The sequence below is a fragment of the Micromys minutus genome (genome assembly GCF_963924665.1).
Source record: "Micromys minutus genome assembly, chromosome: 15".
NCBI lineage: Eukaryota > Metazoa > Chordata > Mammalia > Rodentia > Muridae > Micromys > Micromys minutus.
Window position 1 is genome coordinate 21,952,640 of NC_137984.1, and position 72,089 is coordinate 22,024,728.

General features: G+C 37.3%; 1 protein-coding gene across 1 annotated transcript; it reads right to left on the reverse strand.

The window, feature by feature from the left end:
* Positions 1-16,965: 16,965 nt before the first annotated feature.
* On the reverse strand, positions 16,966-54,546 carry AGTR1 (angiotensin II receptor type 1). Its single transcript, XM_080929301.1, has 2 exons — positions 54,471-54,546; positions 16,966-18,451 (listed from the first exon to the last, which is right to left on the reverse strand). The coding sequence occupies exon 2, from the start codon at positions 18,399-18,401 to the stop codon at positions 17,322-17,324; it is 1,080 nt and encodes a 359-aa protein (XP_080785427.1). The 5' UTR covers positions 18,402-18,451; positions 54,471-54,546; the 3' UTR covers positions 16,966-17,321.
* Between the last annotated feature and the right edge of the window lie 17,543 nt (positions 54,547-72,089).

Genomic DNA, 72,089 nt, shown 5'->3' on the forward strand with positions numbered 1-72,089 from the left:
AGCCAAACACACCAGAAAACAGACTCTGATTTAAAATCACATCTCATGATGATGATACAAGAAGTACATAAATAACCCCCTTAAAGAAATACAGAACACATGTAAAAAGGTAGAAGCCCTTAAAGAGGAAACATAAATTTATTAAAGAATTATAGGAAAACACAAACAGGTGAAGGCATTGAACAAAACCCTCCAGGATTTAATGGAAATACAGAAAAAAAACTCACAAACTTGGAGTTAGAACACCTGGGAAAGAGATCAGGAGTCATAGATGCACGAATAAGCAACAGAGATGGAAGAGAGAATCTCAGCTGTAGAAGATACCATAGACATCACTGATACAGCAGTTAAAGAAAATGCAAAAAGCTCCTAACCAAAAACAGTTACTGATTTGTGTGAGTTAATTTTATATCCAGCCACTTTGCTGAACTTGTTTATCAGCTGTAGGAGTTCTCTGGTGGAATTTTTGGGGTCACTTAAGTACACTATCATGTCATCTGCAAAGAGTGATGTTTTTACTCTTCCTTTCCAATTTGTATCCCTTTGATTTCCTTTTGCTGTCTAATTGCTCCATCCAGGACTTCCCATACTATGTTGAATAGGTAGGGGGAGAGTGGGCAGCCTTGTCCAGTCCCTGATTTTAGTGGGATTGCTTCAAGTTTCCCATCGTTAAGTTTGATGTTGGCTGTTGGTTTGCTGTATATTGCTTTTATTATGTTTAGGTATGGGCTTTGGATTCCTGTTCTTTCCAAGACTTTTAGCATGAAGGGGTGTTGAATTTTGTCAAATGCTTTCTCAGCATCTAGTGAGATGACCATGTGGGTTTTTTTTCTTTTAGTTTGTTTATATGGTGGATTACATTGATAGATTTCCATATATTAAACGATCCTTGCATCCCAGGGATGAAGTCTACTTACATTAAAGTTTCTTGATCTCAGAGAATGGGGACAAGACGTTAGAGAGGCAGCAAGAAGCAGTATTCTAGGATATTTGCCATGAAACAGCATTTCCTAGAAATGGCTACATGAATACAAGGAGAACAACGTCAACATCAATAGATGTGTTAACTTGGAAGGGGAAATTTTACAGGGCGTCACTCCTACATGAAGAGCTATAGGCAACTAGTGATTACCGGGAGAAGGGGTAACTTGCCCAAGGGATGAACTCACAGAATGGTCAGCCTTGAAACCATATATATACAACCACCCAAACCAGATTCAGCATATTATAATAAAACACATATACACTTATACATACAAGTACACACACACATACATATTGTTACATATGTAACAATAATATTGAAATAAAAAGAGGTAATCAACTTGAGAATAGGGAGAATATGAAGGGAGTTCAGGGTGGGTATGAGGGTGAGGCTGAAAGAAAAAGGGGAGGAACTGATATACTTTCATTTCAATTATAAACACACTAAAAACTGAACTGGGTGCAGGTTAACAAAATTAAAATAAATAAAATGATGAAAGACTTTGAGCATATTTGCATTACAAAGGATTGTAAGTAATTGAAGAGACACTGAATGTTATAGATAATTGATTATTGACCTGAAGGACAGAGGCAGAAGTGATTTTGTCAGTTCTAAGGATAAAGGCCTGGTTTGATCTTCAGGTTATAATCATTTTGGCAGGAATGAGGATATTTTAAAGAGACATTTGTGCTCCTCCCTTTGACTATTAGACTATTTTTTGAACCAATGTACCTTACCTAGTTGCAAGAGATTTTGTATTTTTTTTAGTGAAAATACTTTTAAACAGAAAGAATTTTATGTTGAACTCAAATATTAAAATAGAACATAGCTAAAATCATTGTCTTCCAGAATTAAAATAAGAGATAAGCTGAATTCTATACACATTGGCCTCACTACCACTGGCCTGATAAAGTAGAAGCTTTGAATACCAAAGGAATCAGGGCCTCAGGAACCTACTGTTTTCTCTTAGCTTAATGCATAAGCTAATGCTGGCTAGGTGGAGGACTTGGCTTGCCCAGCTAAATACTTCTGTCTTGACTAACAGGCAAATAGTACACTAAGACCCTGGGTAGAAACTAAACATTGCTAAAGTACACTTAGAAGGATTAGCAAATGACCAGAATGAAAAGTAACTAAATACAGCTCATTTTCTTTTCAGCCCAATTCTACGATTAAAGAGAAATAAATAGATTAGAAAACAAAACCAGAAAAGAGAGGTGATAGCAAGGGATTATTACAGCACACAACTCTAGCTATTTTTAATGAGATGGAGAAATAGATTTCTAGCCACTTTCTTTGTATTAAAGATCATTATTTATTCATCTTTATTTATAATACTTATGCTTGGATCCTCTTAGCTAAACGAATGTTCTGTGGATTTCAAAACAAAGAAATCACAGAAGTTTAATTTATCCTCTGTAATAGAAATGTTGGAGTGAATTAACCAGATGGATGTGATTTCTTTCTTTGTGGTAGATACATCATAGTCTAAACATTTTATAAGCCTGCTTACCCTTGGTTCCAAAATCATGTATCTAATACCCTGGTGAGTGAAGGAAATTTGGCATATACTATACTGAATGTAAGACCAAAGTAGGCTTCAAAATAAGCCAAAGGCATTCCATAGCATTTAAAGTTCAATTCTATTTTCTCTATTTTACATTTCCTTATTTTCTTACTAATTGTTTATTTTGAAGGAAGGTCTCCTTATGTAGCTTTGGTGGGCCTGGAACACAATATGTAGATTGGGCTGGCCTGGAACTCACTCATGGGTCTGCCTCTGACTCCTAAGTGCTGGGATTAAGGTGTGAACCACTGTGTCAAGTAGGTTGGCTGGGTCAGCAACAGATTTTTATTTATTTATTTATTTATTTAGATTTTACTGTGTCAGGCTTAGCAGTACCAGCATGTGGTAATTAACTAGGTTTTCGAAACTAATGAATTTTCTTGTGTTATATTTGAAGAAACTAAGCCTTATAAAAGAACAAAACAACCACCACCATCATCACGATTATCCCCATAGCCTTCACCATCATCATCATTTTTATTATTATCACCACCATCACCATCTCCATCACCATCACCATCATCATCATCATCATCATCATCATCACCATCATCATCATCATCATCATCAACAACAACAACAACAAAAACAAAACAACTTCAAAATGCTAATGGTCTCGTACCTGGTCAAGGAGATCCAAGGCTTGGCTCAGACATCAAGTTTTTATGCACTTGTAAACAAACTGTCAGGGAACCCTGTGTGACTTGCAAGACAGACAAACAAAACAAAATGAAAAATTAGTGAGGATTCAGGTGTGGCTTTTATACAAGTGTTTATTTTCCAGTCCACCCCTTCTCATAATAATTTGTGAAAAATCAAAACAACAAAAATCTATCTTGGCAAACTGAAGTAATAAACATCATTCTTGTTTCTTTATTTTCTAGATACTATAACAGTAAATAAATCTCCCCATTTTACATTCTTATTAATACTTCTGTTTTCCAGATATTGTCTTACTAGGTTGCTGAGTTTGTTATTATCTTATAAAATTAATTCACATGGCTTTTTCATAAAATTATAATTAAAATTGTTACATGCATCTTGTTAAAATTAAATATTTAACATTTAATGAATTCCATTTCCTCATTGGGAATTTAATCTTACTGTTAGAATTTTATGGGACATGAATAAGAGAATAGGTCCCCACTGTCACCCTTAGCAGCCTAAGGAGTTCCTAGAGGAACCTAGACTTTTAGGGGTTTCACTTTAAATCTGTTGGGTCACAAAGAATGTCACTAAGATGGTGGAACAGCTACTAACACCCCAGAATGCTTACCTGAGCTCAGCCAGTGCAAAGGAGCATCAGGACACAGAAGCTTGACTTCACCATTAGTCAGAAGCTCCATGACTAGGAAAACTGTTTTATCCCAGATATCTGTACTTTTTAAAGTTCCTTCCTAAAGGTTCATTTGCTATAGGCAAGAAAACCCATAAAATGGCCAGATTGCAGGTACACCTACTTCTGATGGGCACAACCTCAGGAAAACCAGGAAAGATAGGGAAAAAAAATCTCCCAAGTGGGAGGCATTGGCCCTTAAGCATTCAGAAACATCATAAAATTTACTTGTTTCCCCAGGCTGGGTGCTGTTTTCTACCCTGGGCGAAAGCTTAGCAGTTTGTTTCCTCAGTGAATCGTCTTTTTGCCAAATGAAACAGTCTAGTTTAGTGGTTTCAGTGAGTTTCACCTACAAGGCCAACTTATTTTTATGGACTCAGCATAGAATAAAATTTCAGGAGTAGCCATTTAGTGAAGCAGAGTTGGGGTTTAATAAAAATGTTTTAGTAAAAACATGGTTAAGAATGTTAAGAGACATCTAAAGTGTGGATAAGAGGGAGCCGTTCCTCACTGCCTTACAATGGTTACACATTATGCTTTACTGGGTTTTCCAGTTACTATATTTCAAGATACAAAGGGCTGCTAGAGATTTTAAATAAGAGCTTACAGGGATACAGGGAGGCAGGAGGACTTCATGCAGACACAGTTAACAGTCTTGGTTGAGATTGCCACGTACCACCTAGGGAAAGAGTGAGGCCTATCCAAGGTCAAATACCCTCAGGCTTTGAGTCTAGTTCATTGCTTCTTTCATACAGAATATTTATTTATGATAGCATATTACTTTATGTCAGCATCTTTATGGCAAATATTTATAATACTGAAACTTTTGCTTTGCAGCTAATGAGTTATTTCAATAAGACTCATAATTTTCCCTGTCTTTTCTCATAGCCACGCACATTTAAAAGTAAATTAATTTGAGTCTTTTGATTTTCTATTTCTTTAGTGTTCTTTTTAAACCACTGTATTAATTACTATTCTGTAGAGATGACAAAATTACCTGATGAAACAGACTAAGCAAGAAAGGGATATTTTGACTCATAGCTCAACAAACTGCAGTCTCTCAGGATGGCAAAGTCGAGGCAACAGATGCTTGAAGCAGTTGACCACATTGTGTCTGGAATCAGGATTAACAGAGTAATGAAAGCCTGTTTGTTCTCTCAGCTACCTTCTTTAAAAAATATTTATTTATATATATATATTTATATATTTATATATTTATATATTTATATATTTATTTATTATTTCAGCATCTCAGCCAAAGAAGTGCATTTTGAAGACTAGTTGACCCTTGCATGCTAGATGCTTTTATCCGTGATTTGATCTAATGGTTTAGTGAGGATATACATAAATTAGTACCAGATATAAAAAAAAAATGATAACTGTATTCCAGTATGATCAATTTTCTTTTCAACTTTTTAACTTTCATTTTTGATTTAAAAAAAATAAGTCGAGCTTTTGCCCATCATTTCGGACCTCTATTCCGTTGCTCCGGGCTTGCTTGTACGTTCCTTCAGAGTCTAGGCTTCACATGACTGAGGACAAACTCAAGGACAGAGTCAATACTGGGGACACTGGTCACATGACTTTGAAGGTCAAGATCAAGAAGAAGTGACTAAGCAATGTCGCAAATGGAGAAAGCAGATACTTTTTCAGAACCAGCCTTTTTTTTTCCGGATTAGCTTTTATTTCACCGCATGTTGTAAATGGAGAAAGCAGATACTTTTTCAGAACCAGCCTTTTTTTTTTCCGGATTAGCTTTTATTTCACCGCATGTTGTAAATGGAGAAAGCAGATACTTTTTCAGAACCAGCCTTTTTTTTTTTTCCGGATTAGCTTTTATTTCACCGCAATCATCTTGCTGCCACCTCCTGAATGGTGAGGGTACTGACTTCAGTCATGGCACTCAGCAAAATTATACTTTGTAATTGACAATATATTTACCAAGTCAACTCTAATTTCACTGGGTTTGTCAGTGAGGGCGATCAGATTCCAATTAGACTGACAGTCAGTTAGTGGATCGGACAAACCTGCACAGCTGGGAAGGAAGCTGAAGAGTCAGTTAATGGGTCAGGGCAGCAGAGGAGTTACTGCCTAAAGAGGGAAATGGCCCTTTAGTTTAGATTTTTGTCCCAGACCAGGATTAGTTCAACCACTTGCTGAGTGCTATGTTTTCCTCTGACCTTTCATTTTTTCTTCCGAATTTCTTTATTACCTACAAAGTAGCTGGTGCAGGGACATATGCACATTGCTTGGGGAAAAGTGTGAATGGCAACTGGTATCTCTTAATGTAAATCAAATGGCAGCAAAATACTGAAAATAGAGAAAAAAATACAGATTCTTATAAATGGACCCTTTTTCTATTAGTGGCATGTTCATTATACTCTTATCTCTTTATTTTAGTGAGTTATTTTCCTCTCAATTTTTTTAAGCAGGAAAGAACAATCAACAGCACATTCTTGCATACTTTGATTAGAAAATTTTTATGTTTATTTTATTTCTGATTGTAAAATCAAACATGATTTTATTTTATTGTATTTCGCATGTAGCTGCTTTGCGTAGGATAATATTTCAGGCAGCTGGAGTAATTTCTCTAAAAATGAAGTCTACATAGGTTTTTCTTTAAGATGAGGATCATGTTAAATTTCTTGTTAAAACTATTCTGAGAAGTGTTTACAGATAGCAAAGAGTTCTGTGACACAAATATTATCAGTAATTATGCTGTTGGCCACCAGGAACAAGGGCCTTAGGCTATGAACTCAAATAACCTTTCCCCCCCCCTTTTTAATCTATGCAAACCCGAGGTTTCCATTTTCTCTTAGATAAAAAGAGGTCAGAATACTGCTCCAAACTGTTAACTGTTACTAACAACTTCGACTCTTGGCATTGGTGTTCCACTGACGTCACACTTCTCCATACATGGTCTTGCTGTCTTTATTTTAGGGAGAAATTCTATTACAGAAAGAACTAAGAATTTAGAGAACACACTCAGAGGTTTTTGACTGCTGAGGAGGGAACTAGAGCTTACTGGTCAAGGAAATGGTATCCCCCTTGTGGGAAAGAAGAACACGGTTCATAGATTTCTCTGAAGACATTTATCTAGAGAATTCTTTTTACTTATCAATAACCTGCAAATGACTGACCATCTCAGCACTACTCTGACCCAATAACTCATAAATTTTGATTTAACCTCACAGAGGAAAATATTGTGCTTAACTTCTATGGATAGCTACTCAGGGTTAATTTCTTACTGGTATTCAAATCTTCTGTGAGAGGCTAACACTTTTCTCTTTGTTGTTATCCCATTTTTTTTTTGTACAGTATGCAGGAATAAATTTTAATACCTATGCCAACTTCTTTTCAGTATCTGGTTAACACAACTAATAGAAAATATGGTATTGCTTGTTTGATGGACAAATCTTTTCATTTGCATTATGTTTTCTTTACATTGCAATTGTGAAGTCTTCTCCAATTACAGCACTTGGTGGCCAAGGTCTAAGCAGACCTGTTATTAGCTATTACATCTTACATACTCCTTCCTGCAAAAGCCTGTTTGAAGAGTACTAATATTTGGCATGGTTAATTTGCTGCAGTTGTTGTTATTTATAGAGAGGATTACATTTTAATCATGCATGTAATAATTTAAATAAGTCATTCATAGGCTCATGTATTTGAATACTTACTCACCAGCTGGTGGCATTAGTTTAGGATATAGAGCCTTGATGGGGGACACATGCCACTGAGGGTGGGTTTTGAATTTGTAGCCTTTTCTCACTCATCTCTGAGTTCACTCCCTCCTTTCTGCATATCTATGAAGATTTTTGATTAGTCAGTTTCATGCTGTGGCTGCTTACTATCATGTCTCCCTGCCGGGATAAACTTTTATCTGTCTGGAATTATAAGCTAAGAGTGACATGTCCTTCCTTAAGTTACTTGTTGTCAGAGGACTTTATTATAACAACAGACTCAATGGTCTTCTGGACAGAAATATAAAAAATGGAATCAGTAGGAAACTCCAAGCCTTCTAGGTAACCTGTCCCTACGAAGAGTGAGTATCAAACAAAGCAACCGTGTCCCTTTTCTTCATCTCTCATTTTCTCTACCCAAGGAGTGGAAGCAGGCTTATTGTTGTCCTGTTGCATATCTAACACACTGGCCACACCCTACTGCACCCCAGATAAACAGTAAACCCTGCCAAACAATCTGAGTCACATGCCTCCTACTTTTGGTCACAGTATAAGTTGAATATTAACTAAGCAGGTTTCCCCATGGTGTTTTCCTTCCCTTTCCCCCAAGAAACCTTAAAAAGTGTACCTTTGATACTTTGGTGTGGCCTTCGACTATGTCAGGTTCCTGTTGTGTAGTCAACATTAATAAAACCTGGAGCCTGACAGTCATTTAATTTTTCTTATTTAAGATAAAACTCTTTAGAGCCTGATTCTTCAGTCATTTTGATCTGGTAAGAGTTCTTGTTGGCAGCACACATGTAACAGAGGAACTGGAATAACATGGTGGGGGCATTGAAATAGATTTTCTCAGGTTGATCTAGGTGAATGTTCTCAAAAGTACAATGACATGGCCATATACTTGCCCTTCTCATACTTGGAGGATATGTTTTGTAAAGGGAACAAAAAGTTTTTTTCCTATAGTAAACCTTGTGAACCAAGTTGGTTAAAGTAAGAGAAAAAAATTAAACAGCAAAGTTCTTGAATGTCCCCACAATTGTTCCATTCTGCCAAATGATTTATTAGTAAGGGCAGGTACTAACTTAGGCAAAATTATGACACATTTTTTTAAGTAATTGCTCATAATAAAGCAGTCATTTTCCTCATAACAGGCTCTGCAGTTTATTAATTCACTTGAATAATTCAGCAGTAGTTGAGACATGTTTGCTTCATAATTATTTTGTTAAGAAAGACATTGCAGCTGAAGTTTTGTGTAGGTAACCATTAGAAGGAGCTGATGTATCAAAATTAATTGATCTTGGCATTCAGAAGTTTAGAGAAACACAATTAAAATTCAGTACTGTGCATACAAGCCTAAAGAAAGAATTTTTTGGCTCATTTTCTGGAAACATCTTGAATTATATCATAGTTAGACAGAAAGTCCAGAAGATTTCCATCATATAGATTGTTATACATCTAAATGATCAACAAATGGATAAAAGCATTTGATCTTCTCCTTTGAAAAATGGAAGGCTAATACCTTCCTCCAAACTTAGGCCTGTTATTTTAAAACACATATTGATAGCAACATAACACATTCAACATATGAGGAAAATACTATTAAAGCTGATCTTATAAAACGAGTCCCATACCTCCCAGGAGAACAGATTATTCCTCTGACACCCCATAAAGTTGCATATTCGAAAACCCTCAATGAATACATGCATAGAACCATTTTCTTCAACTATAAACTATGTTTAATTCTTTTTAGTTTATTCCAATCTACAGTGTCTCCACTCTTAGAAAGTGTGTCTAGATTAATTTAGTTCAACTGCTGCCTCCTAAATACCTAAACTATACAATATCTAGCCATCTGTGTGCAACACTATCTGTATTAGCTCCAAAATGTCTTGGCTTCTCTCAGTGGAATATTTGACCCTTATGTGACTAGAGACAGAGACTCAAAGTACACTGGGCCACATAGAAAAAATGCAGAACTCCACAACAGTGACAGGAATATTAATGCAGCAAAAAACTACAAATACCTCAAAGGTATATTTCTTATTAGTTGTCTTGCATTTCCTAAGAGGTAGCATATTTTCTAAGATAATATTTATCTGCTGCTGCTACTCAGTTTTAAGGGCCACATCAGATTTTTGTCCCCATTATCAGGAAAAAAATGCTCAACTGGAGGGTTTATTATTAAAATAGCTCTTTTCAACATTTCTTCATTGTGGAACGTTTATAGCTTGCTTCTGTTGCTGTCAAGTCTTTCTTGGAAAACCAAGCAGGGAACCGGGTAGAAATACAATGATTTCCATTACATGTTATAAAAGTCATGGTCACAAAACATATAAAAAAAAATCCACAGTGAAAAATTGTTTGGTTTGTACTAGACAGCAGTTAAAAGATAAATTTTGGGTTATTCTCAGAGTACAGTATGATGAACAGAAATGCACTGAAGGCAAAAAGATGCTCAAAAATCCACGGATTCTGCCTTGGTATCCATTCTACTGAAGCTTAGACACGAAATTATCAGAGCTGTGAAGTTTACATATTCAATGTAATGGGTTCATATGAATCTAGTTCACAATCTACTCTCTGAGTGAAGAGGTAGTTTGTATTCTGAAAACCCCAAACAAGTGTTGTTAGGGTCAAGAACAGAGAAATTTACTTTTCAGGAAAGAAATCCATGCTATCATAATTATAAACAGACTGTTTCCTAAAACGTAAAATGATTATAACATGGGTAAAAATGTATTATTATCGACAAATGGAAATTTCTATCCAACTATAAACTAAAACTTTAAGTAAATCTTAGTGCATGGAATATCCATACATAAAACCATTATTGTAAAAATCCAGATATTGAAATATACTACATAATAGCTCAATTGCATTTTAATATAAAATAACTTCTTTGTAACTAATAACCTCTTCAGTTTGTATGTTACAGTCTTATATATTTCCCATCACCTTTCCCCCATTTTATTGAAAATAGATTTTTTTTTCTCATGTAATATATTTCTTCTCCCTCAGTTCCTCCATCTCTTCTCCCACCCAGTTCCATTCCTTTTATGTCTTTCATTAGAAAAAAAAAATATGCTTCTAAGGGATAATAATAAAATATAACAAAATAAAAATATAAGACATATAAAAAATATTGCATCAGAGTTGGACAAGACAAACTAACAGAAGGAAAAGAGCCCAAGAGAAGCACAAGAATCAGAGACCCATCAATTCCCACACTCAGGAATTCCATAAAAACACTAAACTGAAGACCATAATGTATACTCAGAGGACCTGATAGAGACCTGTGCAGGCTCTGCGAATGCTCCCCCTGTCTCTTTGAGTTCCCATGAGCTTTACTCATATTGCTTTATAAGATCGTGCTTTCATGGTGTTCTCCATCTCCTTGGGCTCTTACATTCTTTCTTCCTCCTCTTCCACAGAGTTCCCCAGGGTCTTAGGAGAGGGTTTTGAAGGAGACATAGAATGTAGAACTAAGTGTTCCAACTATTCTCATCCTATGTGCAATGTCCAGCTGTGGTTCACTCTATTTGCTTCCACCTTCTGTAGGGAGAAGTTTCTCTGATGATAGCTAAACGAGGCACTGATCTTTATTATTATGTCATTAGGAGTCGTTTTTAGCACTGTTTTGTTTGTTTTTAAGAGCTGGAGTATTAGGGTTTACTCTAGGTCCATGGGTTATTTAGTCTTCGGATTTTGATCACCCACACAGTGTGAAGTATGGCTTCCATCTCAAGGAGTTAGCCTAATCAAATATTCATTGGCTATTACCATTTGCAGGTAGGACAGCTGTAGGCTTAGATTTTATAAGGCCTACTTTAATAAGGGTTTGTCAACATTTTACCTTCTCTTCCAGTTCACCATCCACCAGAGGCAGTCAAAAGTAAATGTTAATAAAGCAAAGGGGAATGTGGACCTGTTTAGAAATAGTTCTTTGGGGAGATTCCAGTTTTATATACTGTGCAATCTCATACTAAAAAAGAGAGGGGGGAGCACTCATTCTCTTAGAATTTTGCACTACTAAAAAAATCTGCCAAATTTTTGTTGCTGTTTCAGTATCTAATTCTTTATTAAATGTCAATTCTGGGTTAGAGATGTGGGGTGGATGGGCAGCACAGATCCGCCCCCCCCCCCAGTTTGTGTATGCACCATCCACTTCTTAGCATCTCCCTTGGGAAATGACTGGTGGCTCAAGACCAAGGAGGATTAAAAGGGAGAATCTTTCATGAGGTCTGTTTATTTGGTTCTTAACAATAAGAAACCATTGGGTTTAAAAACAATGTTTTCTGGGCAGAGACACATTTAATACACTTAACCAAATCCCTGTTAGTACATGGAAAGACCTTGCACCATCTCCATTATATATGAAATAAACAAGAAAGCCCTAAAACAATTGATTATCCAAAGAGAAAGTGCGTTCCTATGTATCTTTGGGACTCTCCATGTTGTTTTATGCTGTTTGCTCTTCCAGAATTGTAATAGCAACATTAGTACTAGAGTTAACCTTCTTGTTTTTCTCTTTTACTGCAGATAAGTCAATTCAGCATTGGAAGTAAAACTGGCTGAAAATGGAAGCCCATTGAAGTTTGAAACATGAAATTCTGAGCCTCCATGTGATTTAAAATCTGTCCCTTCTAGATGAAATGAATTAATACGGTGAAAAAATACTTAATGCACCTATAAATAGTAATGAGACCATTTATTACATATATCCCATATACACTAAAGAAAGAATTTTTTTTTTTGTCTAACATTATGCAGTCTCACCTTTCTGTTTCACTGAAATGCCATACAGATGATGTACTGAAACACTCAGGTCTTGCCTTCCATATGCCATCATTCTTGCTCATATTCACCAGTTGCCCAGCAAACTAAAGCAGACTTTTAATGACATGTATATATAATATAGTGTTTACCATATTAAAACTCATCTTTACTTTCCTAAATATGTCTGTCAAATTGGCCCTAGTAGATACAGCTGTACCTAACAGAGCATATTAAAATTAAAATCCTCTTTAAACACAAATAGTAGCTATTAGTAAAATCTGTTAACCCCAAAACAGACTTAACATGGACATTGCCTAAATAAATATGGTGGATGGTATGGTGTTATCCTATCTAATTTCAAATAATACTACAAAGCCGTAAAAATGGAAACAGCATGCTATTGGCACAAGGAAATGTAGATCCAAATTTAACTGAGATACAACAGTTACATTTATGAGTACAGGTAAGGGCATTCTCAGTGAGACTCCAACGGTACAGCTAATGACATCAACAGCTGGCAAATGGAATCTCCTGAACCCAAAAAGCTCTGGACAAAGACAGGAAAGAGAGAAAGCAGACAGCCAACAGAACAACAGAAGATCTCTACCTAGTGTTAATCTGACTGAACATTAGTGTCTAGAAAATACACAAAATTTTTTTTTTTTTAAAGAAAAGAACCCATTTTTTTTATACAAATTCTGTTATGGAACTAAAAATTATCAAACAAAAAATGCAAATGTCTAGTTTTAAGAGCTTGACATTCTTCAGCACCATGGAAATTCAAATTAAAACCAATTTAAGGTTCCATCTCACTCAGCAAAAATAGACCTCATCAAGAATACAAAGAACAACAGATATTGGCATGGCTTTGGCGAGAACTGAACATATGGTGGCAGTTCAAACTATTGCAATGACTTGTCTTAGGTGAGAACTAAAGACTTACATACTGCTGCTGGGACTGAAAACTATTGCAATGACTTGTCTTTGGTGAGAACTGAAGTCTTACATACTGCTGCTGGGACTGCAAACTACTGCAATGACTTGTCTTTGGTGAGAACTAAAGACTTACATACTGCTGCTGGGCCCTCAAACTACTGCAATGACTTGTCTTTGGTGAGAACTGAAGTCTTACATACTGCTGCTGGGACTGAAAACTACTGCAATGACTTGTCTTTGGTGAGAACTAAAGTCTTACATACTGCTGCTGGGACCTCAAACTACTGCAATGACTTGAGAACTCAGTCTGGAGGTTTGTCAAGGGAAATGTAGAGATGGCTGTATTACTTGACAATATCACTTCTGCACACATACCCAAGGGACTTGTTTCCTGCTCTAGAAATTCTGTGCATTTGATTTTGTTCATTAGAATACTGATGAATGGTACAATGTTATAAAATGTCCTGGAGAAGCTGCCATCAGTACCGCAGGTTTCTATTTCATTTCTGGGCTTAGTGTCTTCTCTCAAGATTAGTGATCAGTGGGAACCACACATACCTTTTGTCTTTGAGGGAAGCAGGAGTTTAATAATTTATCCTGGGATCATGCTACCAGCTGTCTTTGTTTCCTGTTTTCACTAGTGACTTCACAATGTATAACCTTTTGCAGGAGCTTCATAGATTTATTAACTTAACTCAAGAAGTAATACTGTTGATGTCAAGGTGATACATTATTGGACAGTCGAGAGCGGGGCAGGGAGAAGAGTTTTGGTAAGGCAGAAGAGGAGAAGCAGGGGGATTCAAGAGGAGGCAGCAGAGGAGGATGGTTCAGATTGGCAGTGAATTTATTTTTTTGGATGTATTGTGGACTGAGAATTTAACATATAAATCTGTTTTATAAGTTACTGATTGTTGAGTCTTGTTTTTACCGGGCTGTGGAGGACAGTGTGTGAAAGCAATGGCTGAGAGGCAGCTGGAGCGTTCAGTTCCAGCTCTGTTGCCCTTGTGAGGTGAGGGTGCGCTAGGACCATGGAACGAGATGTGTGGGTACCAGGCTTGGTAACTAACTGCCCAGAGGACCAGCTGCCTGGCTCCACACTGGAGTGGCTCCCACGGAGTGAGACCATGGGACCGACAGCAAAAGATTCATATCATTATTTTTACCACAGCATAACTTTTTTAAACACAGTTCTTCCACAGAGCAGGTGATTTGGATGAGGTGTACATGCGATGTAAGTATATGGTAAGTGGGAACACTAGAAAGAGACGGAAAAGACACATTGTAGGTTATAAAAATAGACTAGTACATTATCTCCCACATGTATTTCAAGTAAGTCCCATGGCTTAGTGGCTTCCCATTTTTTTCTTCCCCAGGACTATTAATATTGGCACAACTGATATGTAAATTAGATGTTTTCCTGTTGTGAAGGATAGATCTGTGTACTGTATAGCTATCAGTATCCCTGGCTTCTAGATCCTGCATGTAACATTCACCTGCAAGCTGTCACAAACTGGCTTCTAGATTCAGCCAAATATTATCCAAGACAGTTGTTTATTGAACACCTTAGACCTACCAGCATCCCCGGATTTTCTGTCGATTGTCACTCCCTTGTGATACATTAGGGCTGCTGGCATTTATTTATGTGATGGCCATTTTCGCAGCTTAAAGGTGAATTGCTCCACTTTTGTTTCCTATACAGCTGTCTCTTCTGCTTATGTAGAAGAATAAACATAAGCAGGTGGTCCCTGTTTTATTGTATGTTCCCTCCTACATCTCAGGTTTTGAACAACATCCATTTAAAGGTGGCTCTTGATATTTGGAGTATCTCTAGGCTTTAAGCCTGATATTTGTCTCACTGTTATCTTTGGCTTGTTAGAGTTCAGTTGAAATAAACTAAGGCATTGCTTTTTACCATTCTTAGTCTAGTCTTCACTAAATCTATTGGCAAATCTGAACTGTAATATATTTTTAAAAATCTTCCTCAGAATATAATGTAGTGTCTTATAATACTTTCCCCCTGAAGAGTAGAACTTTATTAAGCTGCGTGACAGTAAAACTATCAGAAAAAATAATTTGGAAACATCTTCCCTCATCCTATTTACAAATACTATATAATTTCTTGGCTACAAAAGGCACTGTTACATTTTATTAATTACTGACAGAAGACAGTTGCAGTCTGTTTGTTTGGTAAACACTCTGTAACCTCAACCAGAATTCTTGTGCTATGCTGAAAAGTACATGAATGTTTTTTATTTTGATGAGTTCAATTATCAAGAGAGACGATCATTAAAATTCAGGACCAAGGGCTTCTTCTCCTGTTGATGCCAGACATATACTGGATCCATCCTCTGCTGGAGCCATGGGTCCCTCCATGTGCAAAAACAAAAACAAAAAGACAAACAACAAAACCCAAAAATGAACAGTGGGCCTAAGACAAATATTAAAATAAATAAATACATAAATACAAAAATAAATATATAAATAAATAAACAAAAAGGAAGAGGATCCATTTGGAGTTGAGTTTTGTATAGGGTAATAAGTATGGATTTGTTTGAATTCTTCTACATTAAATCTTTCAGTTTGACCAACACAGAATAACTTTGAAAATTGCAAAAGGATGTGATGTATTTATTCCATGTTGTTCATTAAAATGAAGTATTTTTAAAATATCTTTTTAAAAATAAGATTTAGAAATATATAGCATCCACTGAAATGGTTCAGTATAAGGTGTGTGCCCCCAAGTCTGATGGATGACTTACATTGGGTCCTGGGAGCAGAGAGAACTGACTCCCACGAGTTCTCTTCTAATATCCCCATGTATGCCATGGTGTGTTCCACCACAATACATAAATGTAATAAAAACTTGTAACTACCCATATTAAGTTGTAGTTAAACCAAGCTTAATAATATCTTCACGTGGGGCTGGAGAGAAGGCTCATTGGTTAAGGGCACTGGCTGCTCTTCCAGAGGTCCTGAGTTCAAATTCCAGCAACCACATGGTGGCTCACAATCATCTGTAATAACATCCAATGCCCTCTTACGGTGTGTCTGAAGACAGCTACAGTGAATATACATAAAATAAACAAATCTTTAAAAACATCTTTATATCCACTCATGGCTTAATTAAAAATAAATCATTATATGTTTTAAATAATGAAGATTAAATATATTATGAAAATGTTTATTTCAAGATAAATACAACTTTGCTACAAGTTTAATTAAACAACAGTTTAGAGATACAGCTATACATATATAATATATACATTTTTAGGACCATAAAACATACTCTAGGACAAATCTGCTTAACAAAGACTATACAGTTCTTAGATATGAAATAAAACTGATCCAGCTAGAAAGACACAACTACCTGGAACAGAATCACAGCTTTACAAGCAGTTTGGATTTGTGACTGCAGTAACGTATTCTACAGGGAAGATGTTCTGTGGCAACTGTTTTGGCACATTTCTTTGAATTCTTAAGACACTGGCTGAACTTCACAAAGAGTTTTGAAACTTGGTGGCTACTGCCTAGGAAATCCTAACACAAAATGTGAAGTGTCAGGGACAATGGTGTCAAAGACACTAGTAGCTAAACAGATGGGTAGCTTCCTCTTCCTTTAGAAACTCTTTATCTCCTGTCTCCTCTTTGCTTATCTACAGATTTAATACCTTGTAAATACCTTCATGTGGAAATCTAAAGTGACAGAATTGACAGGGGACTGGAGACACTACATTTTTTCCAGTACAACCTTCCCCGAACCAATCAACAATCACTCAGTTTCTGACATCGTCCTTAAAGCAGTTATTTAGTCAACAAACATGGCAAACTGTGTCTTTGCTCTGATTTGTTCTAAAGGGAGAAAAAGCTTTTGTTTAGCTCTTTAGAAAATATAGGCAGTCCACTGACTCCTTCCTCTGTTTCAACCCTGAAAGGGCTGGAAATTGAACGTTCCTTTGGCAGCGAGCGAGCTGCCTCGCCCAAATGCTGCTGTGGCGTCTGCGGTCAGTGAATCGCTTCACTGGCGGGCTTTGAACCCTCTCACTCCACTTCAAAATAAGATGCAGACCTTTTGGCAGATGAACTCATGTTATCTGAAGGGCGGTAGGAAAGAGTGCTCATTTTTGTTGACAAGCCTGCGTGCGACTTGGCCGTTGGGGGAATATACTTCAGAAGCTGGAGGAAATACTTTTTAAATTTTTTCCCCAGAAAGCCATAAAACAGAGGATTCAGGCAATTGTTAAAATAAGCTATGCAGATGGTGATGGGCATGGCAGTGTCCACGATGTCAGCGATTGCACAGTCCCGGATGACGCCGAGCTGGATGAGCACATCCAGAAAAGTGAATATTTGGTGGGGAACCCAGGAGAAGAAGAAGAAAAGCACTATCGCCATAATTATCCTAAAGATATCATCATTTCTAGGCTTGTTCTTCTGAATTTTATAAGCCTTCTTTAGGGCTTTCCAGATAAGAGTATAGCTGGTGAGGATGATAAGGAAAGGGAACACGAAGCCCAGAGTGTTCTTCGTCAGACCCAGTCCAATGGGGAGTGTTGAGTTCTGAGAGTCATAGTGAAAGGCGCAAACCGTGATATTGGTGTTCTCGATGAAGTATACATTTCGATGAATGACGGCTGGCAAACTGGCCAAGGCAGCCATCATCCAGATGATGATGCAGGTGACCTTGGCCACCAGCATCGTGCGGCGGAGGCGCGACTTCATCGGGTGGACAATGGCCAGGTAGCGATCGATGCTGAGACAGGTGAGCAGGAACACACTGGCGTAGAGGTTGAAACTGACGCTGGCCGAAGCGATCTTACAGAGGTGATTGCCGAAGGGCCACCGGTATTCCATAGCGGTGTAGACTGCCCACAGTGGCAAAGTCAACAAAAAGCATAAGTCGGCCAGGGCGAGATTCAGAAGAAAAACACTGGCCACGGTCTTTAGCTTCATGTAAAAGTAAATGACAATCACCACCAAGCTGTTTCCAAATATTCCCACCACAAAGATGATGCTGTAGAGAGTCGGGATCATGACAAAGATGTAATTGTGCCTGCCAGCCTTGGGACAGTCGTCTTGGATTCTTTTAATTCCATCTTCAGTAGAGGAGTTAAGGATCATGTCTCTTTTTCGGGGAGGTGAATTGGTCTCTGACACTATCCAAAATGCACCTGGAGCAAACAAAGATATTTTTTTTTTAGAGTGTGATTATCTGTTGCAAATAAGCAATTTTAATTATCAGCCACAACTCTACTAATTCAACTTTAGTCTTTGGGGGTGAGGAAGTAATAAATCTGTGAGAGCTGGCAAATACTAGCTTCCATGTTGGTTGATAACAACCCCACCTGTAAGTCTTGAAAAAACACTACAAAACTGAATTAGCTACCCCGAATGACCTGAGAGCGGTTCTTAGAATAAGCAGAGCTAATTAACAGATCTTTAACCTTATGCTGTATACATATCTTATTTTCAACCGGTTTATTTCACCTCCTAGTCTTTGCTTGGATATAGAGATCGTTAGAATTGTCCCTTAAGCAGTCACTGTGGGAATAGAATTAAGAGAGATAGTAAGGAGACTCAATGCTTTGGGGAATAACATTCCTTCCATGGTTTTCTGGCTGCATCAGGATGAAACTACTTATTTATTTTTAATTACCAACTCACTTCTGGACTTAATGCTGCGGTTAAATATTTAATTTGGTATTTGTGTAGGAAGTATATCAAACAAACAGGCTAGGCTATGATTATTTACAAGACCTATCTCTAATTAGGCCTGGAAAACAGGGTCAATTGTTTATGGTACGCAGATGTCCAGATGCTTGGGAAGGAGTTCCACAGGGACTTTTGTGGATATGTCTCCCACATTTCACATGATCAACATTTAAGCTGTTCAGTTATGTGATTTTGAAAATCCACAAATTCTCTATTATGGAAACCCACGAGGGTGTTCTGGGAGGGATGTGAATGAAGCTGGAGGGCTCTAAGATGAGGGGAGCCTGGCAGGCCGTGGTGTTAATTACACAGATCCTGCTGTGATGTCATAATAGGATTCCTACGAGGCTGTGCATTCCACTATGAAAACGTGCCCCGCAGAAGAAAAGGAACAGAACTATATCCTGTTGTTCTTCCTAGTATCTCTGTGTTATCTACTCTAGCTCTCAAAGTCGATTGCAGAAGACTTCAGGTGCCGCGTTGGAGGACCTGGGAAGAGAAGGGATCTCTGTACATTTTCTGACTAGTTAACAATATTATTGTTTAGTTCTAGCCTCCTTGTCTTTTCCTTCATATAGTATACAGCAATATGTATATATAACATATTTAAATTATTTATACATATTATATAATACAGGTATTAAAGCCTTTCTTCCCTTATTGATAGGGATATCACCAACTACACATAGGCATTACCTACTCCATGTATTATATTTTCTGTGAAATATTCCCAACTTTTCCAAGTAGTTTTGGAACTTTGGACATATGACTTGACACTTTAAGCATCCTGACATATTGTCCTCGCTTATCTGATGAAGGTTCTGTGACAGAGAGTAGACAGTGCCTGAGTGCCTAGCAAGTGACCTGCATATTCTGACTGTGCAATCCTGAGACTACTTCCTATGGGATTCATCAGTGCCAATTTATGTTTTTGCCTTTTTCACAGACTCTCATGGAAAATATTCAGTGTCACTTTGGCAATATTGACAAGAAAAATGAAGATAGCAGGCCAAAACCTTATAGAAATATGTGGTTTGCAAAACAGTATGCGTTCTGAGTAATTTGACAGAACCCGTGGCTTTGAGGGAGACAGGCTTAGTTCTGTTAGTCAGGACTTCCCTGAACAGGACTTCTTTTCCTGCTTTCAAGGTTAAAGAACTTATACCAATCTAACGGTTTAATTTCCTTAGATGACTGTTCTGTATATGCTGAGTTTTACACAAAGCTTTTATTGTCAGATGTCATTCATACTTTAGTACAGATTAATTTGCCCCCTTGCTGTTACTCTCATATGTAGTTAGTTGAATTTTCCTCGGGAAAATATTGGGAAATGTCAAGGTTGAAGAATGCTCAAAAAAAAAAAAAAAAAAAAAAAAAAAAATATGAAACCAGCCTAAGTTAACTCTGGATTGGGAGTAGAAATATTTGGCTTGGCTTGAGAATAAGTAGACCAAAAATAGAAAGAAATTTACTTCAAGTATGATAATCCCTAAGGAGCCCTGAATTGCTAAAGGAAGGAAGAAATTCTCCTCTCCTTTCCCTTCCCCTCCTGACATCACATTAATCAGTTGGTTGCATTACTTTTGTTTGGAGTGAGTAAATTATACTGACTAGTCTGAGACTACTAGCAGCCTAGAACAAAAAGGGAGATAATCTGCTTTTGAAAGGAAAGAGTTTTCTGCATGGATTTGAAATCCAATTTACAAACCAAGGTCTGTACTTCAATTGATTTACACTGGCTGCTGGTTAATATGTAGAAGATTATTCTGAGAAGTTAGAGGAGTCTCCTGGGCGACTTGTTGTCGTTTTTATTATTGTTCATTCTACACAAGCTAGCTTTATCTGAGAAAAATATACAACCAAGGAAATTCCTACAAGATTGGCCTGTAGGCAAACCTCTAGGGCATTTAGTTAGTGATTGATGTGGCCTTTTGTGGGTGGTACCATCCCTTGGATTGTGGCCATTGGTTCTATAAGAAAGCAGGTTGCTATGAGAGCAAGTCAGTAAGCAGCATTCCTCCAATGCCTCTACATCAGTTGGTGCCTCCAGGTTCCTGCTCTGACTTCCCTTGGTTGGTGGACTACAAGCTGTAAGATGAAAGAAACCCTTTCTTTGCCAAGTTGCTTTAGATATAATGTTTGATCTCAGCAACAGAAAACCCCAAGACAGAGCTCATACTTGGGAATTTTTAAATAAGGTCTTGATTAACTAATGAGTGTGTTACTTGAGAAACTCCTTACGCAGCACTGAAAATGCTCTCATATCCATAAACATCTGAATAAAGACCAAGATTTACCACCTAACAAGGAACATATGTCTCATACTCAAGACTCAAAACCAGGGAGGGAAGAAGAATTTTAGGGGTCAAGAACAAAGGAACATAAATATGGACAGATATATTCTTCAAACAGTTACTGATCAGTCTCCAGCACCTGCTGTGTTGCTATGTTCAATTTTCAAGTATGCAAATGAGTAAGTCAGAGCTTTCTTTCTTTACAGTTGTTCCCTTCTAAAAGGAAGACAGGAGCCTTAGAGACCCAGTTATCTCTACTAAGTTTTAGAGCCTGTGAGACGTTCTCTGTTTATAGTTGACCCAGCTTGGTGAGAAGTGTAGAACATGAAAAATCGCACAGGAACATAGGGAAAGCATTTGTATTTTGGAAGGTATGAGGGTGAAGGTAGGAGTGGAGGGGAAAGAACGGTAAGAACTTAGAGGCAGCAAGCTGGCAAGCGAAGAGATAGTAGAGACAAAGTTATAGCTCAGACTTTTCCCTCTTTAGAGATGTCTAGAGCACATTTATGGGAATTGGCTCTTATGAATTTACAGATGCTGGATAACCTCTTCAAAGTGTTAGTCCAAATGTGTACTGGGACTTTCTGCATGGGAGGGTGCCATGACGTTCTTCATTCTGCACTAACACTAGTTTGATTTTTTTTTTTCTAGAGAAACATGGACCTTAGAGAAGAATGACAGATGGGACTGTCGGCTCCAAATTTGCTATCTGTAGTACCTATTAGCATGGTCTAGTGCATGCTGGCTTCCAGGTTCTTTCATTGCCACAAGTGCCTGCTACTCATTCAAAACTCCAGGCTGGCCCTTTCCATCTCCTTCTGTACCCTAAGCTCACGGGTTTCCCTCCTCTTAGCTACTCATAACCTTTACTATCTTGCTATTTTTGATATGTTCTCTCTATCTCCCTGCTCTTCTTACTTTTTTGTCTGCCACATTTTTTTTTTTGGTTTCTTAACCTCAATCTATTGTCTCTCCTCTTCTCCCTCCCTTGTCCTCCTCTCTGAGCCTGTTTCTTTCACGGTCAGATTCTGTCTGCTGGCCGCGTTTAGTATACTTTTCATTTTTCCTTTTCTGTTCTGGACACTTTCAGATTCCCCTGGCTGTTGTTCCTCTTACATCTACAGTAAAACCTTCCCCTTAACCATGGCATAGAAAATCATGTCATTAGTTTATACAGGAACTCCTGTGATTGTCACCTGCGCATTGCAGGTGAAGGAACAATGGCATGGAACTCTTCTTTCTTTGAAGATAAAAGGATGCTGGGGAAGACATTTGATATATTAGGAAAAGAAAAAGTATAAGACACAGAAATCAGCGGCTTTTCTGTTTGTACCCAGTGAGCTGGATCCTGAACAGAAAGAATGCTGACAAATGTAAGAATCAAGTGGGTACTGAGGGACAGTCAGGTGGAGGCAGGCCCTTCTCTGCTTCTGTTACACAGTAAGCTGACCCAGATGATGACTGAGTACTGTACATCTCAAGAAGCTAAAAGAAGGGATTGTGAATGTTTTGATCAGAGAGAAAAGAGAATAATAAATACTTAAGGAGATAGATACATTTGACCCCATTTGCCATCACAAAATGAGCACACATATTAAAAAATACCATGGCAGTGTATAAATATGTATATTTTATGGATTTATGAAGCAGTCAAAAATTTCAATAAGGATTAAAGAGCCAATGGGGAAAAACTGTCTAATTTTAGGTTTTTTTTTATTGGCCTTTACCCAGGCTCCATCGTATGTAGAAATTTTATACACCATTTTCCCATAGGCTGCAAAAGAAGGATTTGGACTAGAAATACTTCTAATGGATCACCCTGTGTCATTTCCAGAACAGAGTGATTCTGGTTATGTCATACCATTTTTCTGATGTTAGCCTCAGTATTGTCATCCATAAGATGGGAATTGATTCTTTCTGAGCATAAAACATACAATGAAATCAAATTATGTGAAAGTTCTTGGCACTGATTTTAATAGTGTTCAGTAAGTTGAAACTATACTTTTATTCTTTCTTCTTTTCTTTCTTTCTTTCTTTCTTTCTTTCTTTCTTTCTTTCTTTCTTTCTTTCTTCCTTCCTTCCTTCCCTCTCTCCCTCCCTCCCTCCCTCCCTCCTTTCTTTCTTTCTTTCTTTCTTTCTTTCTTTCTTTCTTTCTTTCTTTCTTTCTTTCTTCCTTCCCTTTTTATTTTTCAGGAAAGGCAAGCATTGACTCACGACACCTATCAGCAAGGAAAACATGAGAGAATACAAACAGGTTTATCAGTGATAAATTTCTCATGCTGCCATTTAAAGGTTTAAAGCTTCAAGTTGTTTTTCAAGGAGCATGGGTAAAGAGAACCTGTAAGCAGCTGAACAAATTTACCATCATGCAGGTGGGGCCTTCTATCTGCTTACTCTTGTGGGTATTTCTTGGTTCCCTGGAGCCAGTAGCAGACCAGAGACTGTTCTTTCTTCTTTAGTATTGAAAATAAAAAGATCCCAAAGACTTCTGACTAGACTGTTAATACTTTAAGCTTTAAGGCAGTGCAAAACCTAAGTGCTGCATTATTTTTAGTGAGTTTGCAGTGTAAAGAAAAAGAAGCATACTCCTTAGTTCCCTGTGCTAATAAAGATAGCGAGACTAAGATATGGGATTAACATTTTACTTTTAGCAACATTTATATCCCAAAGTAAAAGGAATTTCTGTATTTCCTTTCACTAAGTGAGAGGCTGGGACAGTGGGCTTGGTGGGTAATGGCAGTTGGCACTAAGCCTGATGCCCACTTGAGATCACAGTTGTATTTTTCACAAGAAGTACTTTCAATCCATCTTTCATATAATCAGCTCATATATAAAAGGAATGCACTTATTGACACATTGTTTGCTTACAGTTTTGGACAACTCAATAAACCATTCTATTCAAAATATACTTTTTTTGTGTTTGTTTTAACAAATCAGAGATTAGAAAGCATTTCTTTCTTTCTTTTTTTTTAAATGTCCATCTTCCCCAGCAACATTTCTGGGAAGAACTGCCAGTAATTATGCATAAATTCATTAACTCATAGATGTTGGTACTGAAATTTTAGTCTCTACTCATTTCTCAACCAACTAACCAAGCAACCATCCATCCAAACAAACAAACAAACAACTAACCAACCAGACAAACAAACTAAAAGTACTAACCAAACCAAAAAAAAAAAAAAAAAAAAACCAAAACAACCCTATGTGTTATTTCTTGACAATTTGCATATTTTATGGCTGCTGTATGTTCCTTTATTTCCTTAAGCATTTTGATTCTCTATAAATTAAGAACTGCTATCTGTTTCATGCTGTGTGTGTGTGTGTGTGTGTGTGTGTGTGTGTGTGTGTGTCACAGAACACATGTTCAGGTCAGAGGATAACTTAAGAGATTCATTTTTTTTTTGAATTATGTGCCATGTGCCATGATGATCTAACTTGGGCATCAGTCTTTGGTGCCAACACTTTTATGAAAAGAAATGCAGAAGTTCCTTTCACCCTGGGATATAAATGTTGATAAAAGTAAAATGTCAATACCATATCTTAGTTTCTCAAACATAATTCAAGATAAATATCTCTATCTAGAAATCCATATTTACTTTGAATTAGTCAAAATAACACATGTCCAAACTATCCTAAACTTTCGGTTGTTTTTTTTTTTAAATTAAAAATGGAAAAAAAAAATGGTAGTGATAAAAAATACGTGATCAAATCTAATTATTGTGTTTAAAAAAATCTCCCCTTGACACTATGGTTTTAGCAACAGAAAATATTATTCTCATATTAAATATAAAGACTTAAATTGGGGGAGGAGGTCAAGGAGTGAGAAGAGATCAAAGTTCTGGAAGTTAGGAAAGGAAGAAAATGAAAACCAGATGCAAGCCTGTAAGTACACTGACTGATGTCTTCATGTTCAAATTCTGCAAGGTCAGGAGGTCACAGAATTTTCCACTCTACTCCCCACATCTTATTACATCAGTAGCCTGGCCATGAGACTCCAACAGATTCTAATGATGTGATCATGAAGCCTGCACGTGGCAGTCCTAGTCACTGAATAGAGAAGCAAGAACTACTGTGGGCTTCTCAGTAATATCAAGTCATTCCAAGTGTCAACCTCCTTCCCCCAGATTAAAAAGCAATTTCATTTTATTTCAACTATGTGTATATCTGTGTGTGGATATGAACATTTGAATGCAGGTATCCACGGTGTGGAGCAAAGGGATCTGATCCCCTGAAGCTAGAATTAAGGCAGTTTTGAGGTGTTTGATGTGGGTGTTGGGAATGGAACTCAGATCCTCTACAAGACTGTTTATTCTCTCCATCCACAAACATCCAGTGTGTGTGTGTGTGTGTGTGTGTGTGTGTGTGTGTGTGTATGCACGTGGATCTTGGTTCAATTGCTGAACTGTTTTATTTCACTTTAAAATGTCACTTTAAAGGGAAGACTAAGTAACTAGTCAGACAAGGGGGTGTGGATTTAGACCCTTCTGAAACTAAGATTTATATGCATCATGAGTTTTATGCTAGACATTATTATATGCATGACAATAATCTCAGTTTAAGGTTTTAGATACACCAATCACAGAGCTCTAAAACTTAAATCTAAAAGTGGAAAATACACATTATACTGCATACATTTCTACAAATCACTCTCCAAATCACCAGTCTTCCTATTACAGTAGAAATATTCTTTGAAATACAGTCTGCAAATCATCCCTGGACAAGGTGAAAATTCTGATTGTGGCTTTCCCATTTACTAGTTTTGTGAAATTGTTTGAGGCACTCGACATCTTTAGGCTTCTGCATCCTTGAAGGAGATAATATACTTAATAAAATGCCCTGAAACATCTAGATAGCATAGAATTCTTTCAAAGGGTGTGCATCTTTTGAAGATGAATGCAAGTGATTGTGGCAAGCAAAATATGTTAAGTCAGTTTTTTTATATATAAGTATATATTATGGCGTATACTAATAATCCTATATTGAATATAGCCTTTCAATTATAATATCAAAATTATTTTTAGAATAAAGATATTACACGTATAATCTCTATAGTAACAGTTTTATCCTTTCTTTATAAAGTTCACACTCAAGGAAAATGCTTTCCATGTATCCTGGTAGATCCTGCTTAGAGTAGCTTGTTTCAGTCCAATAGTCAAAAGCTGTGAGCCTTTGTAGAATTCATGCTTATTTAATATTGTTCCAAGGTGAAATGGTATGAAAGGAATAGTTTATGGTAGAAAATAAAATTAAAAGCAAGCTCTACAGTCAGAGAGGCAAGATTACAGGACCCCCAAAAGCAAGGCACAAGGTGATATTAAAATGAATCATAGGAAAATGAACACTGTCATGGATTCTTTGTGGCAAATTCATTAGCTTTACACTTGGCTAATGTGGTTCAGTACCCAGATAAAAACAGAGGCATGTGAAGAAGGAAAACCTTTACACCATCATGTAGCATCTGGATGATTCAATCAGCAGACATATTAACTGATGGTGTTCTATTTAGGTTTTGAGACCATGGACGGTCTTTTATGTGTTAAACTTTTCATAAGCTTTAAAAAGCTTTAGATTTACTTCATTTTATGAGTGTTTGCCTGCATGAATATATATGTGCATCACATGTATGCAGTGCCCTTGTAAGTCAAATGACAGTGTTGGATCCCCTGGGACTGGAGCTATAGATGCTTTCCAGTTGTCATGTGGATGCTGGGATTTGGACCAGATCTTCTATAAGAGCCCGAAGCAGTCTTATCTGTTGAGCCATTTCTAGCCCCAAATTTGCTTTTAAATGTTAAGGAATTGTGCAGAAATTACAGGATCCAAGTAAAGTTGGACCAGACTGGAGTTCCAGAAAAGAGTCTGTTCTTTTATTGGTATTAATTGATCACCTCCAACTGGTAATTCAAGCTCCTGCTTTGTCATTCCTTAAACATTACAAGGTGTTTAGCCTGGGAATGCCACCACCTGCTTTCATTTCTGTTTCCTATTTGCTACAGGCAACAAGTGAGAGGGTTGGAAGACAAACACATTGAAAACATAAACTTTTATTCAAGGACAAGTCACATCAACCGAAAAGAAGACAGTTCCAGTTTGGGAGGAGATGATGGAGAAGTACAGTGTCAGGAAATTGAACAGAGGTATGTAGCCCTGGGGGATGGGGAACTGGGGTTAGCCACCAGAAAGTCACAGATGCCAGGAAAGCAAGAGGCTTCTGGGACCCAACTGAGATGAGATTAGCTGAAATGGCTAAAAAGGGGCAGGAGAACCTGTAGAGACCATATTCAGAGGTTAGGCAAGGTCACAAACTTCTCTCCAAAATTTTAACCCCAAATTGCTCCTGTCTAAAGGAAATACGGGGACAAAATGTAGATCAGAGACTGAAGGAAAGGCCATCCAGAGACTGCCTCACCGGGGATCCATGCCATATACAGACAACAAACTTAGTCACTATTGTGGATGCCGAAAATCTGCTTACTGACAGGAGCGTGGTATAGCTGTCCCCTGAGAGGCTCTGCCAGAGCCTGACCAATATAGATGTGTAGGCTTACAATCAACCATTGGACTGAGCACTAGGACCCCAATGGAGGAGTTAGGGAAAGGACTGAAGGAGCTGAACGGGTTTGCAACCCCATAGGATGAACAACAATATGAAACAAACAGACCCCTCCCCCCAGAGCTCCTAGGAACTAAACCACCAATCAAAGAGTACACATGGGGAGGAATTCATGGCTCTAGTGGTGGATGTAGCAGAGGATGACTTTATCTGGCATCAGTGGGAGGAGAGGCCCTTGGTCTGTGAAGGCTAGATGCCCTATTATAAGGGAATTCCAGGACAGTGAGGAGTGAGTGGATGAGGGTGAGGGGGTATGGGACAGGGGTTTTGTGGAGGGCAAACCAGGAAAGGGGATAACATTTGAAATGTAAACAAATGAAATATCCAATAAAAATTAAAGGTCTTTAATTTTTAAATTAAGTAGTTTTTGTATTCTTAAGTCTGCTTTAATGGATTGTTGCATCTTATTTTTGATTGTTTAATTGATCGATTTACTGTTGGTGTGTGTATACGTGGCACATGTGTATGTAGGTCAGAGGACATCTTTCAGGACTCAGTTTTCTCCTACCATGTAGGTTCCAGGGACTGAACTCAGGTCACAAAGCCTTGGCAGTACGTTCCTTTATTGGCTAAGTCATCTCTCCAGCCTGGTTTTAAGAATTATAAAAAGACTCTTGATTAATGCTGGAAGGCATGTCAGAGGGTAGGTGCTATACAATTTGTACATTAAAACTTGTGACAATTGCTGAGGTGTAAACTGGGAACTTCAGACCAAATCTAAACCAACAGGCACCATCCCTTTGCTTTTCTAACCTCCCTGCAAAGTGATCTGTGGGGATTTGGGTCTTCTGTCATCCACCCATCTCCGTGCTTTTCTGGTCCTTTAAGCTGGGCAGTGCTTTTTAAAAGGAATGAAGTATGAACTACAGATACAATCGCAGCCTTGGTAGTAGCCACATTCAGAAGTAAATTGAAACCAAATCAAATAGGCCCCAAGTGGAATTAGTTTTGATAATATACTTAATTAAATCTAAGCTACGAAAACTATTCCTTCAGCACTCCATCAACAAAAGCACTGAGGCAGTTGGCATTTCACAGCATCATTTCCTCAGAGACCTGGGTATCACTGATGCTCTTAGCACATACCTGTGCAGACCAGCCATGGTCAAACGCTCCTCATACATAGAATGGCTACTGCAGTGGACAGCAGCAAAGCTTGGCTTACGGATATCTTCTAGCTGACCTCATGGGCAACATCCCAGCCTCAGTATCATTCAGTGCTTTTTAGGAATGCAAAACTCAGGTACCACCTAGACCCACTGAGTCAGAAAATGTGGGTGGGGAAAGCAGGTGATTTTGATGCATAATAATAATTAAAAAACACTCTAGTACAGACAACTAAGTTTCTAAATGTGGCATAGATACCAATAATGATAATTGATAGGTAAACTCAAGTCCAATGAATAATGCCATTGCTTCAGGTACTGTTTTCATCTGGAAGTTTGGACAGGGTCAACGGTGGCAGCAGAAGCTAGTATACAGAGCTTAAGAATTACTCATTACATTCTGTGCTTTCCTACACATTTGGGAATTGTGTATCTATAATCTTCCAAGCTGAATGTCATATGATAAAATGCACCTTTCACTTATGCCTATCTAGCTATAATATATTTACTTTGAGTGGGATTGTGTACTATTTCTACAATGAACTTAGAACTACCAAAGAACAATCCACCTGAGGACACATGAGCCCTAGTTGGTGAGGTCAGAGGTGTGAGGAGCATGGAGATGGGGTCCACAAGTCTGCATCAAACATATGATTTGCTTCTTATGACATAGAATTAGGATTTTTCAGTCATCTGTGACTCATTTCCTTTATCTGTAAAGCAATGGGTAAGAATGAGGTTGTAAGTATCTGCCTATTCAGGCTTGTAAGACTGGTAGAAACATCAAATATGATGAGATATGGGGGGAATGTTATGAAATCTTAGGGCTTTTGGATGATGCTATTGAATCCACACTGATGTAAATGACTAATCACCTCCAGTGTAAATAGATGTGGTAAAGGCCGATTGAGATGGACTGTGATGCAGTGTTAGAAGTAAATGAAACTGAAGTATAAACAAAAGACAAAATACCTGCCTGGGAACTGAAAGGCAGCAATGAAATGCTGACTAAATGTACAGGTTTTCCAGCTTGAATAATTCCCTCTGAATTCTCTGTAAATTAAAATAAAACACTGCCCTTAACTGTAATAAAAATGGTTCAGACTTGTTTCCTCTGATGATGTGTAGTCTGGGATAAAAGCTCAGAATGCGAGGCTGATACACTGTAAATAATTCGATGCCAGCAGAAAAATAGTTACTGGGTGAGTGATGCTTCTTATAAAAAATTGATTGGTAATAAAAATTATCACATTGAACCCTAAAATCTGAAATTAGAATATATTCCCAGGAATATATTTTATACTGAGGAGGAATTGACATATTTTTTCCAAAAGAGTTGTAATACTGTATTTTTTTTGCCTTTTGCATAAGGCTATTCTTTATGATGTAAAATAAGATAAAATAACACGATTTAAAAAATATCCTTGGTTTACCAATTTAAGACAGAATTTCAGCCTAAGAGAACTTTGTAGTTCATGTCGTGGCAAACAGTTCATACATCAACAAATATTTAAGGACCAAAAGAATATAGTTGCACATTCTGTCTACACCAAGAGCACTGTCTCCCTCGTTTTAAAGTTTGCCATAGTGAATTCTCTGTTTGCCATCACTAATTCGCCGAGGGAGTTCAGCTTTTATTGCCAGCAACAAACTTGTTCAAGTTAGCTTCTATCTGCCTGAACTTGGCTCTGACAGGAAGCATCTTTGCATTTTCCTTTATTCCTGAAGTATTAATACCCCCTTCTTCCAGCTAACTCATCCAACACTCCTCAGAGATACAGTTCCTAATATCAAAGCAATTTTGCTTTGTTGGAAACCCTCTACTAGAAGATGGAACACTTTTCCTTGATCCAAGGGAGATTTCAAACAATTAGCGGGGTAGGCTAGAAATTTGTAACACTCTAGTTTTTACAAACAAACATTTATAAACTAAGTTTCTTTGTGATTCCAAAACATATTCAGTTGCTCACTTACAGGTCATAGAATAAATAGAACCATATATTTATTTTTCCTTCCAATTAATTCCAATTTTTATTGACTGTACGTGGGATGAAATTACAAATCAGATTAAGAGGAATGAGAAAGAATCTTCATTTCAGGCCTGCCTGTTGGAAAATGTTTACATAGAATTTATCCGTACATAGGAAGCTTTTGAACCTCTGTAACTAGATCTCTAGCTCCTCTGCAGACTTTCTGATGGATGAGCACCTTCCCTTCAACTTTCACACGGAGGAAGATAGAGCATCCTTGAGGTGACTGCTGTGGTACTGGGGAAAGGTCTGTTTAATCTTGCTAGTTACATACTTCAGCACAAAACGATACTTAGTCTTCTAATCAAGTTTATTTACTATGCAGCTACTTTATTCTTCTGTGGAGTTCTGCTGGAATCTGACTCAGAGAAAGAACTCATAAAAGTGGTTTTTTTATTAGCAGTAACATACATTATTAAAGAATATTTGCTATATTTCAAGTACAGTGCCAGTCACTTTACTTTCTATGGGAGTCCTAGGAAGAAGAAATGGGTAATTTTCATATTTCAAGTACATAAACAAACTCCCAGAGCAGGTGCTTATATTTCTCTCTTCAAAAATTAGTACTTCAAGTGTAACAGCATTTTTACAATATGAGTTAAGTCATGTTTATGACCTAGTTCATGGCTTATATTCAGGGGGTAATTTTGCCCTTTGGGGCATTTGGTACTTGGACACATATTTCATGTTTACAACAAAATATTCAAAGGAGGAAGGCTGTCAGCATCTAGTACTTACAGGCTAGCAGTAATGTCAATTATTTTATGATGCAGCGGATACACCCATGATAAAGAAACATGTGGGTGAGACTGGTGAACTCACCTAGGAGTCCATTCCCAAATAAACATGCATTAAAAAAAAAAAAAAAAAAAGAAAGAAAGGAGGGAGGGCAGAGAGGGGGATATATGGCCCCAACTGTGAAATTGTCTGGTCTTTACTCTTTTTTTTTCTTTTATATAATATGTTATTTCTGAAGTGTATTTTACTAGTCTTTACTTCAGTACTGTCTCTTCCCAGGAATATTACATTACCAAGTTATCAGATCCTGATTATAACTCAACAGTCTGAGGTGGTGCTAGTTACTTACGGGAGGGACTCTGTCGCTAGGCACTGAGTAAACATCTGCTTATGATATAATTCTAGACATTATACTCTCAATAATCTCTATTCAAACACTGGCAGAGGGAACCTGAGTGATAGTTTTTGTAGGTTTGTAGGTTCTTCAAAAGGTTCTATAACCTTTTCTTATTGGATGGTTTATTTACATTTCAAATGGTATTCCCCTTGTGTGTTTCCCCTCCTCAACTCCCTATCCCATCCCTCCCCCCCCCCCCGCCTTACCACTGAGCATTCTTCTACTCTGGGACATTTAGTCTCCACAGGACTAACGGCCTCTTTCCCCACTGATGCCAGAATAGGCCATCCTCTGCTACACATACAGCTTGAGCCATGGGTCCCTTCATGTGTAGTCTTTGGTTGGTGGTAGTTGCTCCAACATATAATAAGGACACATGCTCCACATGTCCATAGCAGCCTTATTTATAACAGCCAGAAGCTGTAAACAACCCAGATGTTCCTCAACAGAGAAATGGATACAGAAAATGTGGTACATTCACACAATGGAGTAGTACTCAGCTATTAAAAGCAATTACATCATGGAATTCACAGACGTGAGGTAACCCAGTCACAAATGAACACACACAGGACTAGACAGCTAGCTCCAAGTTCATCATGAGAATGAGGTAATGGGGGGTGAAACTCTGCTCTTTTCTGGGATTATGTCCTCAGACACTGATAGTGTCAGACTAAGGGTCACAGAGGATTTTGCATTCATAAAATTTGAACTGACATTGCAATATTAACATATAAATTCAGAAACAGTTCATTGAGTATAACATGGCAGTAAGGCTGAAATTGTAATGAGGCTAATTAGAGAAATGTGAGGAAGACAAAGGTTAAACATAGAAGGAACAAATAGTCTAGCTATTCACCATGCAATGACTAATGGCTTAGCCTGATTTTCTGTTGCTCACCTTTACTAGAGAGATCAGCTGTTCTTATCCATTAAGCTTCAGAGAAAGGATACGTATATATTTACTTACTATGAAAAAGTCATTGAATCTTTATCAGAATGTGTTTTTTATTTTTCTGTATACGAGAGGCAAATGGGTAACATTTTGGTGAGGCATTTGAAGTTGGGATTGACCACTCCATGCAAGGTAGGCAAACAAAGCCATATTTAAGGCCTTTTCCTTGAAAATATGAAACTGTCAATAGATCACTGAAGAGAGGTAAGAGCCAATAAACATAATAGCAAAGAAGCAGAATCAGAAGAAACTAGAAGCAAAGGAAATGCCAATGCTGATGCTAAAATCAATATAAAACGGCATCACCAAGTAAAGAGCAATGTGATTTACTTTGTTGTGTATTTTATCTTTTAAAATAAAAATTCTCTAGGATTCTTTTGTGATGTTATTGAGCTGCATCCAAATTTTGACTCTTTTGGGGGTGTCGAGCTTTTAGATTCTGTTAGGTAGAATCAAAGCTGTGTCTGGTACAAGAGTTATTTTCACTTTCTTTCTGAGTAAAATACCTGATCCCCATGCATTGTGAAGCCCCCAGAGCCCTTGGTAGGTTTCTATGCCTTTTCTTGGTGCAACTGTCTCCTCCTTTCTGTTCAATTTTGTGGACCCAAGCCTTCTTGGCTTTTCAGAACTCCACTCCCTCAGCTCAGGGAGGCTTCAAGTTTTTCTTGGGCTGATCAATTAACTGGACACCCCCACAGCTCCCAGGGACCAAACCACCAACCAAAGTGTATACATGGGTTGGTTCATGGCTCCCACTGCATATGTGGCAGAGGATGGCCTTATCTGGCATCAGTGGGAGGGGATGTGCTTGGTCCTGTGGACGCTTGAGGCCCCAGAGAAGGGGAATATTAGGAGGGGGGCAGAAGTGGGTGGGTAGTTAGGGGAGCACCCTATTAGAAGCAAAAAGGACAGTGCGTGTGATGGGGAGACTGGCAAGAGGGACAACATTTGAAATGTAAATAAATAAAATGTGAAAAAGAAAAAATGATTATTTACTTGTTAAATAAAACTATCTTCAGACATGTAGAATTTTAATTTGTACTAGTGTACTAATGGGTGAAAAAAATCTATGGCTTTTTACTGAATATTGAGTTAAGACAACCCAGTTGAGAGAGCTAAATTAATGACTTTTATGCTGTTAAATGTTGTACATGATTATTTTATTAAAGCCAGGTTTGGGCCAAATTTGTTCTATTTGTTGCTTTTCTTGTTTTGTGTCAAAAGGAAATTGAGGAAAGAAAGGCTCGTTTTGGCCCCCAGTTGGAGGGTACAGTCAGACACAGTGGAAAGTCATGGTGTCAGAGTCTGAAAACTCCTAACATTCTTTCCATGGACCATTTCCAAACACTAGTGAACCGCCATGGTCAGCTTTATCACAGAAAGTCTAGGCCTCAATAACAGCTCTTCAAATTAGATATTTTCTTTGTTGCCATGGCAAAATACAAAACAAAAGCAGATTAAAAAAAAGAAGGGTTATTTTCTCTTGTAGTGTGCACAAGTCACTGTGAGAATAGGTGTGGTGGTAGGAGTGTAAGGCAGCCTGCAATATTCCTTCTACAGGAAGGATGCAGAAAGAAGAGAAGGCAGGAGAAGCAAAGAGATGAACGCACGTGTCCTGTCTACAGTGAAATCTGCTTCAGAGTCTCCTGATTTTGTGTATGTATACACTTGCCCCAGAGTCCCTGTCTAAGACTTTAACTATTCTATTGTTCAAATGATGTTGGTGTTTGCTTGCAGTGAGAATCACTATAAAGTATGATTAGATACTAACACAGGTTTTGTTTATATGAAAACATGCTGTTGATTGTAGCTGCTAAAGTAACAACATGATGTGGGACACTGCAGACTTTAGTGGGTTGCTGCTAGGAATAATATCATTAGAAATAAGTCACTGGAGTCAGTCCATGTTCAGATCCCAGGTCTAGTGCTACTGAACAATGAATGTAACTTACATGTAGCTTCTGTCCAATGGGGAGATGATAAGAGAATTTAGTATGTATATTTAATGTTGAACTTAAGATAAAATTGCAGTGACAGATACAAACTCCATTGCCAAGAAGTGTCTAAGTAATGATTTCATTATAATTTCATTCTTCCTGTTCTTCTTTAAAAGATTTTCCTTTGTGATACAGTGACAACCCTCATGAGGACCTACCAGTGTGATGAGGAATGGATAAGAAAATAGAAAATGAATATGAGACAGCTCTAGGTTTTAGGTGTTGTTCGCAACTATTGTCCCAAAGCATTTATCATCCACCATCCAAATAGGAATTCAAGTTGAGAGAGTTTCAAATTCAATGTATTTTCAGATTGGAGAATTTTAGTAATTTTATTTTTAGATAAAAGAAACTCTTAAATTTCACTTATTTTTTTCTTGATATGACAGCTTATATGTTAGATTCTATGAAAAAGAAATATTCTATTGAAATGAGATTTAAACAATAAATAAGACATTTTCTAATTAATTAATTAAAAATAAAATAAAACAGAATGCCAAAACAATGTAAAATCAAACTAAAAATATCCACAAAAAAGTAAAGTTAAAAACTGAGTCAGATTTAAGGAACTGAAGAAAATATGGTGGCTATGTATAAAATCATATTTTAAACCCTTTTCTTATTCCACTATTGTTATTTATAGAATTTTGTTTTCTGTCAAAGCTCTATAGTAATTTTTTTTGCACAGGTGAAACTGGTGTAGAAGCATTTTACTAGGTTTGTGATATTGATTAAATTATAGTCATTCTTTTGGTACATTTTCTTATTATTGTGTGTATGTGTGTGTGGTATGTGCATGTGTTGGTGTCAGTGTGCAGGGTCAATTATCTTCTTCCACACACAGGTTCCGGGAATTGAACTCTGGTTGTCAGGTGTTGTGGCACGCACCTATAATGGCTAATCCGTCTCCAATCATAAATTTTGTAATCCCCTTGCCTTTCCCATGTTGTTGGAACTTAGAATTAGAACTAGATAGATCGATAGCAGATAGAAAATTTTAATAATCCTCAGAGATCCACAGAATATTGCATTTAAAGATGTTTCATTTTTGACAAGGAGATAGGTCTGCTTTCGGTAATAGTCTTGTCCTATTTCAAAGAAAATGGTGTGCAGCAATAACTTCCATATAGAGTTTCTTCAATTGCGGTAAGCTGGCTCCTGGACAAAGAAAATGCCCATGCTTCAACTACAGACAAATTTGTCCAGAAAGGACAAATGGATGCAGGGAAGTGGACTGCCAAGCTCCTCCAAGACAGGGTAAGCAAGTCATTCATAATTCCTGCTTCACAAATGGCCTGTCAGTTATTCTGGGTCAGAGGGCTGAGGATAGATGATCCAATATAATAGAGAGAATAATGGGGATTATTGAGGCAATCACCTGTTTCTCTCATTCCTCTCACTTTTGAAAGCTGTGTCCTAGCACTTCTTGCATATTCAGGTAATATTTATTTCTTCTTTGGTCTCTGATGTGTTTGAAGAATAGACAGTCTGAATCTTATTACAAAGATTCAAACTTAAGTTGTTTAGGATTTAAGAAAATGTTCTAGTTCTAAGAAGATGTATTTATGATAATAATGCAAGTTAGGATAAAATTTGAGTTAAGTATAAAATTTTAAACGCACCAAGAGAGGATAGATACTAGAAAAATTTCAATTACTAAATTCTATAGCCTGTACATCATAAATGTGTATAATACCTTATAGTTATCATAATTGCTATAACTGTATTTAATTTATATTAGAAAGAAAAAGAGCCTTTTATTGGACTAAAAAGGGGAATTGTAGAGAGAATATCTTTTATATTGTACAGACAGATCACATGTCAATTAAAAAGTCGATGGCCAGGGCTAGAGAGATGTCCCAGGAATTAAGAGTACTGACTGATTTTCCAGAGGTCCTGAGTTCAATTTCCAGTAATTACATGATGGATCACAACTATTCATAATGAGATATGATGCTCTCTTGAGGCATACAAGCATATATTCAGGGAGAACATTATCTATATAATAAATAACCTTTCTTAAAAAAGCATATGGCCAATGGTTCAGGAAAGAAATAGAGGTGGATATCTGGGACAGAGAAAGGATTCTGGAACAGAACCAGGTAGAAAATTCTCTGGGAAGATGTATTGAGGTGATCAGATGTTACCAGAGCACAAGTAATCCTCTATGTGGCAGAATGTAGGTTAAAGTAAATGGGTTATAATAAGTTGTGTCTAGTCAGAGAAGAGCTTAACTATATGTCCAAGGTATTTGTAGATGTATTTTGAGTCTGAGCTTTATTTCTGGGAGCATGGGGCTAAGAGGAAGAACCACGTTTAACTTCTACAGAACTGCTTCATTTTTCAGTAAGAACTCAGAGAACAGTGACAGTATCCTGATATTTAGAGGGGAAAAAACAACAACAAAAACAAAAACAAAAAAACTAGATGTCAGCAATTTAGCTCATATAAAACAATTTTCAAAGACTGAATTTACAAGAGAAAGGAATCAGCCCCCAAGCTAAGGCTGTCCTATGGCCCTCATTACCCAAATCCTGCTGAGAGAGAGACAGAGAGAGAGAGAGAGAGAGAGAGAGAGACAGACAGACAGAGAGAGAGAGAGAGAGAGAGAGAGAGAGAGAGAGAGAGAGAGAGAGAGGCTTCCAGAAGTGCTCTCACTCCTAAGCCCAGAGATGAAATTACTGCTTCACCACTTTTGCTCCAATAACTGTCCAAAGAGGTACCCACCAGGAGCACTATAGATTCAATGCAACACCCATCAAAATTTCAAATCAATTCTTAATAGAGTTAGAAAGAACAATTTGCTAATTCATTTGGAATAACAAAAAAAAAAAAAAAAAAAAAAAAAAACCAGGAGAGCAAAAAATATTCTTAATTATAAAAGAACTTTTGGGGGAATCACCATCCCTGTCCTCAACCTGTATTACAGAGCAATCTTCATAAAAACTGCATGGTATTGATACAGAGACAGGCAGGCAGATCAATGCAATAGACTTGAAGACCCAGAAATGAACCCACACACCTATGGTCACTTGATCTTTGACAAAGGAGCTAAAATATCTTGTGGAAAAATGGCAGCATTTTTAACAAATGGTACTGTTTTAAGTCATGGACAGCATGTAGAAGAATGCAAATTAATATATCTATCCTTATCTCCTGTACTAAGCTCAAGTCTAAGTGGACCAAGGACCTCCATTTAAAACTGGATACACTGAAACTAAAGAAGTGAAAATACAAAAGAGCATTGAACAGATGGGCACAGGGGAAATTTTTCTGAACAGAACACCAATGGCTAAAGCTCTAAGATCAACAATCAACAAATGGGAACTCATAATATTGTAAAGCTTCTGTAAGGCAAAGGACACTGTCAATAGGAGAAAACAAACAACAGATTTGAAAAAGATCTTTACCAATCCTATATCCAATAGAGAACTAATATCTAATAACTCAGGTGACAGCAGATGTTGGTGAGGATGTAGATAAGAAACAAAACTCCTCCATTGGTGGTGGGATTGCAAGTTGGTACAACCACTCTAAAAATCAGTCTCGCAGTTCCTCAGAATATTGGACATAGTATTACTTGAGAACCCACCTATACCAATCCTGGGCATATACCCAAACAATGTATAACATATAACAGACACATGCTCCATTATGTTTTTAGCAGCTTAATTTATAATAGCCAGAAGATGGAAAAAACCCAGCTGTTCTTCAAAAGAGGATTGCATACAGAAAATATGGTACATTTACACTAGGCAGCTATTAAAAACAATGACTTCATGAAATTCTTAAGCAAATGGATAGAACTAGAATAATTCATCCTGAGTGAGGTAACCCAGTTTCAAAAGAACACATATGATAAATTGATATTAGCTCAAAAGCTCAGAAAACTGACAATATAATTCACAGACCATATGAAGCTCAAGAAATAAGATCAAAATGTGGATTTTTTAGTCTTTAGGAGGCAAACAAAATATTCATGGGATGTAGAGGGTGGGAGGGACTTCAGAGGAAGAAAGGATGAATAGGAGGAAAGTGGAGGCAGGATCAGGGATGAGATGGGATGGAGATAGGGATGATATAGAGGGTCAGGAATTTGAACAAAAGTATGTAGCAGTGGGGGATGGGAAACTGTGTGTAGCTACCAGCAAGTCCCAGATGCCAGTAGAGCAAGAGGCTTCCAGGACCCAAGAGGGATGAGATTAGCTGAAATGATTAACAAAGGGGAGGGACAACCTGTAGAGATCATATCCAGAGGTTAGGCAAGGTCCCTGGTTGAGGGATGGGGCCACGCTCTGTTCTCAAAAATTTTAGCCAGAATTACTCCTCTCTAAAGGAAATACAGGCACAAAGAGTACAGCAGAGACAGAAGGAAAGGCCAGAGACTGTCTCACCTGGGGATTCATTCCTTATGCAGCCACCAAACCTATTCACTATTGCTGATGCCAGGAAATGCTTGCTGACAGGAGCCTGATGTGTATGTCTCTTCAAAGGCTCTGCCAGAGCCTTACTGATATAGACAAGGATGCTTGCAGCTAACCATCAGACTGAGCACAGTGACCTCAATGGAGGAGTTAGAGAGAGAACAAAGGACTTAATATTGCTGAAAATATTAAAAAATTGAAACCTCTTATCCTGTGCTAGTGCCAGCTCCCACATGGGACCATCTGGCACTGTAGGGATCTCTGACTTGGTGGCTTTTTACTGCCTCTAAGAACTCAAGTGGGGTTCACTCCACTGCCCCTGTTTCTTCTGTCCTGGGTGGATATAGCCATCCTGGTGTGTTCCTTTTCTCTACTGCCTGATACTAACATGACTCACAGGCATCCAGCTCACCCTGGCTGCTCCTCTACCAGGTGAGAACTTAGCTCACATTCTCCACAGCCAATAAAAACATTAACTTATCAAATAGGTTTGTATGTTAAATTCTCAATCCACAAATCCTCTACAAAATAAGCTTATAACCAGCAGACAAAGATATAATCTTCCCATCCAGAAAAGATAAATTAGACCCATAGAAACCCTTAGAAATAATCATAACAACCTCATCAAGCTAGAGATGTGCTGAGAGAAACACACATCTGCCTTCATCTCCTCCTCTGTGAATCCCCTCCTACTGCCTCCTCTTCTACTCCTCCAGCCTCTCCACTGTCTAGTTAAGTATCACCTTAACATCAGCCCACAGCTTAACCCCATAAAAAGAAAAATATCAAGTACTCAGAACCCCTAGTTTTCTGTGACTAAACTACCAACCAATGAGTACATAGGGAGTACATATGGCTCCAGCAGCATATGTAGCAGAAGCCTTATCTGGCATTAATGGGAGGAAAAGCCTTTGGTTCTGAGAAAGCTTGATGCCCCAGTGTAGGGGAATGCCAGGGAGGTTAGGTGGGAGTAGGTGGTTTGGGAGGAAGAGCATCCTCATAGAAGCAAAGATGGGGGAATGGGAGAGGGAGCTTCTGGAGGGGAAACAGGGAGAAGGGATAACATTTGAAAAGTAAATACATAAAATATCCAATAAAAAAGGAAAGAAATAGGAGTCTTCTGCAACCAGAGCCACTTATAACCATCAACATGTTCAAATTAATTGTTTTCATTTTCATGTCTTTGTGTGAGAAGGAGAAAGCTCTCCTTTAAGATCATACATTCTATATTCTCAAAATGTTTTACCTCCTTAAAAGGCTGTTTTTATTAGATGTCAGTACTAAGAGTGCTTCTGGGAAATAAATTCCTGAATATTTATAAATAAATGACTCCACTTGTACTATTAACTAGCCCTAGAACTGGGAATTCTGCCAAAATACTTGTTTTGAGTCAGATTTCAGTTTAGAGAACTAGCCATATGCTGGTAGCTGTATTATTTAAGCTTCTATTCCCGTAAAAAGACAATATGGTTAAAGTATTTTAAGAAAAAATAGTTATTTCATCTTATAACTTTTATGTAACAGCTCATCACTGAGGGAAGTCAGGGCAAGAACTTGGAGGTGGGAGCTGATAGAGGCCATGGAAGAGTGCTACGTATTGATCCCCATGTTTTGCTCAGCCCGCTTTGCTTCCTTATAGCTCAGGATGAGCAGCTCAGGGGTGTCAGCACTCACAGTCGTTAAGCCCTCCTTTATTAACCACCAATTAAAAAAAAGAGAACATTCATAGACCAATTTGGTAGGAGCATTTTCTCAGTTGAAATATGTAGGGAGCCGTTTGTGCTGCACCCAAACCTGGCGCCGGCTTCCCGCCAAGAACTCAGCAAACAGAGCTGTGGCCCAGCCAAGAGACTTAATGCGCATGCACCACATAAGTCACAGCCCACTCTTGGGGCATGTGATTGAGCTACAGGAGGATGCACCAATCAGGTAGCAACACAAGTCTCTTAGGCATTTATAGCAGTGCATTTTTTCCACCACTCGAGGAGAAGAAGAGGAAGACAGTGGAGAGATTGCAGGAGACCCCACGTGGAGGGATGGCGGAGAGGCACCACGTGGAGAGAGACTCGGTAAAAGAGATTGCGGGAGGTCCCGCGTGGACAGAGACTGGACAGAGAGATCGTTCCTGGGGGACTGCGCGTGAGAGGCCGTCTAGACAGTAGAACTCGGTAGGGAGTCCCCGGCCCAGAGACAAGTTTCCTGCTCAAGAAGCCCCTGCTCAAAGTGCTGTTCAATAAAGGTTATCTGCAGAAGAAGCTGTTCGTTTTGTTGCATGCCTGTTCCTAGTGGCGGGAAGCGTGGGCGCGTGACAGAAATATTTTCTTCTAAATGACTCTACCTGTGTCAACTAAACATGAAACTAGCCAGCACAGCAGTTCAGAACTAAACCTCCCCATTTCTGTTAAAACCACAATTTTTATGTCCAGAGCTTTTCAGTTGTTTTAGACCACATAAGTATGATCCTGCTGTGGGATAAATCAGGTAGCAAATGGAATTCCAGAAAGGTCAAAGGCCAGATGCTGAAGGCCATGCAAAGGGACATACATTCTCTAGAAGGCTCCTTCTTTTACTTCAGTCACAACAGAGACTTCACTGGACACATTTTGGTTCAATTTTATTAGAAGTATTCAATATAATACACTTTGGGTTAAGAGTTATTATTAAATTGTGGTTAGGTTTGCAGAGAAATCAGTTAAGCGTGGTGATGGACACCTAGCATCCCAGTACTCACGAGACTAAGGCAGGGTGATCATTTCAGCTCAGCCTGGGGTACATAACAAGATATTATTCCAAGAAAATCTTGATTCAAATATTGAATCTGGTTAGTTCATAGTCATCCAAAAATCACACTATATCTGAAGCTTAGAGATATGTGAACACTAAATATAAGTAAGTTTTATATTAAAAGTCACCTTTTGGTAGGAATGATGTCTGTATAGAGAACACAGGAGCAAAATGGGTTTCAAGTGGTCTAATTTTTCTGATATAAAATGTTTCCTAATAATTGCTTTATAGTTTTGATCTAACCAAGTTTTGATCTATGTAAAATGTATTTACTTGACAAAAACACAATGATAATTTCTTGCCAGAAGGAATAACAACACATAATTGTTTGAGTCACAAGTGATATTATTTTCATAATATTCAGTCACAGAACTTCCCAAGCATTGCGCCGTTATTATTTTCTTCTAATGATGGACATTGCATTTTTATCTTATTCTGCTAGAGATAATCTGATGGATTTTCTTAGTTGTTACTTGTGTGCGTCTAGAACGAACTAAAGCCTAAGTATCTAGATACACCTATGCGAGGTTTTTATACATGGGTGGAAGATACATCTTAAATCTAATCACTTGAGGCAGAAAGACCCACATTAAATTTAGATCACTTGACATCAAAAAAACCTATTCTATCTTGGTCACACCTTATAGTAGGTTCGTATATATAAAGGATATAAAAGAAGGAATCTTTTTCTTTTTGCCTGCTTGCCTTCACTCTTGCTTATAAATTTATTCCTTGAAGGCTCCTTTTTTGGAATTCTGACATATACTAAAGACCAACTGAGACATTCAACCTTGTGGATCAAACTACTATTGGATACTTGTTTTTCTCTTTAGCCATTATCAGACACTGCCTGTAAACCACTCTCATAAGTCTCTCTCATCACACACACACAGAGAAACAGAGTGACCAGAGAGACAGAGATAGAGACACACACAGAGAGACACACACAGAGAAACACACACACTACTTTGTTTTTGTCTTGTTGTTGTTGTTGTGCTTCCTCTTCTTCTTCTTCTTCTTCTTCTTCTTCTTCTTCTTCTTCTTCTTCTTCTTCTTCTTCTTCTTCTTCTTCTTCTTCTTCTCCTTCTCCTTCTCCTTCTCCTTCTCCTTCTCCTTCTCCTTCTCCTTCTCCTTCTCCTTCTTCCTGGGAAGTCTCATGAGGCAGTAGGCTTTTATGGGAGAGATTGCATCACAAATCTTGTATTTGTCGGAGATAGTAATACATGCCTTTGTTTAAGCTTGTAGGAAAGGAACTGTAGGAAATCAAATCATCATGAGAAAAAACACTAATCTTCATTTTCCTATTTACACCTTCTGAACACTGTTGTTAAATATGTTTTTTTTCTAAACATATACAGTTCTATATAGACAATGGAGGGAAACATATATATATATGCATATATATCTCATATATATACATATACATACACATATACATATAAATGCAGTATGCAGATTTATGATACATATGTGTATATACCAAGAGAAAGTAATTTAACAAGAGAAAGTAAGTCTCACAATTAAGAACCCGTAAATATAAAAATTCATCTCACAGGAATTTTTTATTCAATAAATATAATTAACTTCTGCTATTGGAATTAACAAAACATCACAAGTTAATTAGGTTTGCAGTAATTAGACACTGAGGGTTCCTTTCAGAGAAGAGAGGGTGAGAGATCAATTAATTGGGGAAATATAATTTGATTTTATTAGTTTAGTATTCCTGTCATTTGAAAAATTCAGGTACGTTCTGAGCTCTGGGTATATAGTTGACAAACCATGTGACTTGGAAATACCATGTTGGGGCCATTGAACACTGGCAACTGAAGAGCCCCTGAAAACAGACAAGTGTTTTTCAGAGAGGACTTTTTGAAATGTCTTTGTCAAATCTAAATGTCTTCAGGTAGAACAGTGATGTTTCAGTCCCCAGAACTCTCAGATGTACTGGGTGCTCTAAATATTACCTGCCCAAATTCAGAGTTTTCATCTTCAGCTGACATGATCTAGGAATTCGTCATGGAGTATGTGTGAGGTCTGTTCATGAGAAACAAACTCTGGGAATGAAGATGAAGAATAACAGTGGTGTTCCTGTTTAGGTCTTCCTAAACTTTACACAGCAACAGGACAATCACCTGTTCCCATAAAAAGTCTTCGTCAAAGCATTGTAGGTCTCTCATGTAATATTTCATAAGTACATATCTTAGTAATTTCAAAATAGATAGAAAGTAAGGAAGATTAAAAAACAGGAAATCACTAAAAGCATAGAGAAAACAGAGAAATTAAAATTTAAATCTAATAATGTTCAAAAGTTTTACATACTTAATTTTTCTTTTATGCTCTACAAATACACAGGCATTTAAAAATAAAATCGTTGATTTTGGTCATACGCTATTGTTTGCATGATTCAGTTCTTTTCACTAGGTCACTGAGAACTCAAGACAGACCCTAATGGCTTTTGGATAAGAATCTATAAGAGAAGTAGAAACAGAATGGCGCTTGTGATTTATATATTGTGTGCTGCTCCATTCACTTATGATCATCTTCTCATTAAATATTGTAGTAGTTGGATGAGAATGCCCCCAATAGGCTCAATAATTTTGAGTGCTTGGTCCTAGTTTGTGGAACTGTGATGAAGAGGATCCAGAAGTGTGGCCATGTGGGAGGAAGCGTGTCACTCTGTGTGAACTTTGAGGTTTCAAAAGTGCATGCCAGTCACACTCAGCTGCCACCTCCAACTTGGGTATATGATATAAGCGTTCAGCAACTACTTCAGAGACGTTCCTCACAGAATATTTTCATGCTTCCCACCATGATGGTCATGGGCTCACCTCTGAAATTAGAACCAAGTGTTCATTCCAACTCCTTCTTTTATAAGTAGCCTTGGTTACGGTATCTCTTCACAGCAACAGAAAAGTAACTAGGACAGATATTATTAAATAATATGATATGTGTATATTTGCATAAATTATATTGTGATTGTTTACATTTGTATTGGTTGGCTTATTACTGTAGCTACTTTGTTCTTGTGACAGTACTTTTTTTAAAAGACCAAAGAACAGACATATTCAAGCAGTCATTATGTTCAAAACACTTAGAAGTCTTTTCCACTCCAGATAAAGTGACAGCAATTAGTTCTCAGCATGTAAATGGCCAGAGTACAATATATTTCTTGCACAATGACATTCCTTGAATGGAGATAACAGTTATTGTCACTAGATTAATAGAAAACTCCTGCTTTAGAGAAACACTGTGTTGATTTAGAAGCATATAATAATACCTTTGAATTTAATAACAAAAACAGTTTGAGTCAAAATGAAGAAAATTATGATGAAATTGTGTGATACTTGCTGGGAAAAGTGCTTCTTTATAAATGTTTTGATCTGTTTGGATTAAAAAAAAACAAACTTGCTACAGGTTGTGTTCAACTGTGTTCATAAACTGGGCTTGGTGAGTTGTGTCAGAATATAAATGGCCAAAGAGGATGTGTGGTGGTTTGAATATGCTTGGTCCAAGGAGTAGCACTATTTGGAGGTGTGGCCTCATTGGTGAAAGTGTGTCACTGTGGGGGTGGGTTTTGACACTTGCTTCTTAGCCATATGAGAACTGTCTGCCTTTGGAACAAGATGTAGAACTCTTGGGTCCTCCAGAGCTGTACCCGCTCAGAAGCTGCCATGCTTCCTGTCTTAATGATAGTGGAGTGAACCTCTGAACTTGTAAGCCAGCCGCAATTACACATTTTCCTTTACAAGAACTGCATTGGTCATGGTGTCTCTTCACAGCAATTGAAACTCTACCTAAGATAGGATGGTTATTGCTATTTTATCATTTTATTAGTATTTTAGAAACCTTACCTGCCATCCAGATACTCTCACTGGTGCTTCTTTCCTTCCCAGCCCCCCTCTATAGCATGACGGCTGCTCTAACTTTTAACTTAATGGTTTCACACCTCTGAATGCTTCCAGAATACTAAAGTCCCAGATCCAAGCAGCTGGCAGAGTTTATATTTGAGAATGTTGTACCTGCTTATTGTGGAAAACACACCTCTCTCCTTAACAGTATTCTCAAGGAATCCAGGTTCAGTTTAGACTTTTAATAAACACGAAGGAGCTATTTTAGAAACATTTGGCTAGGGACATCTAAATGTTTTTTAGAAACTTTCATGTACTGGGACAAAAAGTTTGTAACCTGAATCATTTGGAGGTCATATGCTTAAAATAAAGCAACACTACTTGATAGTCTGTAATCTATGGTGGCTTTATTTATTATAAAGCCACATTTGAGGTTAATGAGCATTTGTAGTAACAGGTTTAAAAAAGCTATTGCTTAGCTGATTTAAATTGGCATACTGAACAGTTTATGTGACTTAGCAAAGAGACAATTTTATAACATTAAAAAAAGGAAAAAAAAAGAAACATAAAAGTTGAACAGTACATTTTAATTGAGATAATACAAATGTATGAACTATATCATTCTTTCTTTCCTATCTGTATAGTTTTAGATTATTCTAAGTTACACAGGGTCATCCTAAAATATTTGACTATGGATAATTGTTCTGTCTTGGTTTTTTATGTAGCTAGGCTACATACATGTGAACTGGGGCCACACCATTTCTTTGCAAAAGGCAAGACTAAGATAAACCTATATACATATCCCCAACTTGACCTACATGGTAAATGTATAGCCACCAATGGGTTTGAGTGGGTTGTTCTAATTTTAGTATTTTTAAAAACAGAACAAAACACTAGAATTCTTCATCATTCTATGAAAGGTCACACGTTTTAAATAAAATAGAGGTGATCTTGAATTTCTCCTTTTCCAAATAAGGGAAATAGGACTTGATTTCAAACTCTTACTTTCAACTTTCAAATAGTTCATTAAAACATAGGTGGCCTAGAGTAGAGAGTCATCTAGGGCTGAAAACAATAGGAAGGGGATTGAGATTAGAATTACTCCGTCTAAAATCTCGACTATATCAGTATTACATTTGGGAGAGCTATTTTTCTTCTCAGTATTCCGGCCAATAAAATGAGGACCAAGTAGAGACTATCTAATAGAATTGTGAAAAGGTCAATGTCAGCTCAGTTAATTGTAGTTTTATCAAAATGTGATTTTTGCTTCTGGAAACAGTGGTGTTAGAATTTTGTTGAGAAGCACATTAAATCTATAAATAAATTATGGATATTTGCTTTTGGTGGTTGTATGAACAGATGCTGACACTATGGAAACAAGTATACTAGTGTCTCTAAAATCTAAAAATAGAAGGACCGTATGATCCAACTATCCCATTCCTGGGCATATAAACCAAAGACCCTATATTCTACAACAGAGACACTTACTCATCTGTGCTTGTTGCTGCTTTATGCACAATAGTCAGGAAATAGAACCAGCCCAGATGTTCATCAAAAGAAAAAAAAATGGATAATTAAATACAATGCAAATGAATAAAATTGAAAATTACAGGAAAATACAGTATGATGTGAAACCCAGACCCAGAAAGACAAACACATAGTCTCTCACACATACAGATGCTACTTTTAATTCTAATTTTGTTTTATTTATATTAGGATGAGTTTGTGCAGAGGCAAAGAAAGTAGAAAGGGGCCCACAAGAATGAGAGGGTAAAACAAAAAGAAAGCCTAGAAGCTTCAAGGGAGTGGAGTAGGGATGGTAATGGTAATGTGGTATTGGTGTGAAAAGGGAGGCTGTGATGTGGAAGGCTTAATCAGGGATGAAGAAGCAGGGAGTTAGTTACCAGAGAAGAAGTAGGGAGGGATGTGTCATCCCAAATCAAATATGTATAAAAAAGAAAGAAAGAAATCCGCTACTTTGTAAAAAGTTTTGAAAACTTTTCTGAAAAGGCCCCAGAAGTAACCTTTAAGGTAATAATGTTAGCCGAAGGCTATGTACTCGATTTTACTAACTCTAATATCTAACCATCCAGGACTCTTGTGACAAGGTTGATTCTCAGTAGCAAGTCCAGTTGAGGTCTTAGAGTTTTCACGTCTTATACATTTTCAGGTGATGCCCAGGGTGCTGGTCTGTGAAAATGAGGTGACTAGATGGTGCTGTGAGGAATCAGCAAGATGGGAAGAAGAAGGAGAAAGAAGGTGTGAATAACCAGTGCAGACGCAACATCCTTCCAGAATATGCCTTTTAGACTTGCTTCACCTGCTTCTCAAAACATTTCACATCAATGATTTACATTTTAGCATTTTCTTCTTTTATCACTCTTTGCTTTTATTTTGCCATTCTCTTTCAGGCTGAAAAAAAAATGGCATTGACGGTTCGCTATCCTGTTAGAAAGTCAAGGAATAAACTCCAATTCATTTTGTCGTACGTAATAGGACGATTTATCTACATGACATTTAAAAAGGTAGTTTCACTGCCACATTTATCTTCTACTATTCAGAGATCTGAAGATTCAGTGAAGGAGTTCCATACAGCTACTGAGAACAAACCACAAATACACCAGCAAGAAATTAACATTTGTTAGTAATGCATTGTTACGGTTCTTGTTACTGAAGAAGTGGCAGTCTTAGAAGATGTAGAATAATGTAGAACGCAGAATGTAAAAATGGTGGGCGTTGCAGTAAATATTTAAAAAAAAAAGGTTTATCTCTTTATTAGCCCTGAGGTCTCACTCCTCAGGCCCAATTTTAGTATGGAGCCACACGTGGCTCCATTGCTCGGTCTGAGCTGCCACCCAGTCTGAGCCACCCCCTTCCCTTGGCCTAACTTTGTCCTCACAACTACCTTTCCTTGGTGGCTTTCCACCTGCTTTCTGCCTCTGTTCTCGGGTGTTTCTTTATCTGAAAATCCAACACAAACACAACTCTACAGCCAGATAGCTTTTTAACAGGTTTATGTATTCATTTCTCAATCCACAAACCCTCTACACATCAAGATTACATCAAATAGACAAAGATACAAACTGCCCTTCTATATGAGATATTAGACCTATACAATCCTTAAATGTTCAGAGCTATTTAACGCCAATTAATCCCACCTGGATCTAGCTGGTCTTTGTGGACCTCCATGTTGCGACCTTCCCCTCATCCTCTGACCCCTCTCAGATCTTCTCTCTCCACCTCCCCTTCCCTGCCCAGTCACTGGCTTACCTTTATGTTACTAAATAAAATAAAGGTCACCGTTTATTTTTATTAAAACAAAAGATGAAGTCACCTCAAGAGTTTGTGACTAGGCAACCCTTCTTGGGGAAATGGAATTAACATTAAAATACAAACAGCTTCAGGACAATCTACAGGTGAGTACCAAATAAAGCAAGCATAGGACACATTTAATCTGGTAAAGTAGGTAGAGCAAGAGGAGTGCTGGTTTGTGAATGTTTTATCACTGCCTGCTAAGAATGTTTTGTAAAATAGAACTAAGCAAGACAACAAAAACAAAAAAATCGACCAATGACCCTTTGAGAACATGTCATTTCCTTATATAGTTGTGATGTTTTCAGTGGGTATCATGGGGCTTTCATTCTCATTGTGATCATGTCTTTCCAAATAATTACACAGCTAGGGAGAAAAAAAGAATGTTTGCTCGTGTGTGTGTGTGTGTGTGTGTGTGTGTGTGTGCGCGCATGTGTGCGCATGCGCGTGTAAACAGTGTCATCTTATTTTAAATGTTCTTTGAGGACATTGACTCGAAATTTAAAAATGATGACAACATATTGGAGTTTTACTTATAAGTCTACAGTTAAAGTTTGCTAGTATTTTTATATAAAGTTTATACCAGTATTGTTGCACATGATTAAAAAATAAAAAACAGGTAAGGAAGGTGTGCATGATATGTAGAAATTTAATATCTTTCCATAATATTTTGATATTTTTCCTTCTTACTTCATTTGCCTCTAAACACAAAGAATCACTAATTTCTATTTTAACTTTTTATTCTTTTTATTTTAAACACAGATTTTTATTATTATTCATGTGCATGTATTTGCCTATGCATTAATAGGCATATAAGCACAGTGTTCTTAGAGCCAGGAAGAAAATATTGGACCCTCTAGTGTTACAGCACTTGTAAGCAAGTTGACAAGGGTGATGGGAAACACCTTCAGATCCTCTGGAAGATCAATTCATGCTCTGAACTATTGAGACATCTCTCTAGAACCTTTGAAAATTTAAGCTGTTTGTTTTTCTTTGCCATTACTCCTTCAGAAGGAGAACTTGCAAATATGTATAATTGCCCTGTTGGTAAGGTTGGAGCATTATCTTTAAGCTGTTTTATTGTGTGTAATAGGACAATATACATAGATGACATCAGAAAGGTAGCTTTTCTGTAACCTTTATCTTCTAAAATATGGGGATCTGAAAAGTGAAGATCCAACCTACAAAGAAAAGGTGATGCAGTAACTTTTGTGGAGTGTTTATACAGTGAAACCAGGAGGATATTAAGAGGAAACATTTCTATGATCCCTACTACTGACGGCAGTCTTAGGAGATGTGGAAAGATACAGCAGTTATTACAAACGTAGTGAGAACCGAACAGCATAACCATTATACACATTGCACCTAGACTAAAAGGTAAGACAAGAGAAGCGGTTTTAAAATATCCTTTTCTGCCTAAATACATTTTAGCTTGCCCAATACCTGTGTTGGGCAAAGATCACTTTTCTCCTTTGATTCGTATTTTTCAAGTCTTATTATTTTTCTTACCACTTTATTTTTAAAAAGGAGGAATACATATGCAGATTTTTAAAGGCATTTTGGCATAACACTATATGAATATTTTTGTCAGTACTTAATTCTTTTAGAGGTTTGATAACATGCATTGAAATCCCACTAGTTACCATAAGTCTTATTTTTTAGTTAGCCATTGATACTTAAACTAATTGATCTAAGCAAGATTTTTAATAGTTTGGTAAAGATGAAGGTATATATTTTATCTATATAAAACAGATGAAAATCACATAGAAGTTGACTCAAACCAAAGACTCATTAATTACATGATTTAAAATTTGAAGACAATGGCAGTGGAAACTTGAGCCAAGCAGATGCATTGCTGCTGGAGCCTTGAACTCACGCTTCACAACCTCAATGTCTTCAAATCAGACTGTGCAAGCAGCTGTAAATGTTCTTGCATATGGAAATGGAAAGGACTTCAGTAGTACCAGCAGATTCTAGAGACCCCTTCTGACTCAGGTCACTGCCTTAAAGACAACTTTTTAATCTTTGACACATTTAGAGTTAAACTTTTAAACAAAATTCTTATTTACTAGCCTGCCTGTGAGACTCTTTGGCCTACTGAGAAACAGAGCAAACAAAACAAAAGTAATTCCGAATTGACCTATAAAATAATCTAAACTAAGGTGACCACACAACATTTGTTTTTAGTTCTCACATGCAAAGAAACTGTCCCACCTAGTGAGCATCTACTATGAAAAAAAGTGGAAATCAGAACACATTTACTTTTAATAAAACAATATCTACTCAGCATGCCCATGAGCATTCTAAACAGATATATTCTTTGGTTTTCTTTTTCCAACTGACATTAATGGAATAATACTTTATAATAAAATATTTGGAAAGCTTATACTTTTTTACATTTCCCCATAAATGAATCTTGTATTTTAGAACAGTAGTAAGCTAGTGGTATTCATTTGTCATTAAATATTACTTTAAATATCTGTAGAAATTAATGAGTTAAACTTGTGTTAATAAACCATTAAGAAGCTGTTTTGAAGGAGCTAAAACTCAAATCATGATTGTAATAGGAACTGTCATTAACATAAATCTAGGATAGAAACCAAGCACAGCTCCCTTCTGTTTATGAGAGCGTTAATATGCTGCTTCAACATGTGGGACCAAACAGAGCATCTTACACAATGACTTCAGGCACATCTTTAAGAGAACTTTTTAGAGGGATTTGAAAATAAACAAACAGCAGTGCTTTCCAGCAGGGAGGCACTGAACAGGCAACGTGTCTCCTCTGCAAAACAACAAGGGATTCAAACACTCCTAAACTGACCTTAGATACTTTCACTCTGATTATTGTCTTGTCTCATTATGAGACTTAAAATCAACTTTTTAAGTGTCTGCAATGTTTGGACTTACATTAAAAAATAATTGACTAGCTAGCTTGGGAAATTCTTTGACATTTAGCAGATATGACTAAGCAGGAGGGAGACTAGATTCAGTGACAAATATGAGGTCAGGAGACAGGAGTTTGCACCAGTGAGCCAAAACATGTAACTATGGGAGATATGTAACATGAACTACTGTTCGTAGTACAGTTTTGGAAGTAAAACCTCTTAACTATTATCTTGAAAAGTACACGGCACAAGTGCAGAGGGGATTCTCGGGTGGGCACAGCTCAACTGGGCTTCATATTCCTTCTCAGCCAGACATTTCACCCTGGCCTTCATATATAGCAGTTTAGCACGCATTTTCTACTGTCCCTCTAACACAGACAGAGATCAGTTATTGCTGTTTGGAGTAGCAGCGCAGTGATGAGCCACAGCAGCACAAATGCGCATGAGCACATAAATACCACCTGACTCCAGACTAGGAAGGCAAAGTGAGAAACCCAAGTGCTTCACAAATTAATCGTTTTTGAAGAATGCTTCGGAGTAAGACAGAGAGAGAGAAGACTAAAGATGAGAGGCCAGCCACAGCAACAGCGACAGAATGACATTCTAGAATCTAATGTCCTGTTCTTAAAATGGCAAGTCTTCCCTACACCAAGACAATCCACTCCGTTAGGAAATCACGAGGCAGTTACTCGGCTTCAAGACAAGGTGAGCAGAACTATATAGATCTAGACACCTTGAAGGGACCAAAGAGCAACGCCTTCAGAAGATCATGGGTCCAAGCATATTGCAGACTTAAAACTGACGACAGATATGTGATACCAAGCCTTGCTTAGGGGACTTTGTAACCAGAGAGACCTTAAGAGCAGAGAAAGAGGTTAAGAGTTGCTGAAAAGCAACCTTTTATTCCATCAGCCCGAAGTCCTCATTCCCTATTCCCTTTGTGTCCCAGCTGAGGAGGGGCTATGGGCAGGACAAGGAGGGTCCCAGAAAGTCAATGCAGAACCAAAAGAGCTTGAGAAAGAGATTGACCAAAGGGGGAATTTATAGCTAAGTAAATGCTGGGGCAGGCAGGGCAAGTGCTTTCTTTGTTTTATTTGCTTCTTTGTTTTAAACCCCAGTAAATGGGAGGAAAACTATCATCTCTGCCCCAGGAGGCTTCCCAATGGTATCCACTAGGAGAATCATTTAGGGGCTAAAGCACCTTCAAAAGGTTATTCCAGTTGCCTATGGGGTTTTAAATAGCAAAGCAGATGCGGATTTGACTTCTTCACAGTTTTTCTCCCTGGAATTAAACTCAACTGGGTTAGCTTCCTGTGTGTGATAGGAGACCCAGCAGGGATAAAGATGGATATAGAGGTGGGGTGGGGGTGTGTCTGAGTCTGCGGTGGGATGTGCACCTAGCAAACAAGACAATCCAGGTCTCTGGTGCTTATCTGAAGATACCAAGACAAGAGAGGTCTTGGGGAAGATTGGTTGGTGTCTGGAAACCACAGATGACTGGCTGTTGAGACAGAGAAACGAAAAATGGGATGCTAGATGAAAAATGGAGGTCCCACACCGGGACCTTCGCTTAAACCTCAATTCACGGATATGAATGTGCAGTGGCCGAGACAGGTTAGTGCCTTTGCTTTTCCACTATTTAAAAGACACAAAGGGCTTTGGGGACTAATTCAGAGTGCCTAACTTTGTCCCGTGTACTTCCAGGGTCTGATGCCAAGGACCCATTGGCAGTAGGCTGGAGCTGCCCAAGTAGAGAGGCTGGGAAAGGGAAAAGCTTGTCTGGGAAGCAGAGGAGGCTCTCATTAACTTTACCTTAAAGCTTCATAACTTTCAAATGGGCCCTGTGTCCGCACAAGCTTCATGTCACAGTTTAGACTTCCTCGGGTGGAGGAGAACATTTGCTGGCTCGCTACTTGGACAATCAAAATTTGGAATAAGCTGCAAAGAAGCCTACAGCACCCCCGAATCCCCCAATCTGATCTGGGAATAGTGAAGAGTTCTATGGAGGGAGCTCACAGACAATGCTGTAGCCCCTGAACCAAGTCGGCTCTTTCCCCAGGATCTTTCCAAGGCGGCAAGCACATCTGCCAGGACTCACCCGTGCAGAGCCCAGCTCCGGGCTTCTTTCACGCCTCGTGGCCGTGGTCGCTCCGCATCCACAGCACTGGCTGGAGAGGCTGTGTGTGTTTGCTCTGGTCTCTGTCACTCCCTGCTGCCTGGGATCCAGGCTGCCTGCAGCTGTAATCCTAGCGCAGACAGCTCCAATTTATATAGCAAAGGGCAGCAAAGGGGCGTTGCTGCTTCTTGGGATCCAAGGCCCGTTTGTTGCTCCGCCTTAAAGACCCTCCTGACTCCTCCCTTGATAGATTCTGACTAAGCAAGGATGACTCCCTTTTTCTTCAGTGCTACCTGCCTGATGCAGGCTCACTTGGGCCTGGAATTCTGCATCTCCCAGAGAGGATCTGGAAGAGGGAGGGATCTGTGTGGGATCAAGCAACATTATTTACTTTGAAGAGAAAAAATACTTTTTTTCACTTGTTTCTGTCTTTCTTCCCTAGCTAGCCCTCCACTTTTAAAAAATAAGTTAAATCACATTTAAAGGTTGCACAAAATAGAAGGGTAGATTTTCATCTATTTTTAAATGCTCATTGAATTTCATTCATTAAAACTATTATTAGAATATTGAAAAGTCACTAATGTCATATAAGTACCCCTGGTCTCTTGACTTGCAACCAACTTTGTAGTTAGGAAGACAAACAGGAATTTTTTAAAATCTAAGACAAAACGAACTCAAGCCTTTTGTATTCATAGTTGACATAATTGTGTGTTTATCAAGCAAACTATTAGAGCTAATAAGGAGTTTATTCGGAAGATGTTTACTGGGCTTCTTTGTGTTTGGTGCTGAGCTAAGTCTTAGGAAGAGATAGCTCTTGCAGGAAGGAAGCAATATTCTAAACTCCGAGTTAAAAGTTCCAAAATTTGAAAAACTTTTTGAAAGAAAGAAATTTTATTCAATATATTTTGCTCAGAGTTTTACAAGAATATAGGGGGAAAAGAAGTTCGATAAAAAACAGTCACAGCACAGCACTACTGACTGTACCTCATGGGGGCACATTTGTAATTGTGAATATAACAATTTAAAACTATTATGCAGTCAGAAGCAAATATCTCCAAGGGTAAGTAAATGACCATTTTATTCCTCAAATTTCTACATTTTACAAAGGTAACCGCCTTGAAAAATAAAATTCTCAGCCTTACAGGTCATTAGGCAGGATTTCTGCCATTGTCACTTCCCCGTATTGAGGAGGGATTTTTAGTTCACCAGAATATAAGATATTTTCATTACTGCCCAGCAGTGAACTTGAAAATGTCTATAGGAGTCTGAAAGAATCTACAAGATTAAAATACATTACTTAAAGTTATATTTGGCTTACCTATGTTTTAACTATTTAAAAATATTTAACTATTCATGAAGTAGGACAAGAAAATGAATAGAAATGAATGTGTGTTCGTGTTTACAGATACTTAAGGTATGCTGGGTCAGTAACTTCAACACTGAATTAATATCACTTTCTCAAAATAGACAGGTCATTACACTTAACCACTAGAAACTATTATTGGGGATAGAAAATGATGAAAAATTAAACAAATTTTAGTTGTCAACAGGAGAACTGTGTCATATGTTTGACATCTAAGGACAAGTCTGCTGACAATCACTGAGTAAGCAGGCGCTCTGCCGGCAGTAACTTATGTTCGTAGGAGAAAGGGAGGTTTGTGGGACAAGTCCAAGCACTGGCAAAGGGGAAAGATGGGAAATGAAGGATTCAGGATGGCGAAGCATGAATGCTTTCACATGGGTAATAAAAGCAGCAGACTGTCAACTCAAAAAACCATACCAAAGTTAACAGTTGCAAAACAATATTTGAATTTTATTTGCCTGGGAAAGATAATGAGGAGCAGGAAAGATAAGGAGCTCTCGGAGTTGATGAAACACCCCGTTATCTTCTACTATGCTTCTCACAGTGGTTCAGGTTTGGAGAGTGACCTTTCTCCTGCCAGTGAAGCATGCGACTGCTTGCTCTGTATGTGCTGAGTTGGTGTTTTATCGCTCGTGCTCATGACAGAGAGTTATAAACATCTACTGTAGCTAATGCAAGCCTGAGTTAGAGTTCATTCTTTTAATCATAAATTAAGTGTTCTGCACAGACATTAAAATTTTTATCTGAAATTCATGGTAAAAAAAAAATCACCATGGAAGAGATAAACCAGAATAATGAAGGGACATTTTATAACCACAAGTAGTTGAGACTGAATATGGCTTCAACGGTCTATGTGCAAAAGCAAACTCAGTGTCATGGGATCCGAAAACAAGTTACAGATACCGAGTCTTCTAGTATTTTAGATAATGTAATTTTATATGTAAGCTCAAGATATGTGTTATAAAATTGAATGTATCTCCTCTAAATGTAACATTTTATGAAGCTCCGGATTTTCAATTTAGTTTAAAAACTTATTCATTGAAACTTTATTTATTTATTCCATATATTTCAATTATACCTGTTTACATCCACCTCCCACTGATGCCCCTGGAGTCTCTCTCCAAAATCTATGTTCCTCAAGTTTTGCTATTCATAGTTCCCTCGGCTTAGTAAGTGCTACCCACATTCATATGAGCATGCAGTCATCCAGAGAATTATGGGAAACCTCTTAGCCGTTCTGTCCCTTCTTCAGCAGGCATCATTGAACGCTAATAGGTCTTCAGCCGATGATGGGATGAGAAGCGGCTCCTCCAGCATTCATGTTAGAACTTCAGCTGACGTCACGCTTTACAGAGCTTGTAAAATAAATCCTCACCCACACATTTAGATGGAGTGTTGAGTTATGGAATTCTTTGTTATGTTATTAAAAAAAATCTTCATGAAGCCGCTATCACATTTAAATACATATTTGGGCCAACTGAGATATGTCTTCTAGAGTCACTGCTGATACTGTATGGTTTTGAATGATTTTCCAGTTAACTTTACTGAGTGCGTGTACGGTAAATATGGAATGACTACCTGTGCACACGTGTGGTTTTTTATGTTATGACATGTGTCTGTGTACATGTGTGGTGTGTGATTTTCCACTTTGGAAGTCCCCTGTGAAGTCCCACATGGATATCTGAGTATTTTAATTTTCTGAATTCAGTTGTGTATTGATGTATCTCTTACATTTTTCAATTCCTGTGGCTTTCATTCCATTGATAATAATCATTTCAAATCAAAAATGTGAAAGTGATGTGCACTGTTACATAATAACCATTTTATGCATTTATTTGTACTATCGTCCCAAAAGCCAGTATCTGTAATAAGTCTATAAGTAATTTTTAAACACCGACTATATGATACAGTTTTCTTGCCTCTCACACCTATTTTCCCCTGTAGGTTCATTAAACTTTGCATTTTTCTCTGAGCTCAGAATTTTCTAACATAAATATACAGTTAGTTCTTTCTGTTACACAGTGCTCTGCAATTAACAGTCATTCAAACCCACATATGGGTGCACAGAAGCACACACGTGCCTATACACACCCATTTTGTTCTAACTGTTCCTGAATTATCTGTTACCTTTCCTTCTCTTCACATATCTTTCTTTTCAGAGCTAGTTGTACCAATGATTACATATTTGATGTTGAGTATTTCTGGATTAATGGATATTGAGAAGTTGATTTATACTGGGACGAATTGCACCCTATGTCTGGAAACAGGTTCAAGTTGTCCAAGAAAGGCTCTAAGAAAACAATATTTCTATAATTACTGCTGAGAGCATCAGAGATTAATGCTGACCTCTTAGCCACAATGCCTACAATACTGAAGATGGCTAATTACATATCATTTTGTCAGAGATTATTTCTACTTTGTCCACTGAGTGGGAGAGAAGAAAACATAATTTCTTTAATGCCAGTGTTAAGATAACCAGATTTCAGTTTTCTTTATAGAACCCTGCCATCATCCACACTCCTCGGTGCCAGAATCTAATACTTCAATCCTCAGTAACCCTCACTGTGCAGTGCATAGATACTGAATGCTGATGACTCACAATGTTGCCACTATCTAAAGTATTTAGCTCAGCACCCACTGATGTGTTTTTATATCATGCCACATGTTTTTATATCATGCCTACAACATGCCACTCTGTTGTCTGAAAAAAAAAATCAAACTCTGGCTCTATGCTGTTTAAATCAGTTTCCCTGTGAGCAATCTGAAATAAGATTTCCCCAAGCCATATTTGTGTAGCTGGTTTTCTTTCTTTGACTATTTATTTTTAAAAACAATATTCAAACTAGAAGATGTTAACCAAGGTCTTTTTCATAATAAACTGTGACACTGCCATCCTCTGCTACATATGCAACTGGAGCCATGGGTCCCTCCATATGTACTCATTGGTTGGTGGTTTACTCCCAGGGTGCTCTGTAGGGTCTGGTTGGATGATATTGTTTTTCCTATGGGGTTGCAAAGCCCCTCAGCTCTTTCAGTACTTACTCTAACTCCTCTATGAAAGTCCCCGTGCTCAGTTAGATGGTTAGCTGCAAGCATCCCAATCTGTATCAGTAAGACTCTGGCAGAGCCTCTCAGGAGACATCCATATCAGGCTCCTGTCAGATCGGGCTTCATAGATCAGCAAAAGTGACTGGGTTTGGTTCCTATATATGAAATGGATTCCCAACTGGGGCAGTTTCTGCATTGCCTATCCATCAATCCTTGCTCCACTCTTTGTCCCTGCAATTCCTTCTGAATTTTGTTCCCCTGTCTTAGAAGCACTGATGCATCTACACTTTGGTCTTCCTTTTTTTGATCCTCATATGGTCTGTGAATTGTATCTTGGGTTTTCTGGGTTTTTGGGCTAGCATCCAATTATCAGTGAGTGCATACCACGGGCACTCTTTTGTGACTCTGTAACTTCATTCAGGATGATATTTTCTTGTTCCATTCATTTGCCTAAGAATTTCATAAAGTCATTGATCTAATAGCTGTGTAGTAATCCATTGTGTAAATGTACATTTTCTGTATCCATTTCACTGCTGAAGAATATGTAGATTCTTTGCAGGTTATGGCAATTATAAATAAGGCCGCTATGAACATAGTGGAGCGTGTATCCTTGTTATATGTTGGAGAATCTTCTGGGTATATGCTGATAAATGGAATAGCTAGGTTTTCTAATAGTACTATGTCCAATTTTTTTGAGGAACTGTCAGACTGATTTTTCAGAGTGGTTGTACCAGCTTGCAATTCCACTAACAATGAAGGAGTGTTTCACTTTCTCCACATCTTCACCAGCATCTGCTGTTATCTGAGTTTTTGATCTTAACCATTTTGACTGGTGTGAGGTGGATCTCCGGGTAGTTTTTATTTGCATTTCCCTGATGACTAAGGGTGTTGAACATTTCTTTTGGTGTTTCTCGGCCATTCAATAGTCCTCAGTTGAGAATTCTCTGTATAGCTTTGCACTCCATTTTTTAATAGGCTTATTTGGTTCTCTGGAGTCTAACTTCTTGAGTTCTTTGTATATTTTGGAGATTTGCACTCTATCTGATGTAGCATTAGTAAAGATCTTTTTCCAATCTGTGGATTGCCGTTTTATCCTATTAACAGTGTTCTTTGTCATATGGAATTTTTTCAATTTTTTGAGATCCCATTTGTCAATTATTGATCATAGAGCATAAGCCATAGGTGTTCTGCTTAGGAAAATTTTCCCTGTGCCAATGTGTTCAAGGTTCTTTCCCACTTTCTCTTCTGTTAGGCTCATTACCTCTGGTTTTATGTGGAGATCCTTGATCCACTTAGACTTGAGCTTTGTACAAGGAGATAAAAATAGATTGATTTGCATTCTTCTACATGCTGAACATCAATGAAACTGGAATCATTTGTGGAAAATGCTGTCTTTTTTTCCCTATGGGATGGTTCTGTCTCCTTTGTCAAAGATCAAGTGAAATAGATGTGTGGGTTCATTTCTGGGGTATCAAATCTATTCCATTAATCATCCTGTCTGTCTCTGTACCATACCATTTATTCTTTATCACTACTGCTCTGTAGTATAGCTTGAGGTCAGGAATGGTGATTCCCCCAGAAGTTCTTTTATTGTTGAGAATGATTTTTGCTATCCTGTGTGGATTTTTTGTTGTTGTTATTTTAAATAAATTTGAGAATTGTTATTTCTATCTCTGTGAGGAATTGAGCTGAAATTTTGATGGGGATTTCATTGAATCTGTAGATTGCTTTAGGAAAGATTCCCAATTTTAAGCTGTTAATCCTGTTGATCTATGAGAATGAGAAATCTTTATATTTTCTGAACTAAGTGTCCACAGGCAGAAGAATAAAATTAGAACCACATTTCTCATCCTGTTCCAAAATGATAGATCAAGGCATAACATAGATCTCCATTTAAAACTGAAATATTAAAACTTACACAAGAAAACACAGGCAATACTCTGTAAGATACAATTGTAGGACAAAATAAATTCTGAAGCAAAAGGCCAAAGATTGACAACTGAGATATCATAAAACTCGAAAGTTCTGTACAGATATACAACAAACAGGTGAGTGAATATGACAGCCACAGAACGGCAGAGAAGCATGGCTCAGCTTTGTGTCTTACAGTCGATTAATATCTAGAACACACACATCACTGAAAATAGTCAAGCCCATAATTTTTAAAATGGGCTAGAATAGTGAGTTCTCAAAAGAATTAATAACATGACCTAAAAAGTACCTAAAAATGTATCTATCATCCTAAGAAAAGAGATAAGTGCAAATCAAAACTGTTAGATTTGATCTCACTCAAGTCATGGTGGCCAAGATGAGAAAACCAGTTGTCAACAAATGTTGACAAAGTTATAGAGTAAGAGAAAACCTCATTCCCTTGCAATAAGAATGGAAATTGGTGTAGCCAATCTGGAAATCAATATGGGAAATTCTCAGATAAAATCTAAAACTTACTTCATTATATGTATCAACTATGCTCTTCACAAAGGATTTGATAGGCTACTGCAAATGTGCTTGCTCAGTAATAAACAGAGCCAGCAGACATCAGGGCATACAGAAATGTGTTCCATATACACAGCTGAATGTTATTCAGGCGTAAATAAATATGAAATAATAAAATCTACATAGAAATAAGTGAAGATAGGAAAAGAAAAAAGATTGTATCGGGTGAGGCAACCCAGAACTAGAAAGAAAAATTCTGTTCATTTTCTCTTGCCTCTCTTTTCTGGCTCCAAACCTGGTTTACTATATCACTTGGAATAAACACAGAATGCAGAAACAGATATAAAGCCTAAGGGAGGGGGAGTTTATGAGAACTTATGGGATACATGTATTATGATTATACTGTAAATCTGGGAATGAGCCTCTAATTAGAAGGGAGGGAGGCCAATATAGGAGGATAAAAGACAAAAATGAAAAAAAATAATTTTATAGTTATCCAAAATTACACATAATACATTCTTTAGTGAAAATGCTGTATCAAATTACAAACACTATTTATAAAAGAAAATGGGAAGAAGGCTCAGTAGTTTTTTTTATTTTAGGACCTGAGTACAGTGCATAGCTTATACATAGTGGTTCCCAAACATCTCTAAGTCCAGTTTTTAGGAATGAGACACTATTGTCTAACTTTTGCAGATTCTGCACAGATGTATTAGATATGCATACATTTATGCAAAGCACAAACATGAAACAAAAATAAATGCTTCAGTACATATTTCACTTTCCAATACCTTATTTTGTTTCTTTTAATTGAGCATTTCTATGCAAGTGCAAAGATTAGAAAGGTAATTTATCCAATTTTATTTTATAATAGTTTTTGCTTTTTTTGAAAATAGATTCTTTTCTCACAACATATATTGAATATAGTTTCCCCTACCCATATTCTACATAATTTCTCCCTATCATCCTTTCCATTTGGATCTACTCCATTTTGTGACCATTAGAAAAGAACAGACTTCTAAGAGGTATTACTAAAATACAACAAAATAAAATATAAAGAATATAATAAAATCTACCCTATGACAGGTATAAAAGATTCTCTCCCCCAGAAGAACAGACAGGAAAGGACCCAAACAAAGGTACAAGAATCAGAATCAAAGACCCCGTCATTTGCACACTAAGGAATTTCATAGGCACACTAAACTGGGCGCCATAATATATACACAAAGACCTGGTGCAGGCCAACCCACTCAGACCCTCTGTATGCTGCTTCAAGCCCTGTGCATTCATGTTAATTTAGAAAATCTTTTTTTTCTTGGTGTTCTTGAATAACTCTCTAGACTAAAAATTCAAGAAGAAGTGAGTGTTGAAATTTAATTGTATACTGCAAGTGACATGATGTATCCTTCTACTTCACCCTTGCCAACTCAAGTGTTTTCTTAGAAATATCCAGCATGTTATTTCCCCACAACAGTTTGGTAACTTAGTGGCTTTATACTTTGTTTTCTCTTCTCTACCATTTCTTAGTGTTCAAATATTAAAGAAATTAACTGTAGCCATTAACTTGCCATGTAAGGCCACTGGCAATTTGTTGTTTGCATTGTTTGAACCTGTGTGTTCCTTTAATAGAGGGGATTTATTCTGTTTACTGTTGAGGGTTTGTCTTTTACTGTCTATTTTAATGCTAAGTATGGGCTGCCCTTGCAAGCCTGGATCCCTTCCCCCAAGTTAATTCTGATTGGTGAATAAAGATGCTGACAGCTATTAGCTGGGGAGGAGAGACAGGTAGGATTGAGGTTTTCCCTGGCTTAGAGGAAGAGTTCATGAGAAGAGATGACAAAGGTAGAGGAGGAGAAACCATGGTGGACCAGAACAGTGTGTCCAGGAGAAACCACAAGAAATAAGGTGGTGGTCATAGTGGGGTGTTTCTTATACTTGGGGAATAAATTTGTATTGTGCTAAAACTGCCCAATCTAGACTTATAACACTTATAATGACTGGATTATGTATTTTTTATATAGCCTTACTAGGGTTGGAAATTCCAACAACAAATGAGCACACCTTACATCGGTTTTGAACAGAACTGACTTGAGATAAATGTCGCCACACCCTCAGTATAAACAACTAGGGCTGTGCTCTAAACCTGTAATGGGTGGACATTAAATACTGAGTTTAAGGGATCCACAGAGAGATAGCCAAAGAGCTCTCTCCTAAGCCGCAAGAAAACCAAAGAAGCAGCACCACAGCACTAATGTGACATAGGCAGTATCATTGTCACAAAGCAGGTGTGTGTGTGTGTGTGTGTGTGTGTGTGTGTGTGTGTGTGTGTTCCTGAGCCTAAAGAAGGACCCAGAACCTTAGGGCACTAATACTTGAGATGCAACCTTTATAGCTGAGGATAAACAGCTGAAAAAAACTGGACAGCCGACTTCAGTCTTCTCACAGGTACAGTGGACTGATCCTGAGCTCACTTTTCCATATCCTCCACTTCTACAGAGGACAGTGGACAGCCAGACCCGCTCTCCCAGCTGCTTGCCCTGTAGGTTATCTGATATCTGTCCACACACTGCTCACAGTAACCCAAACAAAAGACAGAAATGGCTCAGAAGCACAGAAGCCCCTAGTCTTTGTACAGTTATCCCCCCATTAATAAAAGAACTGGAGAGGACAACGGTGTCCTGAATCGAACACCAGAGGGAGACAAAGATATAAGAAGGTCCAAATCAGATATTAAGAGTTATAAATCGCATATGTATATATGCTATCTAAAGATGAGAAACACAATAAATACCCTTTGAGTTTTATGGCATGCTATTTTCAATGTTTTGAAAGGTTTTGATTTAAAGACTAAACCATTTTTTGGTTGGGAGACTTAATGTCTGCTTCTCTTTCATTGGGGCTTATGGGGCTGTTAGATGTTTTATCCGTTCCTGATTTAACTTTGATACCTGACATATGTCTAAAAAAATTGTCCATTTCATCCAGATATTTTGGTTGTGTTGAGTATGGGCTTTTGTAGTAGGATCTGATGATTTTTTAATTTCTATGGTTTTTCTTGTTATGTCTCTCTCTTCATTTCTGATTTCATTAAATTGGATACTGTCTCTGTGCTCTCTGCTGAGTCTGGCTAAGAGATTATATATCTTGTTGATTTTCTCAAAGAACTAGCTTCTGGTTTTGTTGATTCTTTGTGTAGTTCTTTTTGTTTCTACTTGGTGGATTAGCAGGGGCTCTCCCAAAAGCTGTTGTCTGTACATGGGATGTGTTTACTAGCTGGTCTGACTTGTCTAGCCTCACTGGGAAAGGAAGCACCTAGCCTCAAAGACACTTGAAGTGCCAGGGTGTAGGGGAGAATATCAGGTGGGAAAGGCACAGGCACCTGCCCAGAAGAGATGGGGAGAGGGGGCAGTGAATGGGATGTAAAGTAAATAAGTAAAAAAGAATTAAATTAAAAAGAAAAAAAGAATATAAACCTAAATTTAACTCATGTTTTGTATTTATTCCAAGAATAATGAAATTAAGAAAATATGGGACTGACGGGAAAGACAGAGAATGCTGTACTTGCTAATTTGTTGTTCTTAAAAACCAATCAAGACACAGAGATTGTAAGGAAACAATGATTTTTAATGATTCATAACTGTACTGAACTTGCAAACAAAGTGCCATTTATATATTTTTAATATCAATAATTATTTTTTCCTTTCATTAACACTTTCTTTCAAGCAAAAATTACCAAACATGAAATGATCATTTCATATTCAAAATATTCAAAATTTGACTTTAGTTTCAGGTAGCTTGATTTGGTGGCAGGAGCAATAATTCAATATTCAACATTCAGCATTAAATCTCATCAAAGTAGAAGAAAAGCAATCATTTACATGACAGAATGTGGAATATGGGGTAAGGAGACCAAAGTAGAAATGACAATGACCAGGAGTTTGATAAAAATTAATGGTGACAAGTTAGTAATAATGGAGTTTTTGTTGGCTTTTATTTTTTATCTGAACATTTGTTTGGTTGCTTTATTTTTTGCCAATTTACAGTCTCAAGTATTTAAGACTGACCTCCAACTCACTGTATAGCCAGGAATAAACTCTGAGTGCCCATTTCTTTGCTTTCACTTCACAAGTGCTAGAGTCTCAAGTATGCACTACCACAGTGTTGTATATTTTATCTACTCATTTTAAAATTAATTTAGTAAAGGACCCCGTATAGCAAGTCAGTTAAATATTGCATTTTGGGTTAAAAGTGAGACAATCTATTATTCATTAACTTTTTACAAAATGCAAGTTTTTAAAATATATTTGATATCTCCCCTGCCTTGTATCTTCAGGAGAAAGACTAACGCAAACCCTTATTGCCCTTTTTCTATTGTAATCACCAATTTTAGTATTTCATTGTTACTTAGGTCTATTTTTTAAATAAAATTCGTTCTCTGTTCAAAAAAATATATTTGGCTATCAAAATTTTTAGACTTCCTGTGCTTAAGCCAGTCTTCAGTATGTTGCAAATACATAGTTCTCTAGGTGGATACAATAGAAAGCATTTTATGTACCTTCTCTTCTGCATATTTTTCACTGTTACGTGGCTAGTGTAGGATCTCTCCAATATCTTTAGGATGGCACTTGGTACTTTGAATTTTCCTCTCATCACTGCTTTCACTGTGTTTCATAAATTTGGGTATGCTGTGTCTTCTTCATTGAATTCTAAAATGTCTTTAACTTCTTCCTTTATTTCATCTCTAACCAAGTTACTATTGAGTAGAGACTTGTTCAGTTTCCATGGTTATGTGGACTTTCTCTTGTTTCTGCTATTATTCAAGTCTAGTTTTAGTCTGTGATGGCCTGTGTGAGATTTTTTTTTTCCAATTTTCTTTTTTTCTGTGGAGGTTTGTTTTGTTTCAGATTATATGTTCAGTTTTGGAGAAGGCACCATGACATGCTGAGAAGAATATATATTCTTTTGTTTTAGGATAAAATGTTCTGTATACATCTGTTAAAATCATTTGTTACATTCTATTTCAATCAATGACCTGTTCATTTGTGAGAGTGGGGTATTGAAGTCTCCCAGTGAACTTCAATGTGTGTTTTGAGCTTTAGTAGGTTTTTTTAAGAATGTGGGGGCCCTTGCATTTGCAGCATAGATATTCAGAATTTTGACTTTCTCTTGTTGAATTTTTCCTTTGATGAACATAAAGGGTCATTCTTTTTTTTTGGTAAGTTTTGGTTGAAAGTCTGTTTTGTTGGACATTAGGATGGCTACTCCGGCTTGTTTCTCAGGACCATTTGCTTGGAAAACTTAGTTCCAGACTTTTACTCCAGACTTTGTTATTTATATGTGTTTTTTATTTGCAGCAAAATGCTGTATCATGGTTGTATATCTAGTCTGTTAGCTTATGTCGCTTTATTGGGGAATTGATTCCATTTATGTTAAGAAATATTAAAGACAGATGACATTTTGTTTCTGATATGTTGGTTGTTGGAGGCAGTATTATGTTTGTGTTATGCTTTCCTTTGGGTTTGTTGTGAGATTAAATTCTTGTTTTTTTTCTTTGGTACAGATACCCTCCTTGTGTTGGGGATTTCTTTCTAGTATCTTCTGTAGGGCTAGATTAGTATATAGATAGTTTAGATTTGGTTTTGATATGAAATATGTTGGTTTCTCCATTGATGATGACTGAGAGTTTTGCAGGGTATACTAGACTGGGATGTCATTTGTGTTATTTTAGGATCTGCATGACTATTGTCCATATACTTCTGGCTTTTAGGCTCTCTGTTGAGAAGTCTAGTTAATTCTGGTAAGTTTTTCATTATATGTTACTTGGCCTTTTCCCTTTACAGCTTTTAATATTTTTTTCTTTGTCCAGTGCACTTATTGTTTTAATTAGTATGTGATGGGAAGATTTTCTTTTCTGGTTCAACCTATTTACTGTTCTCTAAGCTTCTTGTATACCTATTGCCATCTCTTTCTTTAGGTTGGGAGGAAGTTTTCTTCTTTGAGTTTGTTGAAGATGTTTGCTTGCCTTTTGAGATGGTAGTCTTTGCTCTCTTCTATTCCTTTTATTCTTAAACTTATTATTATTATTTTTGAGTCCTGGATTTACCAGATGTTTTTGGTTAGGAATGTTTTATGCTTTTTATTTTCTCTGATTGTTTTGTCAATATCTTTTATGGTATCTTCTCTGAAAAATCTCTTGTCTATCTTCTGTATTCCGTGGGATGCTTGCATCTGTAGCTCCTGACCTCTTTCCTAGATTTTGCCTTTCCAGGGTTGCCTCCATTTGTGATTTCTTTATTGTTTCTACTTTCTTTTTTAACTCTTTGTTCAATCCTTCACCTGTTTGGTCTTTTTTCCCTGGATTTTTTAAAAAGGATTTATTTGTTTCATTTTTTAAGGCTTCTGCCTGCTTAGCTGTGCTTTCCTGTATTTCTTTAAGTGGGTTATTTATATCCTCCTTTAAGATTTCTAGATCTACATGATGTGAGATTGTTGGTCAACATATTATCCTTTCATTAAAATTGAGTTTCATTTATAATGGACATAGTGAAGTTTTCTTGATTCTTTTGTTTTAATATTAAAAGGTCACTTCAGCTTTTGATCTTTTCCAGCCACTTCAATTTCATGAGAAAAATAACCATAGTTTAATATATTATCTTAATTTTATAATACGTGTGTGTGTGTGTGTGTGTGTGTGTGTGTGTGCGCGCGCGCGCCTGTGTGCTGCACACATGCACAAGGATACAGATATCTGCCTAGGTCAAAAGTTGCTGCTTCCCTGGATCTTTAGTTCCAGGTGACTGTGAGACCATTGATGCCAGTGCCGGGGACCAAACAAAGGTTCTCTGCAAAAAGAGAATGTTCTAATCACCCAGTCAACTCCCTATCACAGTTCAACAGTGTTCTTTATTTGAAGTTGTGAGTCCAGTATTTCAGAGTTCATACAGAAAAGCCAAGTCAGTGATCTTGTTTAAAATTAAGGTTCCATGGGCTAGACAGATGGTTCAGCTGTCAAGCCTAGGCTACACCTAAGCTATGATAAATAAGAGAACATTTTCAGATATGTTCACATTTATAGCATCAATAGCAAAACCTTGAGATTTCTCCTAGGTATGTGTTTTCTTTCAGAATTTAGTTATTCCCTTCTCTATTTTCAATCCTATAGATTAAAATAGTGAATGAAAAATAATTTCTACATATTTTGTTTGGTTTTATATATTTATCCATGTCAGAGAATATCATGGCTTACATGTAGAGGGTATATGACAACTTGTACGGTGTTGTGGAGTTCATTGTCTGATTTCTACAGTGTGACTCAGGTTGTTAGGCTTGGTGGCAAGTGCCCTTATCCACTAAGATATCTCATGAGCCCAAATTTTACTTCTTAAATATCTTTGTATATATTTCTATCTATATTTAAAGCCAGGTAACTATTTTATAAATTTTGACTGTTTATTTCTTGGTCTATTGCAAGGACCAAGGGTTTCCAATGATCCTTCTGGTTCCATTTCTATTCCTTTCCATAGTGATGTCAGTAATGCTTTGATGAAGAAGCAATGACTTTCCTTCCACTCTCTGTTGGAAATGGCTCTTCCTGACACCCCAGCATTCCCTCTTCTTGTCCCTTTCTTTCTGACACCATAGTCCTTATGCTCTGTCATTCTCTTGTGCAGGACTCTTTCGTTGTTCATGGAATCTTTATTGTCTGAAATCCTCAGTTTTTGTTTTCTTTTTTAGAAATTAAATTTTCATGTCATTCATAGTGTCTCTGCGCAGCAGATTTGAAACTCAGTGAATTTCTTTTATTACAGCTGACTTTCATTGTCTATACTCTGAAAAGCCCAAACAGGCTTTTAATAATAAACCTATTTCAAGACAGAGTTTATAAGCCATAGATATTCTCAACATTTACACATTATTAGATGCTCAAAGAATAATTCAGGGTAAAATGCCAATAAATTATGTGTCAGTGTACTGTGTCTTGCACTATATGTTTATTATTTAATGCAACATTAAAACTATTATTTTTTTTAACAATCACACAAACACTAATTAATGTACATTACACTCTAGTATATTAAAATGATGACCTAGGTACAAAAGAAAATGTAAATTTCAGACACAATCTTTTAGGTAAATGGATGAACTGAATATTGAATTAAACAAATGACTCATTCTGTTTTAAGAATGCCTTGAGATTCTCCAGAACCTGCTTTCTCATAATGGAGAATAATAACAAATTTCATTAGATTTATTTAATTTAGTTAATAAATAAGGTTGAATAAAAATACATTTTAAACCTTGTAAAAATTGATTTGTTAGCATTTTTCATAATACAGAGAAGACAGAACAGAGATAATATAATTATGGTAACCTAAGTTATTAAAAAAAAAGTTGTGCATCTCTTTCGCTTGTTGTCAGAAGCCATTGAGGAAAGACTGAGACATGCAAGTAATTTTCTTTGCTAAAGATGGTCCCCAGTTTTGCATGGGCTGCAATGGGTGAGGTCTAGGATGCAGGTTACTTGAAAGCTTCATCGTAGGATTGCTTCTTACTATTGATATGCCTTTCCTGTCACTATTACATAGCTTAATGATTGCTTGGCATCGTCTTATCCTATTGAGCAAATTCCATGCAGATCAATATGAACATGAACTTTCATGCATTCATATGGTTTAGATGAATTAATTAGTGACTTTATAGAATTTCTGACTTGATTCAAATAATTTTAAGAAAAAAATTTAAAATTTTTAATTGTTTTTTAAATAAGTTTAATTGTTTATTTGGTTTTAATTGTCCTCTCAGAAAGATGTAATAAAGTTAAAATCAAGAATAGAATTGCTCCCTCTCTTGTGTTTCATAGAAAGAAAGAAGGAATATGTTTAGCGGGGGCATGGTATGGTGTGGGGAAAGGAAGTGCCTTTGCAGGCCCATGCTGTGGCATCCCTATCTTCTGAAGTACCAGCCATAGGACTATATCATATAGATTAGAGTTTATTCAGGGCATGGAGAGGGGAGTTGAGAGAAGGGAAGAGAGAGAGGAGAGAGAGAGAAAGAGAAAGGGAGAGGAAGAGGGAGAGGGAGAGGGGAAAAAGATTGGGGGGAGAGAGGGTAAGGATTGGAAGCAAGAGGAAAAGAGAGCAAGAGAGCAAGACAGAGAGAGATAGAGAGAAGGGGGCAAGTAACCCCTTTTATAGTGAGTCAGACATACCTGGCTATTGCCAGGTATCTGTGGGTCTGAGCCTAGACTAAATGTCAACACCCTCCTTATAGATTAGTAACTAGGGCTCCATAATAAGCAATACAATGAGCCATCACAATTACACTAAGAAGAGAAATAGTCTTGAGACAAATTTCTGATCAAAGAACAACATTCATTCTAGGTCAGGTCCAAGGATGAAGCTACATGTAATATGATAGAGCAAGACCCAGCGAAACTGTTGCTGTGAACTTGTAATGAGCTTATTGAATGACACACTTTTTTGAACTTACTATTGAAATCCTTCTGTAACTTCCCTTTTGTGTAACAATTTACCTATGAGGTAATTTTCTAAAGAACTTTTGTCTCAGCAAGTATAAAAAGACCAGAGACCACAAAGAAGAAAAAAAAATGGTCTGGGAGGGGGGCTTTGCCTGATCCACTATGTCTGTTTCTCTATATGTATGTTTGTGCACTTGTATATAGTTATACATATATCCATAGATGTATGCAAAAACACTTGTGGAGTTGATGAAACAGGTAATCAGGCTTGATCAGGATTTGTGTGTGTGTGTGTGTGTGTGTGTGTGTGTGTGTGTATGCAAGTGATTTTTTTCTTTCCCTTTATTTTATTTTTCTTGTTTGTGACATTAATGCATTGACAGACCTGGCCAGCAAGAGATCCTTGAGCCAGAAAAAAAGATCCCTAGCAATCAAGCCTTTTTTTCTTCTTAATTTCCTGCTGGTACCACCATACATTTATTACCAGAAACCAGCATCATTTAGCCACAGAGTAGTAAGACACAAATGCTATTAGCACAATATAGTAAGAAAGAAATGAACCCATTTTTATTAGCACAAACAGTAAGGGAGAGTCGATTTTCCTGAGGCTATCAGCCGGAATAGCAAGATAGAGTTACAAAGCCAAAGATTATCAGTCTTTGACCTTCCTCTGATTTTGTGACCCAGCTCATGCCATTCATTCTAAAGGCTGGGAGAGCCCCCTCTCCTATTTCTGTGTGTAGCCAGGTTTTATCTGGAGACAGAGAGTCTAAATTGGAGGCTTCATGGATTTAAACAAGAGGTTAAGTGTCTTTTTTGTCTGTATGTATACTCTTTTGGAAATAAAAAAAAAAAAACCCTACATCCATAAAATCTCACCAACATCACTGTCTAAATGTGAGTTGAACAAATATCAATAAATATGCTGAAGTGAATGGAAAATCCATAGGCTCTCAGCCATATACAAAGAGTTTCAGGCAACTAAGGAAGCCTGAGAGTGGGAAAATAACATTTTTCAGGAAAGAGTATGACAATTAGTTGTCATATACCAAGTGATCTAACATAAGGAAGTGCATATGAGTGGCATAGGTCAGACTGAGCAGAATATGTTTGGAATACCTGTGTAGGTAGATATGTATATACATTATATATATATATATGTATATATATATATGTATATATACATATCACACATATCTATCATATTACATACACATGTATGCATATAGAAATAATGAAAACAAACATAAACCATAAATTTAATAAAAAGGAATAA

What these genes read in the sequence shown, in the direction of transcription:
- AGTR1 (XM_080929301.1), bottom strand. Translation starts at nt 18,401, where the DNA reads ATGATCCTTAACTCCTCTACTGAAGATGGAATTAAAAGAATCCAAGAC.